Below are 71,540 nucleotides of genomic sequence, written 5' to 3' on the forward strand. Positions count from 1 at the left end.
GAGAGGCCGACGGCGGAACCCCCCCCCCCCCCCCCCCCCCAAAAAAAACTAGGTTAGTTTATTTTTCTTTTTCTTTTTTTTCAGTTAGTTTCATGCATCCTAAACACAGGAAAAAAAATTTCCTTTGCAAACCCTAGATTCTTTTATTTCATATTCATAACAATTTAACTCCCTCACTCATTCTAATTTGATTCCATTTACTAAGATTTACTATGAAATTTGAAAGGAGATTATACCTCAATTGATTGGGATGTTGATTTGTTGCCTTGGTCTCCTTTTCTCCCTTCACAAGCTTTCTAATGATTCAAAGAGTTTTGTTAAGGAGGAGAGGTGTTGTCTGTTCTTTTTTCTTCTCTTTTTTTTTCCAATTTTCCTATGGTTTTCTTTGAGTTTTCTGTTTTTATTCTTCCGTTAAAGAGGTGCCGACCATATTGTCGAATGAATTTTAGCCACAAAACTTTAACGTGACAGATAAACGGGAGTTAGGGTGTAATTCCTAAAATACCCTTAATTAATTCTCTAATCTGTAATTAAAAAAATTCTATTAATCAAGTTTTAAGGTACTAATTATTTAGGCTACTACACTCTTCCCTCCTAATAAAAAGTTTCGTCCTCGAAACTTAACATACCTATATCTCGAAAGAGCTCTGGATATTTCTCTCGCATAGAAGCTTCCGTCTCCCAAGTAGCTTTTTTTCAGAGTGATTCTTCCACTGAACTTTCACATATTTGATTATTCGGTGTCGGAGTACTTGTTCTTTATAATCCACAATACGTTCTGGTCTTTCCTCATAGGTCAAATCTGGCTCGAGCTCTACTGGAGACAACTCAACGATCTTATTTGGATCTCAGATGAACTTCCGAAGCATGGATATATGAAATACATCGTGTACTCCATACAGGGATGGTGGTAAGGCTAGTCTGTATGCCACTGGACCAACGCGTTCCAAAATTTCAAAAGGACCGACAAATCTCGGGCTTAACTTTCCTTGGATTCTAAATCTTTTCACTCCTCGGGTAGGCGAAACCTTTAAGAAAACATGATCGCCTACTTGAAATTCCAATTCCCTTCTTCTTTGATCAGCATAACTCTTCTGACGACTTTGTGCTGTGCGAAGACGTTCTCGAACTAATTGAATTTTATCAATTGCTTGTTGTACCAATTCTGGTCCAAGAAGTTTCCTTTCTCCAACATCATTCCAATGAATAGGAGACCTACACTTCCTTCCATAAAGAAGCTCATATGGTGCCATCTGAATGCTAGCTTGGTAGCTATTATTATATGCAAACTCGGCCAGAGGCAGATAATCTTCCCACAACCCTTTCATCTCCAGAACACAACATCTCAACATATCTTCTAGTGTTTGAATTGTCCGTTCTGATTGGCCATCTGTCTGTGGATGATAAGCTGGGCTGAAATTTAGTTTAGTCTGCAGAGCTCTATGCACACTTTTCCAGTATTCTGATGTGAACCAAGGATCTCGGTCAGAAACTATTGATATTGGTACACCATGCAACCTTACTATCTCATTGATGTACATTTTAGTCAGCTTTTCTAATAAAAATTTCATATTTATAGGTAAAAAGTGTGCTGACTTTGTTAACCGATCAACAATTACCCATATTGCACCATTCTTTCTCAAAGATTTCGGAAGGCCAGTGACGAAATCCATGGTGATCTTTTCTCATTTCCACATTGGTATGTCCAAGTTATGGACTAATCCAGCTGATCTTTGGTGCTCAGCCTTTACTTGTTGGCAAGTGAAACATTCTGCAACATAGGTGGCAATTTCCTTCTTCATATTATTCCACTAATATATTTCCTTCAGGTCTTTATACATTTTTGTTGATCCAGGATGCATAGTATACAGAGAGTGATGTGCCTCTTTTAGAATCTTTTTCTTTATCTCTGGTATGTTAGGCACACAAACTCTAGTTCCAAACCTCAATGATCCATCTTTATGTATCTTAAATTCTCCTTGAGTGCCTTCTTCCACATCTTTCTTTATCTTCAACAGTTGAGGATCATTCTGCTGGTTTGCTTTAATTTCATCTAGCAAAGAAGGTTATATTATCATATTTTCTAATTTAACTCCAATTTGATGGATTCTAATTTCAATTCCAGTACGGTCAAAGTCCTCCAACATTTTTTTTTGAGAAGTAATTAGGCAAGCTAAATTGCATGAATTCTTACGGCTCAAGGCATCAGCAACAACATTTGCCTTGCCAAGGTGATAATGGATGGTCATATCATAATCTTTTAGAAGCTCCAACCATCTTCTTTGCCGTAAATTTAACTCCTTTTGGATAAATATATATTTCAAACTCTTGTGGTCAATATATATTTCACAATGTACTCCATATAAATAATGTCTCCAAATTTTGAGAGCAAACACTACTGCCGCTAACTCAAGATCATGAGTGGGATAGTTTTGTTCATAAGGCTTTAACTGCCTTGAAGCATATGCTATGACTTTTTCATTTTGCATAAGTACACATCTCAGTCCTCTTCTAGAGGTATCACTATAGATAGCAAAGTTTGTGTCTCCACTGGGTAATGTAAGTATTGGAGCAGACACTAATCTACTTTTTAGCTCTTGAAAGCTTTTCTCACATTCTTCTGACCAAATAAATTTATCTCCTTTCTGAGTAAGACGAGTTAGAGGTGAAGAAATACGAGAGAATCCTTCCACAAATTTTCTATAGTAGCCAGCCATACCAAGAAGCTACGGATCTCCGTCACAGTAGTCGGTCTGTCTCATTTAACAATAGCTTTTACTTTTTCAGGGTCCATAGAAATCCCTTCCTTAGAGATTACATGCCCAAGAAATGCTACTTCCTCCAACCAGAATTCACATTTCTTAAGTTTCGCATACAGTTGTTCTCTCTTTAATGTGTGCAACACCTGTCTTAAGTGTTCTTCATGTTCTTCTTTACTTCTTGAGTATATCAGAATATCGTCAATAAATACCACAACAAACTGATCCAAGAAAGGTTTAAATACTCTGTTCATAAGATCCATAAATGCTGCAGGTGCATTTGTGAGCCCGAATGGTAAGACTAAAAATTCATAATGACCATAGCGGGTTCGAAATGCAGTCTTTGGCACATCTTCTGGCTTAATCATTAATTGATAGTAACCAGAACAGAGATCAATCTTCAAAAATACCTGAGCTCCTTGTAATTGATCAAATAGATCATCAATTCTCAGTAATAGATATTTGTTCCGAATGGTTACTTTATTCAACTCACGGAAGTCAATACACAATCTCATACTTCCATCTTTCTTCTTCACAAATAACACTGGTGCACCTCAGGGTGACACACTCGGCCGAATGAAGCCTTTATCTAAAAGTTCTTGCAGTTGTATCTTGAGTTCTCTCAATTCAGCAGGTGCCATTCGATAAGGAGCCTTAGAAATAGGACTCGTACCAGGTACTAGGTCAATTGAAAATTCAATTTCTCTATCTGGGGGCATTCGTGGAAGTTCTTCTGGAAATACCTCTGGAAATTCTCGGATAATTGGTATCTCTTCCAAGCTTGGTTTTCCATCATCAACCATCTCAACTGAAGCCAAATAACCCATACATCCACTCCTCAGCGCTCGATGTGCTTTAAGGGCTGAGATGATTTTTAAGGGTTCTTGACACTTACCGCCCTCAAAACAAAATTCAGGTTGGCCATGAAATTTGAATACTACTTTCTTTTCTCGACATAAAATAGAAACATGATTTAAGGATAACCAATCCATCCCCAATATGATATCGAAATCATGCATTTCTAGCATCATTAATTCTACTGGGAGTTCCTTGTCGAGAATATAAATTTTACCCCTACAACCTTGATTTGATACTAATATGCTATCTCTAGGTGTACTAACAAGCAATTCTTATTGTAGGGTATCACATGGTAATTGATTTCTCTTAACAAACTATGCAGCAATAAAGGAATGTGATGCACCAGAATCAAATAATACTCGAGCATGAACCGACGCAAAAATTAGCGTACCTGTCACCACATCCTTGTTTGCTTCTGCTTCATTCTTAGTCAAAGAATAGACTCGGGCATTGGCTTGAGGATATCGATTCCCACTACTGGACTGGCCAGTCTGGAAAATATTCCTAGATGGTTGTTGTAGGGGACAACTTGCTATTTTGTGATCTTTCTGATCACATCTCAAACAAGCTCTGGTATTTCTCCAACAATTTTTTGCTTCATGCCCCAGTTTATGACAAACATCACATCTTAAAGTTTTCTGGTTAGGAATTTGCTCCTCTGCGTCCAAAATTCTGCTTTTTGTTTCTCCAATTCTTATTTCTTCCACCGCGATTATCCTTCCAGAACCACCTCTTTGGGTAGGAGCTGCTCGTCTCATTCTTTGGCTTTTTATCAATTTTATTTTTCTCAATTAACAAGGCCTTCTTTAATACTTCTCCATATGTAGGGAGTTCAAATGCACTGACCGCCTTCCGAATATCCGGTCGAAGCCCTTCCTCGAAGCGACGAGCTCTATCTTCCTCATTACCCAACAAGTGAATGGCAAATTTTGATAGATAAGTGAACTCCTCTTCATATTCAGCTACTGTCTTATCACCTTGCTCCAATTTTCGAAACTCTTGTTCTTTTTGCTTGCGAACAGTTGAGGGAAAGTATTTCACATAAAAGATCTTTTTAAATTCCTCCCATGATATCTTGTATGCATTCTCACCCAACGTCCTGACCTGCATCAGCCACCACCCATAAGCACGGTCTTTTAACATGTATACTGCATAATCAACATTCTCCTCTTCAGGGCAATTCATGTATGTGAAAACCTTTTCCATTTCTGTGATCCAATGCTCAGCAATCATAGGATCAGTTGTTCCCACAAAACTGGGTGGAGATAGTTTCTTGAATTCTCCCATGCCACTTCTTAATTTTGGGTGCTCCTCATTTTGACCATTCGTCTGATTACGCTCAATTTGATCTTGTTGTCTGGTAACTACAGAGGTCACCGCTTGCAGCAGATCCATCAATGCATTGTTGTCTATTGAGTTTCCGGAGGTGGATGCACAAGCAATTCTAGATCTCATCATTTCACCTATTGTCTGATTTAGATCATTATCTCCGTTAGGAGGTGTTTGCTAATTACCTGAAGTCATAGCTTCCTATAAATAATAAAATATTTCAGTCAACTATTATACAAGGAAAATTTCTAAGTCAGTCACATATATGCAATTTAAGTAATTAGGAACTCAATCATTGCTTACCATAATATCACAAATCAGTATTTACAAACCAAAAGTATATTATTTTAACTTTTTTTCTATACATATATCTGAGTATATGGGTTTATATATACATATTTTCTGCCAAAATGTCCTACATAAACCAAAAGAGTGACTACGAAAACCCATATACTGATATTACAAAATTGCCCTAACAGCTATGCTCTATTTCCCCGAGGAAGAGGAGCTGCTGGAACTAGACTTCTCTTCAATTGGTTCGGTCTCCTCTAAGTCTTGGCTATCAACGGAATCGGACATTGGATCTGGATCTATGCCACTAGTCCCTCATCCTTCAAGGTCGAGGTCTGGATTAATGCCTAGGCTACTCGACTCACCCTCAGAGGGGGCAAATCCTTGGTCGTCACTAGGAATCTGGGCTACAAGGAACTTCATGTCAGAGGGGTCGGATGAAATCATAATGATTTCTGAAGGTGATGACTCAATTGGAACAACTTCTACCACGAGATCCTCATCCTCAGCATGATCAAGCTCAGACTCTGATGAATCTATCATAACAACTTCTACGGGTTCGACCTCCGGTGAGTCTGGGGTCATATGGTTAGCCATTATCAAGTTTGGATCAGTTTTATCAGAAGTGTATCCTCAATCTCTTAAGTTGGGTTCCCAGGAGCTATCTACAGAAATCATAGGGCTGGACAGGGTAGATGACGAACTGGAAGATGAATTGGTTCCCGCCATCCTACAAAAAGGGGAACCATCCATCAGCTCACTAAAGAAAAAAAAGACAAAGTAAAACAAAATAAACATCTAAACACTCCTTAATGAACCTAAAAGGCTTTACTATAAAATATTTATATGCATACATGTATATACATATGTATACAGACATGTATATCACATAATTGATCCATACGCTAACACTCATCTAGAGCATATACTCTATGATAGCGTGCCCTACAAGGTTTCTAACGTCAAAAGCTAAGCTCTGATACCACCTTACTGTCACACCTCGAAACTACAGCGAAAATTTATAAAATACGGGGTGCGCGATAGCAGCGACCTGTGCATGAGACAAGTCTTATGCACGGTCAAGCCTGGCACTTCATATCACATAGTTTATTTCAAAATATTCACAAACCTGCTGATGATAGAAGTCAGAGCAACTATATATATGATCGGTACTTACAGCCCACAAGCTCACCGTTATAAACATTTTTACAAAACAAAACAAATTGGCTGAAGATAACATCAAAAAGAAGAGGCTCTCCATATCACGCCTCTCAGCCAAAAGCTCAAACCAAAAGTTCGGCTACTATAAAGCTACGCCGGATCTGAAAATTTTTAAAAAACAACGGGATGAGCTAGCGCTCAATGAGAACATTTTCTACTAGAGTTCCTAGATAACTAACAAAATAGTAATAAGCATAATTCTCAGAAATAATGAATTATAAGTTTTGCATGAGAAATTCAAAGATAGCAAAATACGATCCAAACATCATGATATTGTCTGTTTTCAAGAAAGAATGCAATAATTATATTTTCTTTCTTATGTGCAACTAAATATACTGTGAAGTTTCTTGGAATCAAACCCTTTTTTGAATCAAGGTAAACATTAAGACGGAAAAGAACTAGAAATTTGTACAAATCAGAGAATTATTATTTTCTCAATTTCACAGTCAATTATCAAAATCTTAATTCTCGATGAGTTATTCATAAATATAAAAGTCACCCCATAGGTCACACTGAGGCTACGAATTATAGCCCAGTAGCAAGGGAATGCATAACCGCATCACATAACAGATAATTCCCGGGAATCGAATGTGTTAGACCCTAGAGGGGGTGATTAGGGTCTTATGCTAATCTAATCCCGATTAAATGCCAATTAAAATTATATTGATTAATTTGTACTTGCAAGAATGATATAAGATAGATATGAGCAAGAATGATATGAATAAGCACAAATAAAAAGTACGCTAAGCAAAACACAAACAAACGATATGTTTACGAGGTTCGGTCACCACGACCTACGTCCCCACTCCTCACCTCGAGGAGATCTCCACTATCACAATCTGATTTGGAAGCTGGAACTTATATACACTCGGTTTACAAGCTTACCGAAAACTCTCACACAACCAACACTATGCAATCACACTTTACACACTAAGTGTAGGAACCTAGCCCATGACCTCCTCCTCAAGTGCTCGGATGCAACTACTCCCTGGTTCGTCAACCGACGCCACTCCTATTGGATTCGACCCCGTCTCTCACCTCACACTTCTCTCGGTGTACAAGTGTATTACAAGTGATACTCACAAATAAAGGTTAAATACAATGGTTTGTTCTCAACAACAAATGAGAACGTAAATGAAGCTCACACTCATTAAATCACACCTCACAACCCACACTATATAGTATGAAGATATTAAGCTCAATATTGTGTGTGTGATAACAGTGAATGAAAAAATATGTAACTCAATAAATATAGCTAAAATATGAAAATAAAATTATAAGCTATATGAAAAGATGCGTTAGGAAAACTTCTCAATAAACAAGAAGAACAGTAGAGAATGATGAGGATATGATCCTCAGTTAAAATAAAAAGCCTCTTCTTGTTGTAGCAGACTTCTTTTAAAGCAGATGATCAGAAACAACTTTAAACAGCTCTTTTAAACACACTTAAGATTTCTGTTAAAACTTCACTGTAAAACTAAACTTCATATCTTGAAAGAGAGCAGCAATGGGGTATTTATACCCACTCAAAATATCAGCCAAAACAAACTTAAAAAGACCAAAACAGCCCCAGAAAATCAAATCAGAAAATAGCCGTTGGAAAGCAATTATGAGATCGGCGGTCGACCGTGGAAATTTCGCGGTCGACCGCAAGGCACAAAAAGGCTGAGCATAGGAAATAAAGGCTGGCGGTCGCCCGCAAAAGTCTCTGATGGATTCACGGTCGACCGTCACGATCGACCGCCACACGGTTGACCATCCGGCGGGGGGGGGAGCCATAAAAATGCAGACTATAAAAAATAACCACTGGCGGTCGACCGTGGCGGTCGACCGCAAACTGATATATGCCAGGTGGCAGGTTTTGGGCTGATTTTAAAATTGCATTAAAAATATCAAATCAATTCCAAAAATAGTAAAACTCTGGGAAAAGTTTCTAAATGATGAAATAAACATGTTCGAAAAGGAATTTTTGGAAAATCAATTTTCGTTTGTGAAAACTCCCTATTTTTGAAAAGTGTTCAGAAAACCTGTATTTTCGTGAACATGAAAATTGAGATATGATTTGTTAAAACATATATATATAACATGTATATATTATATATATATAAAGAAGTGTGAATGAGCTGTAAACATAAAATAAAAACTATTGTAACGGAGTTTGATGAGAAGTCATTTATTTGATAGAAAACGTCAAAATTGTGTTAAGTGCACATATATTGAGCTTACATATAAACATACATTACATATAAACATACGATATACGTAAGCAAACTAAACTTATACCTAGGTGAATGCACACACATGAACTTGAATCTTTAACGCTTGATTATCGTGTGTTGAATTACCTGTAAAGAGAAAAACAAAATAACAAAAACTAGAGAATAGATTAGCGATAAATTATTTGACAAATCATCATCAAAACTATAGGGCCAACAGAATGCACCTAACACTGCCATAGGTTACTGGCCAAATACAGATGGGCCAGAACAAATTTCAGAAGGGACAATTGATACGGGTGTATCTTCTCTTCGGAACTTAGCGATCCTCATGGAAGCTTGAGGATAGATGATTCTCATGATAGTATGAGAATAGATGTGTCAATCAGTACAGTGGAACGCAGGAGAAAGCGTGGAACGAGACGACGAGCAGCAGATTCGAAGAATCCAGATTTCTGCCTGTGAGTCGACTCATACATGTACATGAGTCGACTCATCAGGTTGAGTTGACTCATGCCTGTCATGCGTCAACTCAAGAACTCAAGCCATGTTAGCAAAAAGTCTCTGACCAGTCGACTCATCAGTTATGAGTCGACTCATACGAGGTCATGAGTCGACTCATCGAAGGTTTCCTGGTTCGTTTGGGTTTCTGTTCACACGAATACCTGTTGGTTTTGGGCTTGGTTATTTACCAGATTACCATCCACATTTGTACACCTATATAAAGGGTTGTTTAGGGTTTCTAAACATCAGTTTTATCTTCTTAAATCAGAGAGAGAAAGATGAGAGGCCAAGATGTAGATCTAAAGGGTTTTAGGTCTAAATGAGATCCTAATCAAAAGGATTAGGGTTTAGATTGTGAGGATCTTAGAGATCTTAGATCAGAGAGAAATTCTAATCATTGTATTAGGGTTTAGAGAGGATTGAGAGGTTGTTCTCGATTCTAGTGAGATTGTGAGGGAGAGATTGTAATATTTTGTTCTTTATAATTTAGAGAAGGTATTTTCCTTCGCCATACTGAGTTGTTCTTGTGTTTTATTTGTCTTCTTCTCAACCCACCTTTTGGTAATTCCGCGACCAAAAGGTGCTCGCACGGCGACTCGTATCAAGTTGGTATCAGAGCATCAGATCCGATGAAGGGGCATCCTGTGTATGGTCCTTACTCGATCGTAATACAAGAAGCTTGGTGAGATCATTATTTCATTGGAAGTAGTCCAGGTCTTAGGGAGGAAGAAGATGGCTGAAGGAGATAATTCAGCGAGGATTGATGCAATGGAAAAGTAGATCGAGACGATAGGTTCGACTCTCACACAACTCGTCAGTCTTATCTATGGAGGTGGCAAACAAGGTGAATCTTCTTTGAAAAAAATTGTTGAGTCCGATGTGGAGAGAGTAGATTCAGATTCTGACGAGGAGGAGGAGACCGTTAAGGCTGCATTGCATCAAGGAGGTAAGAATTCTTATCAGAACCTGAAGATTGACTTTAAGGTGAATATTCCTGTTTATGATGGGAGTGTTGACGTCGAGAGGCTTGATGACTGGATCGAGCGGATGTAGACGTATTTTACTCTTTATGGCTATTCGTCAAAAAAGAAGATTGTATTCGCGACTTTGAAGCTTTTTGGACACGCGTTGACGTGGTGGAAATCCTAATGCAAGCAGGAGAAGAAGGCGGTATCATAGAACAAGTTTAAGGAGTTACTGAGGAAGCAGTTCTACCCGGTGGGATTCCTTGAAGAGCGTTGGTATAAATGGTACGGCTTGCGTCAAAGGGTCAATCAAACCGTTCAAGAATACACCACGGAGTTCCAGCAGCAGGCGATGGTCCTCAACATTACGACAGAGGAATATTCCGTGTTTATGAAGTATATGGCGGGATTGAGCGATTATATCCAAAAGGAGATGAAGCTATTCACGGTGGAATCAATTGCAGAGACGAGCGTGAAGACTATTGCTCTCGAGGACAAGCAAAAAAAGGGCAACGAGGCTAAGGGAGACTCCAAACAGACGGGAAGCGAGTCTAGTGGTTCTCAATCTAAGAAGGAGAAGAAGAAGGGTGATCCAGGGAAAACAGGGCTGATTTGTAGTCACTGCGAGAAGACAGTACACACAGCTGATCGGTGCTGGGAGAAGTATCCTAATCTCAAGCCAAGAGGGTTGAAGAAGAAGGAGGATAAAAATACATACATGATAGCTCAAGGTCTGAAAGAAGTCTCGGGGATGACAGAGCCCAACAGCAGTCTCAACCTTATGGCAGGAAAGCAGATCACGAAAGAGGACGACGACCCGAGAGAGCAACTCTTTGTTCTTAAGTTGCAAGTGAAGACCAGTTTGGTTGATGCCATTATTGATTCGGACAGCGAGAAGAATTTGATATTCGAAGCGTTGGTTCAGAAGCTGGGTCTGAAGACGGTCAAGCATCAGAAGCCCTATCCATTGGGGTGGATTCAGAAGGAGGAGAAACTGAGTGTAGTTGATCAATGCACTGTCAGATTTGCGCTCCATGAGTATATTGACGAGATCATGTGCGACGTCGTTCCATTGGATGTTTGTCAGATTATACTAGGCAATCCGTACTTATGGCATAGATATGCGATCTACGAGAGGCGGGCTCAAAAATACACCTTCACTAAGGATGGTGAAAAGTTCAGATTTCGTTCGGCATCTCTTCTTAGAGAGACAAGCTTGGGGACGGTGACGCGAGCGAAGAGACTAGTGAATGCAAACAAGAAGTTTGTCTCGCTGTGCATTAGACTTTCAGAAAAGCCATCGATAAAGGATTACAACTTGGGGCAAACGGTGACTACGACGAGATGCAGGACGAATGAGTTGTTTCCGATCGGACGTCAAGACCAGGTTCCTAGCAGGGCTAGATGGTGCAGAAAAGATGGAGGAGCTTGAGAGTTTCCTCAGCAAAAGTTCTAAATTGAACGGGACTTTAAGTTCCTAAAGAGGGGACCCATAATACGGGTGTATATTCTCTTCGGAACTTAGCGATCCTCATGGGAGTTTGAGGATAGATGATTCTCATAATAGTATGAGAATAGAGGTGTCAATCAGTACAGTAGAACGCAGGAGGAAGCGTGGAACGAGACGACGAGCAGCAGATTCGAAGAATCCAGATTTCAGCCTGTGAGTCGACTCATACATGTACATGAGTCGACTCATCAGGTTGAGTCGACTCATGCCTGTCATGAGTCGACTCAAGAACTCAAGCCCTGTTAGCAAAAAGTCTCTGACCAGTCGACTCATCAGTTATGAGTCGACTCATACGAGGTCATGAGTCGACTCATATGCAGTTTTGAGTCGACTCATCGAAGGTTTCCTGATTTGTTTGGGTTTCTGTTCACACGAATTCCTGTTGGTTTTGGGCTTGGTTATTTACCAGATTGTCATCCACGTTTGTACACCTATATAAAGGGTTGTTTAGGATTTCTAAACATCAATTTTATCTTCTTAAATCAGAGAGAGAAAGGTGAGAGGCCAAGATGTAGATCTAAAGGGTTTTAGGTCTAAGTGAGATCCTAATTAAAAGGATTAGGGTTTAGATTGTGAGGATCAGATCTAAAGGGTTTTAGGTCTAAGTGAGATCCTAATTAAAAGGATTAGGGTTTAGATTGTGAGGATCTTAGAGATCTTAGATCAGAGAGAAATTCTAATCATTGTATTAGGGTTTAGAGAGGATTGAGAGGTTGTTCTCGATTCCAGTGAGATTGTGAGGGAGATATTGTAATATTTTGTTCTTCATAATCTAGAGAAGGTATTTTCCTTCGCCATACCGAGTTGTTCTTGTGTTTTAGTTGTCTTCTTCTCAACCCACCTTTTGGTAATTCCGTGATCTAAAGGTGCTCGCACGGTGACTCGTATCAACAATACAGAAGGGCCAATACAGAAGGGCCAAATAAAGGTGCATTCACCATATGGCAGACAGAAACAATCCATAGTGGACTATTTGAGGGTTTGAAAACATCGAGATCACATGTCAAATGAGTAATACTTTGCATATCAGAATTTACAGATATTTGCAAATGAAGTTGACAAGGTAAAGTTTCTCATTTTAGTTAAAATAGTTTACGGATATTTTTTTTATCAGATACTAAGTCACGAAAAATCTTTGAATCCGTTAAACTGTTGAAATATATTCCAAATACTTCATCAAAAACTTTCAGATAAAACAATGCCCACAATTATTTAAAAATTACACGAGAGCCAAATTCATTTTTCATATTTTATATAGAAATCAAATTTGCTTTTCATATATTGTACGAGGCTAACATCGTATTATAGGATAGATCACAACAGAAATTGGTCAAATCTTTATATACATGAAAATGACAATATTTATTTTTCGATCACAAGATAAATCAAATATAATACTCGTGCAATTTTATATTATAAAATACTAGTGAGAAATGAACTCACCTCTAGTGAACACGATTATCCAAAAATATTAGTCCCCTTGATATCAACCAGATCCTATAATATAAGATATAAGACTAATTATTAATTCAGGACAAACATATATTATAGGTAAATCAATTCATAATCTAGAGTCTACTAATTTCAAATATAACCAATAATAATTAAATTCTACAGTACATATGAGCTTATTGTTAACTTTAGCAATTTATTAAAATTTTATAACTTTCATATACTAGCTTTTTTTGGATTTCCTAGTAATTTATGATAATGCAGGGTTTTATATGGAATTTATCAAGTCTAAAAGTTATTGTTTATTCCTCAGATTGGACTTGTTTGTAACTGAACAAAAGACAGGGGCCTAATAGATATTTTCTAGTCCTTTTTCAACCATAACTTATTACTATAAGGTTTGCTTCAAAGTTTTCCATGGTTCAGGGGCTTAAAGCAAATTTTCCTCTCTTATATTATTACAACATATCATCTTCCTCCTCCCTTCTTCGTTTCCTTTTTTTTTCTTTTTTTTTCCCGTTCCTCTTTCTCTTCATCTGCTCTCTCTCTCTTTTTTGGGTTTTCTTCTCCTCTCCCCCCCATGGAGCGTATGACGGCGACGAGGAGCCCGCGACGACAAGGAGAGGCGACGGCGGAGACCCCCCCCCAAAAAAAAAAAAAAAAACTAGGTTAGTTTATTTTTCTTTTTCTTTTTTTTTTCAGTTAGTTTCATGCATCCTAAACACAGAAAAAAAAATTCCTTTGCAAACCCTAGATTCTTTTATTTCATATTCATAACAATTTAACTCCCTCGCTCATTCTAATTTGATTCGATTTACTAAGATTTACTATGAAATTTGAAAGGAGATTATACCTCAATTGATTGGGATGTTGATTTGTTGCCTTGGTCTCCTTTTCTCCCTTCACAAGCTTTCTAATGATTCAAAGAGTTTTGTTAAGGAGGAGAGGTGTTGTCTGTTTTTTTTCTTCTCTTTTTTTTTTCAATTTTCCTATGGTTTTCTTTGAATTTTCTGTTTTTATTCTTCCGTTAAAGAGGTGCCGACCATATTGTCGAATGAATTTTAGCCACAAAACTTTAACGTGGCAGATAAACGGGAGTTAGGGTGAAATTCCTAAAATGCCCTTAATTAATTCTCTAATCTGTAATTAAAAAAAATTCCATTAATCAAGTTTTAAGGCACTAATTATTTAGGCTACTACACTATGTACGTCAGTTTAAATCATATATCCCCATTCCATCTACATAAATGACTATGAGGGTTACTAGGACTTTCGTGGGATTCTTGGTGCATTTTGCTTGATTTACAGCAAGTTGAGGAGGCTACATCATGTTTGTAGAATCTTTTTTTTCACATATATACTCTCCTACTTTAAACTGTAGTCTGCTTATTTCAGAGGTTTTATTGAGTTTCTTCAACAAATGAGCTGTCTTATGTGATAAAAACGATGAGGTTCATATCTTCATATCATCTGATTTGAAAAATAGAAAAAGATAAATTATGCTGCAACATTGAGAAAAACCACGGGCCCCTCGTTGTACTTATATCTGACAAGAGTGTGTTACGTTTCTAAAATTTAGTAATGAATCGTCATGCGGCTTCAGCTTGGGCAGAATAAGCCCGCCTGTAAGAGAGTATTGAGTGAGATGTTGTAGAGGTTGTTGGAGCTATGAATGAGCGATGTTGATATTGTGGAGAGGAGTCTGCTAGAGTAGTGTTATATGTCCTTAAACTTTCAATATATTTTTGTGTAATAGTTTTTGTTGGCCTTCTTGTTTTGATGATGTTTAACAAACAATTTACCACTAATGTTGTTTGTCTAGTATTTGTGTTTTCTTATTTATTATAGACAAACAACGTAGTTGGAGGATGGATGGAATCGAGCCTTAACGATCATATCAAATGGAGGTTGGCGGAATTATGGAGTGAAGCAACGTCAACTCAAGTTAAAGATCCAATTACAAGCTTCTTCCGCAAAGTTTACCAAGTCATGCTCAATGAAAATCAAGATCAAGCTTGGGTAACTAGTTTAGGATTTATATTATGTGTGTTAAGTACTCTAAGCTCAATTATCTATACACACATATTTATTAGTTTCTTCGTATATATATATATATATATATATAGTTATATATATAGTTATATATATACATAAGGTTTGGTTTTTTCATTTTATTAATTAGAAATACAATTATTATATTTACTATTGTGTTTTTGAAAACATCGCATAGAATATGCAATTTTATGAAAATTCTATATTCTTAGTTTTTGGTCTTAACAATTATCATATACATATTTTATTAAGTCTACATAATCATTGTGCAAAGTTTTAAAAGTTGGTTTAGGTCAAAACATCAAACTCATGTGTTTACATTTTCGTGTTTTGGACTATTTTGTAAAATGATGATATTTTTTATTTGGGAAGTCCTTTTTAGAAACCAGTCGTTGTAGCATGTTTATTATCATGTCTACAATCATTCCCCAAAGTTTTACATTTTTTGGAATTTATTTGATATTTTTAAACAGTGTTTTAAAATCAGAAAAACTGTTTTCAGAACTTCATTTTCATGTATCAGTCCTCGGTCGACCGCATCGGTCGACCGCACCTGTGTTCTTTCGTCAGTGGGCAGTAGAGAGTTTGTCGGTCGACTGCCGCGGTCGACCGAGAGCTCGAGACTTCCCACGATCGACCGTACCGGTCGACCGAAGAAGTCTCTGCTCGTTTTCTCAGTTTGGGATCTGGATCGCGGTCGACCGCAAATTTTTTTGGTCGACCGCCGCTCTGTCTTTTTAGTTCCAACGGCTATTTTTTCCAGCTGTTTTCTGATGGCTTTTTGGTCTTTTGTTTGGGGTTTTTGGCTGAGGTTCTTGGAGGCTATAAATACCCCATTGATCTCAGTTCTCAAAAATAAACTCAAACTCTAGCTTTACATTTATATACTTGTTTGATTATCATTGCTCTTAAGCTAGATTTTATATTTGAGTTTAGTTGATTTGATTTTATTTACTCATTGTTACACACACCCACTTTGAGCTTATTGTATTTGCATTCATAATATACTTAGGGTTGTGAGAGTTGTAACATTGAGTGTGAGCTTTCATTGTGTTCTCATCCATAGTAAAGAACAAACAATTATTGTATTGAGCCTAATTGTGAGATCACCTTGTAATACACTTGTACACTGAGAGGAGTGTGTGGTGAGAGTCGGGGATCGTTCCAAGAGGAGTGGCGTCGGTTGACGAACCTAGGGAGATGTTGTAACCGAGCACTTGAGGGAGACACGGCTAGGTCCAACACTTGTGAGGGTGTAGAGTGTGATTGTAAGAGTGTCGATTGTAAAGTTTTCGGTTAGCTAGAAAACCGAGTGTGAGGTGTAAACGTTATTCGGGTGAACGTAGAAAACCCGGTTGTGATGGTGGATTTCTCCCCGGGAGTGGGGAGCGGAGACGTAGGACGGAAGGTCCGAACTCCGTGATCATATTGCTTGTTTGAGTTTGGCTTAGCACTTATATTTGTTCATCTTTATAGCATTTCTCTCATTGTTTATTTCATCCACTATTTCATTTGTTTATGTTACCTTTGTGTTTGCATATCCTTACATATATCATATTGTATATCTCTTTGGTAGGATATATCATCTTGTGCTAGTTTATATATCCTTGCATATAATTTTATCATATAGGATATATTCTTTTTATTCATATTGCTTATTCTTGCTTATAACTCTTGTATATCTATCTTGCAAGATTATATTTGTTAATTAGTTTTAATTGGCATTTAATCAGATTAGATTAGCATAAGACCCTAATCACCCCCCATATATTCTTTTTATTCATATTGCTTATTCTTGCTTATAACTCTTGTATATCTATCTTGCAAGATTATATTTGTTAATTAGTTTTAATTGGCATTTAATCAGATTAGATTAGCATAAGACCCTAATCACCCCCCCCCCCCCTCTAGGGTCCAACAGTTTTGAATATTAATTAAGTTTTATTGTTGCACATATTATTTGGATGTCTTTTATGTAATTGTTATATTATCCTTAGAAAATTGTTTTGTTAGATCATGCACTGTGATAGTCTCTTGCTTAGAGATATGATCTAATTCAGAGGTTTCTTAAGTTTGTGTTTAACTTATAACTAGTAAATGATGACTTTGTTATAACAGGTTATTATGTATGATACTGATATGTGAGATATGGTGGTTGGTCTTAGCTACCGGGAATGAAAATTCCTCAGGTGTATGCCATAAGCGCATATTGTGATATACGTAACACAAGACCACATTTGAATTCTTTAGGACGAGTCACCTAAGAGATAGATAATTTGAATTGTTACGTGGTCCCTTAGACTTGATGATATTGTTATTTTCGATTTGATAATTTAGTATGTGTTGATATGATGGTTATGTGAACGTGGGGTATGTGGGGGCCGCACACACCCACGAGGGTGTCTTGGGTGCACGCGTGGAGGCAAAGGGTAGAGCCCAGTGCGGCCCACTTCATGCTCTCCTATAAATACCCATGCTAGGGTATTTTTTTGGAGGATGCGGGGAAAACACAGAGAAAAAAAAGAGTTTTTCAGTTGCAAAAAAAAGAGTTTAGGAGAATTAGATCTGAGGGAAAACTTAGATCTTAAGGAGAGTTTTTTACAAGAGAGATGTCAATTTCTTCTTGGGTAAAAATCAAATCTTCTTCTTTGAGACGAGCTTGTGGATTGTACAAGTCGTCGGTGTTCTCCTTCATAGTGAAATCTCCCCTCACCCCCTCCCATAGACGTAGGCAAGTTTGCCGAACCACGTAAATCTCGTGTCTTTACTGTTTTTTGGGTGTTGGCTATTGCTTGCAGGTTCACTCGACAAGTCAGTCCTAGAATTGATGAGAGGAAGATTGTATATTTCACTTTGTTAAGATATTTCGCTTTCTATTCTTGTTTCCTTTGTGAAACAAGAATATAGAGGTTGACTTGAGCTTTTGTGAAAATAAAAGTCAGGGCTTTCTCTCAGGTTATATCGCTTCCGCAACGTGAAGGCATGACTCTGCGCTCAACAAGTTAAGCTTGATTTACAAGTGCTATACAACCTGAAATGTTGGGTGTTGATGTCAGTTATCAAATAGTGGGTTTATGTTAGAGTTATGAGAATGATTAGGATCCTCAAACTCCTTTAGATGACTGGTTCCAGAGTCTGGTGTTCTTTCTTGCACATGAAAAACTCATGAGAGGGCGGAATTGGGTTCTTCGGTTGTTCCTTCGATGATCAAGTCAGTATTTGTATCTTGAGTGGGAAAATTCGGGATAAATTGTATAAGTGGTTATTCAAAGTTGCCAAAAACTAGAAGAAGTTATCTCGTGCAGCGTAGTTCTCTTTTATAGCAGATCAGAGGGGTATGAAAGTAACTTCGACTGAGTCCAATCAGGCTGCTAAGTCAGCAAATACCTTCCAGATGTCGGCCGTAGAAGAAAGTGAGTCATCTGGTCATTTAATGAGGGAATGGCAGCAAGTGCTTGGAGCTGATTGGGTCTAATGAGTCAAAAAGACTATGGAGGCTAGAGTAATGATGATTTTGTCAAAGCAGTTAATGAGAGAGTAGTCGGTTAGTGAGGGGTTTGAGGTAATTGTCTCCTCTCTTTTTGTTTGGTCAAGAGTCGAGAAGCACTACCTTTTGACTCGGCTATACAAGTTGTCAGCTGACACAATAGCTCGAGTGAGGGTAGCTCGTAGGGTCGATCGGGTATGGTGGCCGACAAGTACTGCATTTTAACTCGAATACGCAAATTGTCGGTCCATGGGATCGGCCGAGTGTGGTGGGCGACATGTACCGTCTTTTGACTCAGGTACGCAAGTTGTTAGCCCATAGGGTCAACCATGGGAGTAGTTTTGAGTCGTCTTGTCCTCAATTCGTCTGATTAGGCAAAGGGTGAAACACGTGTTGGTTTCTTTAGGGAGATTAGCACTTGTTGATTTTTTTATGCTATAACATTGGGTTACTAGATTTTGTTTAAGGAAATGATGGGTATCTAGATAGGATCCAATATACTTGTTTTGATGAGTTAATCTGTTATGCATATCCCATGAAGATATTAAATTCTCGTCGACAGGTGGTTTTGAAAATTCTTTTTTTATATATTTTCTTATAAAATAAAATATTTTGGTGTTTCATAATGATTTTTATTTATGTTCATGGGGATTGCAATTTTAGGCATGAGCAAATAGGTAATTTGTCCTGATCAGTAAAATTGCCTAAAATAAATCGATACTGGAGAGGAATGAATGTAAGGTAATATTATTCATGAATATTTAACCACATATTACGAAAGAGTTTTTATGAATAGTTGGTCGGATAGAGATTTGATTGTTAAATTAAAATTATTAATTTAATTAATAATTGGTTCTCGATATGGGGCCCAATTTATCTCACTAATATCAATAAAAGAGGTTTATATACAATATAATTCTATTTCTATCCTTAATTGTTATGGAAAGAATATTCTATCTTTAAATGTTATGGATAGAGTTTTAAGTGATTGAGAATTGTTTTGAAATTAAAATCTATAAGGCAAGTCCAATCTTATATATAAGGTTCTTATATAGCCTTATGAAGGCCAAGAAATAAAGAAATAGAAATTTGAGAACCTATCTCTCAGTATAGCTACTCTTCAGTGACGGGTGGATTTTAGTTGGAGGTTTTTTTCTCTTGAGTAAGCTATTTTCAAATTGATCTTAGGACAGATTTTAGAAGATGTTCAGAAAACGTTTCAAGTATTCTTCTAAATATTAATTAATTTCGATTAATCTACATGATATGCAAATTCCGCTGTGTTGTATGTCATGTTTCCAATAGGGCCCTCCAAAGTGGCCTTCAGGCTGGGGGAGTTCTATTACTGGATGGCTCGTGGGCATCGATAAATGCATTAGGTAGGTCGAGATACATGCACATCATGGAGGCGTGTCTCCGTCCTGGCAGAGCCCCTCCAAAGCTCAAATTAGTCGACTATCGCTAAAAATTTGTCGAACTACGATGTAAAAAAAAGGCTTTGAACTTATAAATCAGTGAATAGGAGAATATTCTGTGACAAGGCGATGAAATTCCCACAAAGAGTCTAGTATTGAGCGGTGATAGGGCGTCTACTGTTAAGGATCTTGCATGGGTTGTGGGTTGCATTTGTTTTAGATGGAGTGATGGGATGTATTAGGACCTAGTTTCAAATAAATGTGAAGAGTTGGGTGCGTTTGACAACTCGATCTTCAGAATGGAGTGAGGTTCTTATTTTGAGAAAAAAACACGTTTGTGTGGAATTAGGCCGCGATTGGCCCGGTTTTTCTAAGGTTAAATTTGACATTAAGGGTGTGTTTGGCAACAAGTTAAAATCGGGTCATGACTGAACCCGGTCCAATTTTAATTTAATTTCTTGTTTGTCAAAATTTCAAGCCAGAACTGGCTTAATTTTTTTAGCCTAAATAGTGTCACTAAGCCAATTTTCTTTTGGACCAAGGACGGTCCGGTCTTAAAAAAACGGGTTTAGTACAAAACTGAGTCAGGACTGGTCTTGGCTTAATTTTGATCACTTTGCCAAACACACCTTTAAATGCGTTTTGTTTTGAACAACCTTCTCTTTGATCCAAAATAAAAACACTTTTGTTTAAAACAGGTGAAGGATTAGTCCGGACGCACCTTTACGGTTCTGATTGATAAACACGAAGGTATGAGGTGTCACGTAGACTTAAAAAAGATGCGAGGGTCTAATCTGATAAAAACACACAACACTTTTAAAATAGAGAGCGACGGTATTCCAGGGATACAGGCGAAAGGCTGATCTGTAGGCCTTTATTAAATTTTTTTAATTTTCAATTAAAACATGCTTAGATGTCGAAAAAAGCTACACTCTAAGATGATGGGGCTCAAATGTCAAAAAAGTGTTCTCAGATCCAAAGTTTAAACAACCGTAGAAAGAAAGAAAAAGAACTTTGTGGACCCACACCGATATGTGACAAAAGTTTAATCATTTTCTTGATCTCCATATATACGTGTGCATTGTGCATTATGTTACTCAACTCTCATGTGGAGATAATCCTTGAATCACCCAAACACCAAGAGACTATGTCCGAGCTAAGTTACCGTCCCCCTCTCCAAGTCAATATATAGATCGATCATGTCTCTGTGATTTTCTAATAGTATGTAAACTTGATTAATTTGTCAGTTTGAAGGGCAAGGTGGCCATCATCACCGGCGGCGCCAGCGATCGCGAGGCATCGGCCAGACGTCGTTCGCTGCCGAACGGCGCCACTGTTGTCATCGCGGACATCCAAATGTACCTGGGCTCGCAGTCGCGGCAGTCAATCGGGTCACACGAAGAGTTAGCCTACGTCAATTGTGACGTGACAGCTTGAGAAACAGGTGGAGGATACGCTAGGCTATCCCGGGCGGCCTACGGTCGCCTCGACGTCATGGTACAGCCGCGGCTGCTGGGCTCCCGCAGACGCCATCGCGACCTGGAGATCCGCGACTGAACAGGATCATGGCGGCAAACGGTAGCGCCGGCGGCGGCATCAAGCATGAGGCAACGGCCATGACGACCCAGGCGTGCGCGGGTCATCGTGTGCACCGCCAGTGTGGGCGGGCCCAACACGCTGGCATGGCCGGGCAGCCCTACACTGCTTCTAAGCACGCGCTGTTGTGGCTTGTTCGGTCCGCGGCGGGTGGTACGGGCCTCCGGAGGTACTAGTCAACTGTGTATCCCCTAATGGTTATGGGTACGCGTTGCCTGCGGCGGCTAATGGAGTTGTCCGCAGGCGGTGGAAGACGCAACTTGCGCCCTGGCGAATTTGAAGGGGGTGGCCCTGAAAGCGAGCCATATCGCCGAGGCCGCGTTGTTTCTGGCGTCAGAACGGTCGGAGTTCATCAGCGGACATGACCTCGTTGTTGATGGTGCAAAGACCACGTTCGATTCGAGTGGGTCAAAAATGAAACGGAACTAATTAAGGGTGGTTTTTATTCAATTAAGTGACATGCACACACTTACGGCAGGGTGCAATTTGCGAAGAGTTTGAATTTATCGTGTGTTATATGCTAATGCAATAAACTGTAATAACGCATCTTCCAGAACTTTCAATGTTGGCTCTCTGCCCAAGTCAACTCCGCACCTCAAAGGAAAGAAATAATTTATTTTTTTTAAATATTAAGATAACTATTTATTTGCATGCATGTGCTGCGTAAATCCTAATTAATTTAATTTCTTGCTGCTTCATCATCCAGCAAGTCAAATATGAGATATCATCACTTGCGTGATCATGTATAAAACAAGCTGTATAATATTCACCGTTTATATATCGTGTGACTGGATCGGGGACATGATATCTTAATTTCTTGTTAGGAAATATCAGATACGCTCTGATTCCCGTTGTTGGGGATTCAAGCTACCAAACGTTGGTACAACTGCTTCTTAGCTATTCGACCCACACCGATATTATCTAATTCAGAGGTTTCTTAAGTTTGTGCTTAACCTATAACTAGTAAATGATGACTTTGTTATAACAGGTTGTTACGCATGACACTGATATGTGAGATATGGTGGTTGGTCTTAGTTATCGGAAATTAAAATTCCCTGGGTGTATGTCATAAGCGCATGATATGCGTAGCACAAGACCACATTTGGATTCTCTAGGACGAGTCACCTAAGAGATAGAGAATTCAAATTGTTACGTGGTCCCTTGGACTTGATGATATTGTCATTTTTGATTTGATAATTTACTATGCTTTGATATGATGGTTAAGCTTGCTTTACAAGTGTTATACAACCTGAAATATTGGGTGTTGATGTCAATTATCAAATAGTGGGTTTATGTTAGAGTTATGAGAATGATTAGGATCCTCAAACTCCTTCAGATGACTGGTTCCAGAGCACGATGTTCTTTCCTACACATGAAAAACTCGTGAGAGGGTGGATGGGTTCTTTGGTTATTCCTCCGATGATCAAATCAGTATTTTGATCTTGAGTGGGAAAATTAGGGATAAATTGTATAAGTGGTTATTCAAAGTTGCCAAAAACTAGAAGAAGTTATCCCGTGCAGCGTAGTTCTCTTTTATAGCAGATCAGAGGGGTATGAAGGTAACTTCGGTCGAGTCCCATCTGGCTGCTTAGTCAGCAGATACCTTTCAAATGTCGGCCATGGAAGAAAGTGAGTCATTTGGTCATTTAATGTGGGAATGGCAGTAGGTGCTTGGAGCTGACTAGGTCCGATGGGTCATAAAGATTATGAGGTTTAGAGTAATGATGATTTTTTCAGAGTAATTAATGAGAGAGTAGTCGGCTAGTGAGCGGTTCGAGGTAACTGCCTCCTCTCTTTTTATTTGGTCAAGGGTCGAGAAGCACCGCCTTTTGACTCAGCTATGCAAGTTGTCGACTGATATATTAGGTCGAGGGCGGGTTGCTGGTAGGGTCGATCGGGTGTGGTGGCCGGCAAGTACTGCCTTTTAACTCGGTTACGCAAATTGTCGGCCCATAGGATTGGTCGAGTGTGGTGGCTGACAGGTACCGTTTTTTGACTCAGGTACGCAAGTTGTCGACCCATAGGGTCAGCCATGTGAGTAGTTTTGAGTCGTCTTGGCCTCAATTCGTCTGATTAGGCTGTTAGCCTTCTTGTTTTGATAATAATTTATAAACAATTTATATCTAATATTGTTTGTCTAGTGTTTGTGTTTTATATTTATTCTAGGCAAACAATATATTAGAGGATGGATGGAATTGCGCTTCAATGATCATATCCAATGGAGGTTGGCGGAATTGTGGAGTGAAGCCATACAATTCAAGTTGAAAATCCAAGTTCAAGCTTCATCCGTAAGATTACCAAGAAGAGCATATTGAAGATCAAGATCATAGCTTGGGTAATTTAGTTTTAGGTTTATATTATGTGTGTTAGTACTTTAAGCTCAATCATATACACACATACACGTTTTTAGTTTCGTATATATATAGTTATATGTATACATATATGTTTTGGTTTGATAGTTTTTAAGTTTTAATATGAAACAATTGAATATAATTAGAAAACATATTTTTGTTTCGTACTTACATGCATATATATGATTTCATCAATATCAATTTTATTTAGTTCAATGAAATCATATTTTAGTGCATTATATGTGTATTTTGATAAAATACTATATTCATTGTTTATAAACTTCATAACAATATTTTACATCTTTCTTCAAGTCTATAAAATTATTTTGTATTGTCTCAAAACATGGTTAAGCTAAAATATCAAAACTCATATGTTCACATTTTCATGTTTTGGACTATTTTGTAAAATAATGATATTTTTCATTTGGGAGGTTTTTTTTTAAAACCAGTCTTTGTAGCATGTTTATTGTCATGTCTATAATCATTCCCCAAAGTTTTATATTTTTTGGAATTTATTTGATATTTTTAAACAGTGTTTTAAAATTAGAAAATTAACTTTCAAACCTGTTTTCTCATATGTCAGTTTACGGTCGACTGCCACGGTCGACCGCGTCTTTGTTTTTAACATGCGGAGCCAATAGCAACTTTGGCAGTCAACCACCATGATCGACCGTCAGCTTGAAAATTCCTACGGTTGACCGTCACGGTCAACCGTCAAAGTTTCTGGAATTTTCTGAGCCTCGAAAGTGGCTTGCGGTCGACCGCGAGATTTTCATGGTCGATCGCCGTTCACTCCAACGGTCATTTTGTACAGAATCTGATTTTCGATTCTGTTGGTTTTTTGGTCATTTCTGTTGGGTTTTTGGCTGAGGTTTTGGGAGGCTATAAATACCCCATTGATCTCAGTTCTCATAGCAATCCAAGAAGTTTTTAAACAAGAGTTTAAGTTTGTTTAGTGTTTGTTTAAAAGAGTTTTGTTTGTGAAGAAGTTTTACACAAGTGGAGGAGATCATCGATATTCCTTAGGCTTCATTTTAATCCATCTCTCCATCTTGTTTTTCAGAGAAGAATTTCTAAACTCAATACTAGCTTTGTATTAATTCTTTGTTTTTTATCATTTTCATTAAGCTAGTATTTTCAATTGAGTTTAGTTGATTTGATTTCACTCATTATTTACACACACCCACTTGAGCATATTGTATTTGCATACATTATATATTTGGGTTGGTGAGAGTTGTAACAATTGGGTGTGAGCTTTCATTGTGTTCTCATCCATATTAGAGAACAATCATTTATTGTATTTGTGTTTATTGTGAGATTCACTTTGTAATATACTTGTACACCAAGAGAAGTATGTGGCGAGAGTCGGGGATCGTCCCAAGAGGAGTGGCGTCAGTTGACGAACCTAGGAAGAGGTTGTATCCGAGCACTTGAGGGAGACACGTCTAGGTCTAACACTTAAGAGGGTGTAGAGTGGGATTGTAAGAGTGGTGATTGTAAAGTTTTCGGTTAGCTAGAATACCGAGTGTGAGGTGTAAACGTTGTTCGGGTAAGCGTAGAAAACCCGGTTGTGTTAGTGGATTTCTCCTCGGGAGTGGGGAGCGGAGACGTAGGATGGAAGGTCCGAACTCCGTTAGTGGATTTCTCCTCGGGAGTGGGGAGCGGAGACGTAGGATGGAAGGTCCGAACTCCGTGATCATTTGATTGTGTTTGTGTGTGCTTTGGCGTTCATTTATATTTGTGCTCAATTATCATATCGTCATTGTCTCATTAGTTAGTTTGTCCACTTCTTTGTTTACATTATTTACCATTATGTTGTTTATATATTCTTGCTCATGTATTTGTAATATCCCATTGCTAGGATATATTCATTAGTTCATATTGCCTATCCTAGCTCATGTATCTTGTTGTATTTTATACTTGCTAGGATAACTTGTTAATTAGTTTTAATTGACATAAAATCAGATTAGATTAGCATAAGACCCTAATCACCCCCCCTAGGGTCTAACAATTGGTATCAGAGCTTGGTGCTCTTTGATTTAAGGACTAATCGCCTTGAGTTAAAAATCCAAGTTATCGTTTTTGTGCTAATCTAGTTATGATTGCATTTGTCTTGCTTGTATATATTCACATGTATATCATGAATATAAATGTATTTCGTTTAGGCTATAATCCAAATATTGCTCCAAAATATAGAATTTTCCCTTATGCTCAATGGTGCTCTAAATTTAAAATATTTGTTGAATCTAGAAATATTGACTTATGGGAAGTTATTGATTGTGCTTATATTGTGCCCACATTGGAGAAATCCAAGTGGAGTAATCATGATAAAAAAATGTTTACAATGAACAAGTTAATGTTAGAACTCTTACATAATGCTTTTGAACAATGTATTTCTAACGAACTTGCTCATTTTGATAGTGCTTACACGATTTGGAAACTTTTTGAAGCACATCAAGGAGATTTGGAGGAGATTCGACGTGTTGTGGTGGAATCGACTTCAAGTAATAGTGGAGCATCATGCACACGGCCACAAGAGGATAACTCTTGTGTAGTAAGTGATTCCAATTCTGAAAATGATTTATCTATTGATGAACTCGCTTGTGCATATGAGAGATTGTCTCATGCCTATACAAAATTGCAAAATAATTTTATAGATATAAAAAGCAAGCATGTAGATTTGAAATCCGATCATGAGATACTAGTTTCCAAATTTGATGTCATTGCAATGTAGATTTGAAATCCGATCATGAGATACTAGTTTCCAAATTTGATGTCATTGCAAAAGAAAATACTATGCTTAAAGAGAACAATGACACATGAGATACTAGTTTCCAAATTTGATGTCATTGCAAAAGAAAATACTATGCTTAAAGAGAACAATGACATGTTAATTTTGGGAAATGAAAAATTGACCTTATCCATATGTAGCTTATCTCATGCTGAAGATAATGTCATGTTAGAAGTAGAAACTATTAGAAATGAGCTTAATTCTTTTAGAAATGATCATGTTTTATCTACTTCTATTTCCAATACATGTATGCAAAATGATGAGTTGAGTCAAGTTAAACATCGCATATCTTGTTTAGATTCAACCTTGAAAACATGTATAGTAAATCATGATAAGCTTATGAACATGTGTGCTAAGTCTCATGCTACTACACCTAAATATATCACACATCATGCACACATGTATAGCAAAATTCACAAGTGTTCCATTTGCGGCCGAAAAGGCCATTTAGCTAATTTTTGCTATGATGCACACAAGCCTAAGAATGTTAATGCTCCTTGTGCATCTCATGTAGCTTCATCATCATGTGCACTTACACATTCACATGCTCATTCTCACAAAGTTCATCATAAGCATGCTAGTGTGTTCAAGTGTGATCATTGTGGTCATTTTGGTCATTTAGCCAAGTATTGTTTTGATTTAAAAAGAAAATCTTATTTGCCAAATATTTCTAGTAGACCACATGTTTTTAAATATGATGTTTGTGATAGATATGGCCACTTAGGAAAGTTTTATTTTAATAATGTTTCACATTTGCAAAATAATCCTAAAAGATCATCTATGTTTGCAAATGTTTCCCGTGCACGAGCTAATGGTCCACAAAAATAAATGGATCTCTTTCATTGCACAAACTGCAATCGGAAGGGTCATTCGAGTGATTATTGTTTTGACCGTGTTAGTGCACCACATGTGTCCAAACGGGTTCATAACCCTAGGACTTTGAGCTTAAATAATAGGAGTCATGACCCTAAACATTTTGGTACCAAGAATACTTGGGTACCAAAATAAATTTGATTTTAAACCAATAACTTTAGTGATTTTTATTTTTCTTTGTCTTGGTTTTGAAAATTATGCTTTGAAATCTTTGAATATGAAAACAATTTTCTTTGATTAATTATTTTGTTTTCATGACTATTAGTTTCGATTTTAAATGAGAGGTTTGTGTTTATATAACCATCCGGGTTTATTGGGTGTTTATTCCCAAATCTTGTTTACCGGGTGCTAAAAATATTTATATGGGTTGATACTAACTCAAGAGCTAGATATAGTTGTCTCTCTTGATTTTTGAAAATCAATGATGATTTAGCTTTATACTTTTAAAGATGATTTTTTCCATAGTTCATGATTCTTGTATGTCTTGTAATCTTATTTTTGAACTATGAAAATTTTGTTTTGATTTGTTCTTTTGAATTCATTATATAGCACAAAAAATTTCAAATATGCTTTATAATGTATTCTATGAGTAGTTTGATCAAGTCCTACAAAGAAAGTTTTTTTATTGATCAAACATTATTTTTGAATTTACACTTTGATTTATGATTTTATTTGGTTGATTTGAAAACTTTTTACGTGATTCTCATGTTCTATCTTTTGATTTCATAAATCTATTTTTATACACTATGTTTTTAAAATTGTGTAATGAGACACTTCTTTCATATTAACATATTTATATGTGTTCTCATTATCTTTTTTGTATGTGAGTTATGTTTAGCATGTTTTTAATCTATGTTTTCTCACATATGTATGCCTTAGCATTCATTTCATACATTCATGAGGTATTTTGATAGTGTTGGACCCTAGAGGAGGGGTGATTAGGGTCTTAAGGCTATAATTGTGTAATAAAATAAGTCAAGCAACACACCACAACAATGAACAACTAAAGTAAAGGAGATAGAGTTAGGAATCGTTATCCAAGTGACGCGCAATGTGTTAACGAGGTTCGGCCCGCTGATCTACGTCCCCACTCCCCACTCTCGAGGAGAATCCACTACACAACCCGGTTTGGAAGCCAGAACTTCTTCTACACAACGATCTCCATAAGATCTCATAACTACACAGTTGATCACCACAAGATCTAACTCCCACATAGTTGATCTCCACAAGATCAAGCTCATAACAGTAGTAATGATGTAAAAAATCTATCTTTATAATGTTCCTATGGCAAGGAGAAAGATTACACTAAAGCTGGGATGTAAACTTGAAGATAGAGAACAGATTTTAAAAGTTTAGGGCTCTTTTGAAAACAGTAAAACAAGTTTGCAGGATATTTCAAAAATAGACAAGAGCACTTGAAAGAAGAGGGGTATGAGAGTTTAAATAGGAAAAAGATCAGCTGCTAAAACCCATACCCAGATCCCCTAAAACCCGTAAGAAATGATCACGCAAATCTGTACTGAAAAGTTCTGTTGGATTAAGCGGCGGTCGACCGTGAAAATCTCGCGGTCGACCGCGAGCCACTTTCGAGGCTCAGAAAATTTCCAGAGACGGGGGGGGGGGGGGGGGGAGCCACTTTCGAGGCTCAGAAAATTTCCAGAGACTTTTGCGGTCGACCGTGACGGTCGACCGTGGGAATTTTCGAACTGACGATCAATCGTGATGGTCGACCGCGAAAGTTTATGCTGCCCACTCAGAAAAAGACACAGGCACGGTCGACCATGACGGTCGACCGCGAACTGATACATGCAGACACTGTTTTTAAAACCTATTTTTGACTCTTTAAAAATCTGTAAAAATATTTAAATAACTACCAAAAATTGTGTAACTTTGTAAATTATTTTTAACACTAAAAACAAATTATTTAGAAAGGGAATTTTGTGAATAGGTCCTCATACTTGTGAAAAATAATATTTTATCAAAACGCTCAAAAATATAAGTATGAAAACGTGTGTGTAATATCCCAATAGTTTCAAATAAAATCTATAACTACTTGCCTACATTTTAGCACTAGAGAGAAAAAAAACTAGCTAATATCCTCACATAGAATTACAATTCTTTGAGTCTTGATATAGTTTGAGTTGATGAAGCTTTGACTTGATTGTATTGTTCTTGATTAGCATTTGCTTCATCACTATGCCTCATCCTCCTTTGGATATCATCGTTGTAGCTCATATTCCATCCAATCCTCCATATGTGGTACTAACAAGCTTGATATATATATACTATATAATATATATTATATATATATATATATATATATATATATATATATATATATAACTAATATATATATATATATATAGGGTAGAGTGAGTGAGTATGAGTGGATGAGGGAAAGTGGATGGGGTATGCTTGGTAACCAACACAAATTGTTGTGCTTGGTAGGCTGAGTGGGTCACATCCCTAGTCGCACTCGAGCTGAGCCCATGCGGTGGAATTGTGAAGTTCCCAACATTTGAGAGTGCGAGTGCGAGGGAGATTGACACCTCACTACCAAGCACAACTTTTTGCTGCCTTGGTACCAAGCATACCCATTTCTCTCTCTCTCTCTCTCCTCTCTCTTATATATATATATATTATATATAAATATATACAAATAGGAGTGGGGGGTGAGGTAGAGTAGGGTAGTAGTAGGGTATATAAGGGGTGATAGGTAGTGATTAGGGGTATATAATATATATATATTATATATATATATATTAACTACAATATCACTCAACAAGCAATTAGTACCGATAATGGTGGTTGTAAAACATCATCAAAATATAAGGGCTAACAATCTCCCCCTTTTTGATAATGACAACCAACCATTATATAGGAGCAAAATAAATATAGCTTATAGATAGTAGCTCCTCTATCTATGAGCTCACCGTAACTATGTGCAACAAATGAGGAGATTTCTCTCCCCCTTTGTCACCATCAAAATGGGGTAAAGGAAATGGTAATAAAAAATACATATGAAATACAACTAACCAAGCAAGCAAATAGAACTTTTATATAGTATATAAACCCAAACCATTTCTTATGCGACAAAAATCGTCTTCACTAAGAGGCTTGGTAAAGATGTCCGCTAATTGAGATTTAGTGTCAATATAAACAATGGATACATCTTGCCTCGCTACATGATTGCGTAAGAAATGATGGCGCACATCAATATGCTTGGTCCTAGAATGCAAAACAGAATTTTTTAAAATATTTATAGCACTAGTGTTATCACAAAAGATTTTTATATTTTGATAATTCAAATCATAGTTGTTTTCGTCGAAAGTTGTTTTTGTCATGGAATTCATTATATCTTCAGTCGATTACAATAAATTCAAAAAGAGATAGCATTTTTATAAGACTTCTTTTACACAACAAAATAAAAATTACAACTCTTGGGAAACAAACGCAGGATCGTTATTTGGATCACTGCTTGCGTGGGATCTTTGCCTGTGCCGGGGGTGCGTTAGCCCGTGGACCACCAAATCACAGATTCTGATCGAATCGTGAGGGGTTTATGATTCTGACTTTGTTTATCGAAGTGAGAACTTGAAACGATATCTTATCAAGGTGAGATAGTCGTTCTTCTTGAAATCAAGTCAAAGCCTGAATATCAAGGAGTTACAGAAGCTCGAGTACTCTGCCCTCTCTGCTCTGAAATCAGCCTGTGGATGCTCTCTGATCAGCCTCCTCCATAAAAATGGCCTTCGGGGGATATTTATAACCTCCAAGAACAGTTGGCGAAAACAAGGCTCGCGAGACAGCATTTGCTGTCTCGGCTGTCGAGACAGTTCGGCCCGCGAGACAGTAAACGCTGTCTCGGAAACAGTAACTGTCAGGCAGTTTTCGTTTTAACTGCCTTCCCACGTTTCAAACTCCGTTATTTTAGCAGTTATCCCCCTGATTCTCGCCCACGACGTTTCCCACGTTCTTGAATAGTTAGTGGTCACGTGTAGGGCAGTTACAAAGGCGGTTTTAACCATCTGAAAGCTATCTCACGTGCGAGACAGTAAATTCTGTCTCGCACGGCGAGACAGTGAAAACTGTCTCGCGTGGGCGAGACAGTAAAAGTCTGTCTCGCCCGCGAGACAGTAAAGACTGTCTCGCCCAGCGAGACAGTCAAGTCTGTCTCGCGTGCGAGACAGTAAAGACTGTCTCGCGTGTGAGACAGTTTATACTTGTGTTCTTTTTGACATTTTGGATGACTTTCTTTTGAGATGTGTTTGGATATCTCTCAGCATTTTTTGACGCCTACAATAGTCAACTAAACTTTGTTTCATCCATAAAACTTAGGCACAATATAAGCCGGCGGTAATGTATTCCGCTTCCGTAGTAGACAAAGCAACACAATTTTATTTTTTAGAAGCCCAAGAGACAAGAGAATTACCCAAGAATTGACATGTACCACTCGTACTCTTGCGATCTACCTTACATCCGACAAAGTCGGCATCACAAAAACCTTAAAGATCAAAAGAGGTGCTTTTTGGATAAAATAAACCAAGATCAATTGTTCCATTGGCATATTTAATAATTCTTTTAACCGCAATTAAATGAGATGTTTTAGGAGAAGCTTGAAAACGTGCACATGCACACACACTAAACATGATATCGGGTCTACTAGCGGTGAGATAAAGAAGACTACCTATCATACCTCGGTATAGTTTTTGGTCCACATCATCACCACAATCATCCGCATCAAGCTTGACACTTGTACTCATGGGAGTTGGTGCATGCTTAGAGTTCTCCAAATTGAATTTCTTCACTAATTATCTAGCATACTTGCTTTGAGAAATGAATATCTCATCATTAGTTTGCTTGACTTGGAGCCCGAGAAAGAATATGAACTCTCCCATCATACTCATCTCAAAGTGATTTTGCATAACTTTAGAAAAATCTTTGTATAGAGATTCATTAGTAGCACCGAAAATGATATCATCAACATATATTTGAACTAAAATAAAATCATTTTTCCTTTTTCTCACAAAAAGAGTATTATTAATTTTTCCTTTAGAAAAACCATTTTTAAGAAGAAAACTAGAGAGGCGAGCATACCAAGCTCTAGGAGCTTGTTTCAACCCATATAAAGCTTTTGAACCCGGTAAACATGATTAGGAAATGCATGATCCACAAAGCCGGGGGGTTGCTCAACATATACTTCCTCTTCTATAAAACCATTTAGAAATGTACTTTTAACATCCATTTGAAATAATTTGAAATCTTTAAAGCTTGCAAATGCCAAAAACATCCTAATTGATTCTAACCTTGTAACTGGTGCAAAGGTTTCATCATAGTCTATACTCTCCTCTTGATTGTATCCTTGGGCAACCAAACGAGCTTTATTTCTTGTTACAATACCATGTTCATCAAGTTTGTTTCTAAAAATCTATTTTGTTCCAATTACACTAGCATTGTTAGGTCTAGGAACTAGTTTCCAAACATCATTTCTTTGAAAATTGTTTAGTTCATCATGCATAGCTAAAACCCAAAACTCATCCTAAGGCATTATTAATCTTTTTAGGTTCTATTTGAGATAAGAAGGTAACATTACTACACTCACTCAAAGCCTTTGAGCGAGTTAGAACCCTTTGTGAAGGATTCCCAATGATTTGCTCATTTGGATGATTTGGTGCAAATTTCCATGTTTTGGAGAGTTCTTCTTGTTCTTGCTCTTGAATGTTGTTTCTATCCCCATCCTTTTGAACATCTATTGAGGGTGTTTTATTTATTTGCAAAAGTTCCAATCCTCCCTCAACATCATCATCATCTTTCCTAGGCAAATCAACTTGTAAACCAATATTAGTCTCATCAAAAGTAACGTTTATAGATTCTTCAATAACAAGAGTGCGTTTGTTGAAGACCCTATAAGCTTTACTTCGAGGTGCATATCCTAGGAAAATGCCAACATTAATTTTAGAATTAAATTTATCATGGTGATCTTTTGTATTTAAGATAAAACATTTACAACCAAAGCTATGAAAATAACCAATAAATAGAGTTTTGCCATAAAATAGTTCATAAGGAGTTTTCTTAAGCTTAGGTCTAATCAAAACACGATTTAAAACATGGCAAGCCGTATTGACGGCTTTCGCCCAAAAATACTTAGGCAAATCAAAAGAATTTAACATAGTTCGTGCCATCTCTTGTATGGTATGATTTTTTCGTTCAACAACATCATTTTGTTGTGGTGTTCTTAAAACGGAAAACACATGAGTTATGCCACGATGTGCACAGAAATCATAGAAAAAATAATTTTGAAATTCACCACCATGATCACTTCTTATTTTAATAACTTTCAACTCTTTTTCATTTTTAATTCTTTTAACATGATTCGAAAACTCTTCAAAACATTCATCTTTACTTACAAGAAAAATTATCCATGTAAAACGAGAGAAATCATCAATGATAACAAAAACATAGTGTTTGCCTACAAGAGAGGTAACACGCATAGGACCAAATAAATCAAGATGAAGTAATTGCAAGGGTTTAGAAGTTGATACCTCATTGATGGATTTGAAGGTAGACTTAGTTTGTTTACCTTTAGTACAATCTTCACAAATGGTATCTTTGATGAAATACAAGTTTGGTAACCCTTTTACAAGATTCCTCTTGGACAATTTGGATATCAATTCCATGTTTGCATGTCCAAGCCTCTTATGCCAAATCCAAGGGTTTTTATCAACCACCGCAAGGCATTTGACATCTTGATCTAATAGATCATTCATCTCAAAAATGTATATATTAGATTTTCTATTAGCAATAAAAATAGTTTTTCCATTTGAGCTAACAATGCATTTGTCCGGTTTAAAGAAAATATCAAAACCCTTATCACTCAATTGGCTAATGCTAAGAAGATTATGATTCAAGCCACTAACCAAATAAACATATTCTATTACGGGAGAGGGTGTCTTACCAATGCATCCAATACCAATGATTTTACCTTTCTCATTGCCACCGAAGGAGACGCTACCTCCTTCAATCTTTGACAGGGTTACAAATAGCTCTTTGTTGCCCGTCATATGATGTGAGCAACTACTATCAAGGTATAACATCTCTCTACGTCGTGTTCTTTATATTCTCTACAAGAGATAAAGGTGTAGTAACTTTAGGTACCCAAATCTTGGGTCCTTGGTGGTTAGTAAGCTTGGTACCTTTGGGTACCCATGTCATTCTATAAAAATTATGATTATCTTTAATCCTACAATGAGTAGAAATATGACCATGTTTCATGTAATATGTGCACACAAAATTTCTCTTGTATGTAGGAGCATAAGATCTATGAAATCTATTTCTACCATGGTGATGATGACTAGCATAAGCATGAGTGGGTCTAATTCTACCACTCTCAATTTCAAGTCTTTTAATCTTGGATCTTAATTATTTGTTTTCAAAATCAAGATCCCCTAGCAATTCATCTTTTAAAGCAAGAGATGTTTATAGTTGTTCTAGTTTGGCATCACAAGAAGCATGTAATTTTTTAAAGGAAGAAAATTCTTTTAACATCCTTTTAAACTCAATGTTTAATTCTTCTAATGCGGTAGCTAGATCACATTACATGTAAAAGGATTCACTTTTAATGTCGAAAACTACCTCCTTTTCATAAGCCATAAAGTAAATGTTGGGATCATGAAGAGCAATCTTAGCTCCTTCTTCATTGCTATCCGAATCACTTAGTTCGGATTCCTCCCATCCGGCATACATGGCTTTCTTCTTCTTGTACTTCAAGTATTTCTCCTTGAGCTTGGGGCAATCTTTAGCGATATGACCCGATTCATTGCATTCAAAGCACTTTCCTACACGTGAAGAAAATTTGTTGTTAGATCGAGGATTAAACTTCTTGTTTATTTTAATGAGTCTAGAAATTCTTCTAGAGAGGTGAGCCACTTCTCTAGAAAAATCAACTTCACTATCCGATGATGATGAGGAGTTATCACTAGCTCCTTTGAGATTTATGGTCTTTATTTTTTGTGATGGCTCCTCAACTTCTCGTGGGAGCACTTCCTCCTTCTCCTTTCCCTTGAGCTTCTTCTCATAAACCTTAAGCTTACCGATTAGGCCATCGAGAGCTAGAGTGGTAAGGTCATGAGCTCCTCTATGGTCATAGCTTTGGGTTTCCATACTGGAGTTAATGAACGAATGGTCTTGTAGTTCGTCTCTTGGATAGTTAATTTCTTGTCAAGACCATGCAATTCATTGATTATGTTAGTAAAGCGAGAAAATATAGCATCAATGGATTTATTAGGAAGCATCTTAAATAACTCATATTCATGCATAAGTCCACTAATTTTGGATTCCTTAACTTGGGGGTTCCTTCATGTGTAATACACAATTTCACCCATATTTCATATGCGGTTGCACACGTAGAAACCCTATTATACTCATTGGGGGAAAGACTGCAAATTAAGGCGTTCATGGCCTTTGCATTGAGATTAGCTTGGTGTCTTTCTCCATCGGTCATGTTCTCGACTTTGGACTTTTCTACATATTTCTTCTCTATGAGTTCTAAAATGTCAAGATCAATACAACGAAGGTAAATCCTCATCCTAGCCTTCCAATAAGCAAAATTACTACCGGCGAAAAGTGATGGTCTAGTGGTGGATTGTCCCTCTAACATATGCACATTCATTGAAGCCTCCATAAGATCTTTTCTCTAAGGTGGTTAGACCAAAAACTAATATAAAGACCAAGCTTTGATACCAATTGTTAGACCCTAAAGGGGGGGGTGATTAGGGTTTTAAGACTATAATTGTGCAATAAAATAAGACAAGCAACACACCACAACAATGAACAACTAAAGTAAAGGGGATAGAGTTAGGAATCGTTATCCAAGTGACACGCGATGTGTTAACGAGGTTCGGCTTGCTGATCTATGTCCCTGCTCTCCACTCTCGAGGAGAATCCACTACACAACCCGGTTTGGAAGCCGGAACTTCTTCTACACAACGATCTCCACAAGATCTCATAACTACACAGTTGATCACCACAAGATCTAACTCCCACACAGTTGATCTCCACAAGATCAAGCTCACAACAGTAGTAATGGTGTAAAAACTCTCTCTTTATAATGTTCCTATGGCAAAGAGAAAGATTACACTGAAGCTGGGATGTGAACTTGAAAACAGAGAACAAGTTTTGAAAGTTTAGGGCTCTTTTGAAAACAGTAAAACAAGTTTGCAGGATATTTTAAAAATGGACAAGAGCACTTGAAAGAAGAGGCGTATGAGAGTTTAAATAGGAAAAAGACCAGCTGCTAAAACCCATACCCAGATCCCCTAAAACCCGTAAGAAATGATCACGCAAATCTGTACTGAAAAGTTTCGTTGGATTAAGCGGCGGTCGACCGTGAAAATCTCGCGATCGACCGCGAGCCACTTTCAAGGCTCAGAAAATTTTCAGAGACTTTTACGGTCGACCGTGGGAATTTTCGAGCTGACGGTCGACCGTGACGGTCGACCGCGAAAGTTTCTGCTACCCACTCAGAAAAAGACACAGGCGCGGTCGATCGTGGCGGTCGACCGCGAACTGATACATACAGACACTGTTTTTAAAACCTGTTTTTGACTCTTTAAAAATCTATAAAAATATTTAAATGACTTCCAAAAATTGTGTAACTTTGTAAATTGTTTTTAACACTAAAAACAAATTGTTTAGAAAGTGAATTTTGCGAATAGGTCCTCATACTTGTGAAATCTATAACTACTTGCCTACATCAAATGAAATCTATAACTACTTGCCTACATTTTAGCACTAGAGAGAAAAGAAAAACTAGCTAATATCCTCACATAGAATTACAATTCTTTGAGTCTTGATATAGCTTGAGTTGATGAAGCTTTGACTTGATTGTATTGTTCTTGATTAACATTTGCTTCATCACTATGCCTCCTCCTCCTTTGGATATCATCGTTGTAGCTCATATTCTATCCAATCCTCCATATGTGGTACTAATAAGCTTGATATATATATTAACTATAATATCACTCAACAAGCAATTAGTACTGATAATGGTGGTTATAAAACATCATCAAAACATAATGGCTAAACATATAGGGGGAGCAATCCCTATATTTTTATACTCACCCATGCATATTGATAGGGAGAGCTTTCGCTCTCTTCATTCTTTTGTTGTCCCCTTTTTGATGTTGTCAAAGAGGGAGAAATATTATGAGTATATTCTTCCTTGTTTATATGCATGATATATTATACTTTGTATATTTATTTCCTTTTATTCATATATCTTTTTTGTAAATTGTTTGTCATCATCAAAAAAGGGGAGATTATTGGCCTTCTTGTTTTGATGATGATTTACAAATAATTTATATCTAATATTGTTTGTCTAGTGTTTATGTTTTATATTTATTCTAGGCAAACAATATGTTAGAGGATGGATGAAATTGCATTTCAACGATCATATCCAATGGAGGTTGGCGGAATTATGGTGTGAAGCCATACAATTCAAGTTAAAGATCCAAGTTCAAGATTCATCCGTAAGATTACCAAGAAGAGCTTATTGAAGATCAAGATCATAGCTTGGGTAATTTAGTTTTAGGTTTATATTATGTGTTACCAAGAAGAGCTTATTGAAGATCAAGATCATAGCTTGGGTAATTTAGTTTTAGGTTTATATTATGTGTGTTAGTACTTTAAACTCAATCATATACACACATACACGTTTTTAGTTTCGTATATATATAGTTATATATATACATATATGTTTTGGTTTGATAGTTTTTAAGTTTTAATATGAAACAATTGAATATAATTAGAAAACATATTTTTGTTTTATACTTACATGCATATATATGATTTCATCATTATCAATTTTATTTAGTTCAATGAAATCATATTTTAGTGCATTATATGTGTATTTTGATAAAATACTATATTCATTGTTTATAGACTTCATAACAATATTTTACATCTTTCTTCAAGTCTATAAAATTATTTTGTATTGTCTCAAAACATGGTTAAGCTAAAATGTCAAAACTCATATGTTCACATTTTCATGTTTTGGACTATTTTGCAAAATAATGATATTTTTTATTTGGGAGGCTTTTTTTTTGAAAACCAGTCTTTGTAGCATATTTATTATCATGTCTATAATCATTCCCCAAAGTTTTATATTTTTTGGAATTTATTTGATATTTTTAAACAGTGTTTTAAAATCAGAAAATCAACTTTCAAACCTGTTTTCTCATATGTCAGTTTACGGTCGACCGCCACGGTCGACCGCGCCTTTGTTTTTAACCTGCGGAGCCAATAGAAACTTTGGCAGTCGATCACCACGATCGACCGTCAAAGTTTCTAGAATTTTCTGAGCCTCGAAAGTGGCTCGCGGTCGACCACGAGATTTTCACGGTCGACCACCGTTCACTCCAACGGTCATTTTATACAGAATCTGATTTTCGATTCTATTGGTTTTTTGGTCATTTCTGTTAGGCTTTTGGCTGAGGTTTTGGGAGGCTATAAATACCTCATTGATCTCAGTTCTTATAGCAATCCAAGAAGTTTTTAAACAAGAGTTTAACAAGGGTTTAAGTTTGTTTAGTATTTGTTTAAAAGAGTTTTGTTTGTGAAGAAGTTTTACACAAGTGGAGGAGATCATCTACATTCCTTTGGCTTCATTTTAATCCATCTCTCCATCTTATTTTTCAGAGAAGAATTTCTAAACTCAATACTAGCTTTGTATTAATTCTTAGTTGTTTATCATTTTCTTTAAGCTAGTATTTTCAATTGAGTTTAGTTGATTTGATTTCACTCATTGTTTACACACACCCACTTGAGCTTATTGTATTTGCATACATTGTATATTTGGATTGGTGAGAGTTGTAACAATTGAGTGTGAGCTTTCATTGTGTTCTCATCCATATTAGAGAACAATCATTTATTGTATTTGTGCTTATTGTGAGATTCACTTTGTAATATATTTGTACACCGAGAGAAGTGTGTGGCGAGAGTCAGGGATCGTCCCAAGAGGAGTGGCGTCGGTTGACGAACCTAGGAAGAGGTTGTATCCGAGCACTTGAGGGAGACATGTCTAGGTCCAACATTTGAGAGGGTGTAGAGTAGGATTGCAAGAGTGGTGATTATAAAGTTTTCGGTTAGCTAGAAAACCGAGTGTGAGGTATAAAAGTTATTCGGGTAAGCATAAAAAACCCGGTTGTGTTAGTGAATTTCTCCCCAGGAATAGGGAGCGGAGACGTAGGATGGAAGGTCCGAACTCCGTGATCATTTGATTGTGTTTATGTGTGCTTTGGCGTTCATTTATATTTGTGCTCGTTGCTCATACCGCCATTGTCTCATTAGTTAGTTTGTCCACTTCTTTATTTACATTATTTACCCTTGTGTTGTTTATATATCTTTGCTTATATATTTGTAATATCTTATTGCTAGAATATATTCATTAGTTCATATTGCCTATCCTAGCTCATGTATCTTGTTGTATTTTATACTTGTTAGGATAACTTGTTAATTAGTTTTAATTGACATAAAATCGGATTAGATTAGCATAATACCCTAGGGTCTAACATAGGCAAGGGGTGAAACACGTGTTGGTTACTTTAGGGAGATTAGCACTTGTTGATTTTCTAGGCTAAAATATTGGGTTACTAGATTTCATTTAGGAAAATGATGGATATCTAGATAGGATCCAATATACTTGTTTTGATGAGTTAATCTATTATGCATATCCCATGACGATATTAAATTCTCGTCGACGGGTGCTTTTGAAAATTCTTTTTTTTTTAATTTATTTTCTTATAAAATAAAAGTTTTTGATGTTTCAAACTAATTTTTAATTATTGTTCATGGGGATTGTAATTTTAGGCATGCGCAAATAGGTAATTTGTCCTGGTCAGTAAAGTTGCTAAAATAAATCGATACTGGAGAGGACTAGATGTAATATAATATTATTCATGAATATTTAACCTAATATTATGAAAGGGTTTTTATGAATAGTTGGTCGGATAGAGATTTGACTGTTAAATTAAAATTATTAATTTAATTAATAATTGGTTCTTGATATAAGGCCCAATTTGTCTCACTACTATCATAAAAAGATGTTTATATACAATATAATTTTATTTCTATCATTAATTGTTATGAAAAGAATATTCTATCTTTAAATGTTATGATTAGAGTTTTAAGTGATTGAGAATTGTTTTGAAATTAAAATCTATAAGGCAAGCCCAATCCTATATATAAGGTTCTTATATAGCCTTATGGAGGCTAAGAAATAAAGAAATAGAAACTTGAGAACCTATCTCTCAGTATTGCTCCTCTTCAGTGACAGGTGGATTTTAGTTGGAGGTTTTTGAAGCTATTTTTGGATTGATCTTAGGACATATTTTAGAAGATATTCGGAAGACATTTCAAATATTCTTAACTATTAATAAATTTTGAATAATCTATATGATATGTGTGGCTGTCTAAAAATCACGGCAGATAGCTGATTCCCATCAAACACCGATGATGAAAGTTACAATCTGATGACTTCCAGAATGTTATAATTTGAAGATTTTCACGAAGATCGAGGAAGGTTACAATCTGACGACTTTCACAATAACTAATGAAAGCTCTAATTCAATAGCCTTCACAATCAACATCGGGAGTTACAATCTGATGACTCTCATATTTTTAAGGAGCCAAGACGAAGGTTACAAGGTGACAATCTTTACAACGCTCTAGCAAAAGAGACTACAAATTGACGGCCTCTTTATATTAAAACACAGATATCTCTCAAACCGTAAGGAATTTGGCAAAACCGACGAAGCAAACCGAACCCTATAGGGTCGGTTTGGTCGGCTCCGTCTCGTCGAGATAGCCGATTTTTATATATAATTCGTCTAATTCCGACTTACGGTTTGAAAGTTATGAAGATAGCCGATTTTTATATATAATTCGTCTAATTCCGACTTACGGTTTGAAAGTTATGACATGTTCTTCACAGCAAGTTATGTTCTGAAGTCCGTCTGCAAGACTGGACTTCGTCTGAACATTGGACTTAGGCTGAAGTTCATCGAGCCCGCCAGAGGCTCAGCTCTGCATCCAAGATTCAAAACGCAGAGGTCATGCCCGCGTTCCAAACTCAAAACGCAGAGGTCATGCCCGTGTTCTAAACTCAAAACGCAGAGGCCGTGACCATATTTGAGATTCAAAACGCAGAGGTCATGCTCGCGTTCCAAACTCAAAACGCAGAGGTCATGCCCGCGTTCTAAACTTAAAACGCAGAGGTCGTGACCACATTTGAGATTCAAAACACAGAGGTCGTGGCTGCGTTCCAAACTCGAAAACGCAGATTTCGTGGACTTGAAACGCAGAGTTCAACTCTGCGTCCAACGATAAAAACGCACAGTTCATACAGAACCCAACTCTGCGTCCCAGGTCCAAAAACACACAGTTCATGCGCAGCCTAACTCTGCGTCCTAGGTCCAGAGACGCACAGTTAATGCAGAATCCAACTCTGCGTCCCAGATCCAGAAACACACAGTTCATGCAGAACCTAACTCTGCGTCCCAGGTCCAAAAGGCAGAGTTCATCTCTGCGCAGCGTGACCTGTGCGTTTTCAGCCTAAAATAGGCCCAACTCTGCGTTTCAGGTGCAGAAACGCACAGTTCGGGCCCAGAACGTTGTTTTCAGCGTTTGACTTGTTCAAGCACGATTTGAACGGTTCCAGAACCGTTTTCTCCCCAAGATTTGAGGGGGTCACTACCCTATCATGGAGAGATTTATGGGGGGGCAGTTACACCCTATTAAACCCTCATTAAGGAGAGATTTAAGGGGGCGGTTACACCCCTACATCCCCTATAAATAGTGGGAAACTCAACTGAGTTCAGATCCCTTTTTTTTGGCTGACTTTTTGGGGATCCTTGATCGGGCATCTTAGAGCTTTCTGCAGCAACAAAGTCCTTGGAGCATTCCCTTGGCTGATTAACCGAACTTTCGGTTCAAATCAACTCTTTTTCAAGAGTTCAAACTCATTCAGAGTTAAACTCGATCTGAGTTATCAACTCGTCCAGAGTTTCCAACTTGCTCTGCAAGTTCTTCTAAACTCAGTCAGAGTTTCAAACTTGCCACGCAAGTCCTCCACAACGTCAAATCATGAGGAGAAGATCACGTTCCAGTGAATCAAGACGTTCGGATCGTCAATGGAGAGCAAACTCGACGTGAGCATTCGAGGGAGGCACTCCATCGCCACCGTGAAGAACCCAGAATTAAACAAAGGGGAGAATCCAAATTCATTCTCCTCTCTTTTGTAATCAGGAAATCCAAATTGTAATCGATTTTAAGAGAATACAAATCAATTTTCTTTCACTATCTTTTTACTACAAATTTTTCCACAAATAAAAGATGGTGACTCTGCTAGGGAAAGCTTCTCTGATGAAGAAGTGGTGGCGTAATCCGACGTCAACCTCGCTAGAACAACGGTCAAAACTCTCGTGGTAGAGTTTGATTAAGCCAAGTTTGAGAAGGCCCTCTCCTCCGGATCCCTTAGCCCCAAGACTATGCGCAAGATCCACAAAGTTTTCGAGGAGACTAAAGCTCCAGTTGTGGCCAACTCATCTAAAGACTATCTCCCATGGGGGTTGCACTGTTCATACAGTCCCCTCTCTAAAGGAGAAGACTCGATTTCGGCACAACGCCAAAAAAGCCGGTCCTCCAATCAACGCGAACTCCGCGTTTGCGAGCCTCAACATGAGCTCTGCATAAGCCAAGCTAAACGCAACCCTCAGGTGTGCGTTTCCCAGATAGAACACAGCCTTCAGAGGCGCGTTCCAACATCAAAACGCAGACCTCAAAACTGCGTTGATCTGGCTGAACGCAACTCTCAAGAGTGCGTCCCAGAACCAAAACGCGGTCTTCAGAGGCGCGTTCTAACATCAAAATGCAGACCTCAAAACTACGTTGATCTGGCTGAATGCAACTCTCAAGAGTGCATCCCAGAACCAAAACGCAACTCTCAGGAGTGCGTTCCAACATTTAAACACAGACATCAAACCTGTGTTGATCTGGCTAAACGCAACTCTCATGAGTGCGTCCCAGAACCAAAACGCAACTCTCAGGAGTGCGTTTCACAAACTGAACGCAACTCTCAGGAGTGCGTTTCAGAATCCGAACACAGATCGTAGGATTGCGTTTCACTAGCAAAACGCAGACTTTGGTCTTGCGTTAATCAAGCTAAACACGACCCTCGTGTTTCTTCTTTGGAATACGATGTGATTCGTCGTGTTCAAAATGATCAACATGGATTTAAAATTTATGTTTGCCAAGAACCAGTCCCATCCTTCAACGGACAGGGGGTTCCATCTCTACCCTCACGCTCTGTGAGAGGTTCATCCTAAGTCTCTGACTTGCGGGAATGGCTGTCGATGTTCAACCGATCGACGAACATAGTTTTGCTCAATAATCGACGACATTCTCACAGGAAGAAGACTTTAGAGGATGAATACATTGGAGTCACTTCTAACATGGTTGGCAGAGGGAGATCATCAACCCCTAGTTCTGACGAGTCAGAGACAGATCGTTCTCCAAGCGTCAGAGAAATCACTAACGATTTTGAAGGAATCTACCAACGTACTCGGACTCGAACAGGACCCATTCCTCCTATCAACTATTGGAGTTTAGCCAGAGGAACTAATTCCGATGACGAACACTCAGCCATTGCGGAGTCCCAATCATCAAGCACTTTCGTTGGGCATGAGAGCTTCGCCCACATGGCAGAACATTCTGAAGATCTTTCAAAGAGGGTTGATGAGTAGGAGGCCATGCTTAAATCACAGCAGAAGACCCTCGATAAACTCCTGGCCCTGTTGACTCAAATCGTCGCAGACAAGGTCAAATCTCAGAAGACAGATTCGCCACTTAGGCAACAATCTTCCCGGAAAGGAAAAGCATCTTCATCCCGACCTCACACAAGCAAAGGGAAGGGAAAAGTGGTTGATGATGCGGCTTCTGACCAAGAAGCCCACAGCCTGGAATCTTCCTCTGATGAAGGAAGAGAGACTGAGAACGAGCAAAATCTCCAATCTGCTAAAATGGAAGAATTGGAAGCCCGCCTCAATACCATTGCCAACAGAAGCGAGCTCCAAGACAAGAGAGTTGTCAGACCCTATCCTGCCGAATGGGATGCAACCTCTTATCCTCCAAAGTTTGAAGTCCCGACGTTACAAACTTTTGATGGCACGGGATCACCGAATTAATATATCTATTATTTCAAGTCACAGACTGGGAATGTGATATCAAACGATGCCATACTGGCTCGATTGTTCATTGGCACCCTCAAGGGAGTTGCCTTTGAATGGTTTAGAAAACTGCCTGCGGGATTTATCCAAACGTGGGCGGATCTAGAGAGACTCTTCCTATCAAGATTCTTTGAAGAGGATACAGAAGTCTCCATCCATACCCTTCTCGTCACTAAGCAGAAGAAGAGGGAGTCTGTCAAAGCCTTCGTCAAAAGGTTTCGAAACATGGCTCTGCGATGTCCGACAGGTATGACACAATCTACCTTAGTGGAGACCTGTCGACATAACTTGCAGATCGACCTTCTAGCACAATTGAGGGTTGTAGAATGTTGTTCCTGGAGACAACTAATTTCTCAAGGCGAACAGGCTCAAAAGATTATTGTCAGGATCAAAGCTGAAGAATAAAGTAGGCATGATCAACCTGAGTAATCGGACCAAGCGCAATCTTCTCAGTCAGAAGGGGAAGATACTACGGCCGCTGAAGCCAACCCTCTTCAGTAGGATGTCAGGTCTAACAACTATCACGTTAACAGTTACCTCTGATAGTCAAACTCGTTAAATAGCAGCCCACTAGGCGATGTGCCCTGTCTACTCCTTTTTTTCCCCTGCACTTGTTCAAAACTGGGGGTTGGTTTATTTGTAGTTCATTGGATTATAAATAATAAGTTTTCTGAGTTGTCATGTTCAATAGAATACCTCTGTCAACCACGAAGTCTATCAAAACTATCACGTTAATTTCAATAGAATACCTCTGTCAACCACGAAGTCTATCAAAACTATCACGTTAATGATCACCTCTGATAGTCCATTTCCTCCAAACTCTGTCAACCACGAAGTCTATCAAAACTATCACGTTAATGATCACCTCTGATAGTCCATTTCCTCCAAATTCCCCCACCAATCCTTTTCAAACAGGATGACAGGTCCACAAAACTATTATGTTAACAGTTACCTCTGATAGTCCATCAACTTGCCAATCTTCTTCAATAGAATGGCAGGTCCACAAAACTATCACGTTAACAGTTACCTCTGATAGTCGAACACATCAGATAATGGCCTACCAGGTGATGTGCCTCTATTCCGACTTCATGGATAGTGCCCCACTAGGCGATGTGCCTTGTCTACCTCTTTTTATGCCCCTGCTAAGTCTTAATCAAGACTGGGGGTTTGTTACTTGGAATTTACTGGATTAAGAGTAACGGATCTTTCACATCGTCGAGTTAATATTACACTTCTGACGATCATCACCCCCTCGGAGTATGTTCAGTTTGCATCACTCCCAATTTGTCATGTTAATAATACACCTCTGACAATCAACTTATCAATCCTCTTCAATAGGATGATAGGTCCTCAAAATTGCTCAAATCACAATCTTCCCCAGCAAGACTCTAATTCCTAAAATCTTGTGCAAGTCACAAGTACAAATTCCTGTCACGTTAATATCACACCTCTGACAACCAATTAACTTATTAATCCTCTTTAATAGGATGATAAGTCCACAAAGTTGCTCCAATCGCAACACAAATCCTGTCACGTTAACATTAAACCTCTGACAAAATCCACTTATCGACTCTCTTCAATAGAGCGATAAGTCCTCAAAATTGCCCCAATCATAATATTCTTCTTGTCACGTTAATATCACACCTCTGATAAAATCTACTTATCGACTCTCTTTAATAGAGCGATAGGTCCACAAACCCGTCAAGTTAACACCACACCTCTGACGACCAAATCAACTTATCGACTCTCTTCAATAGAGCGATAGGTCCATAAAATACTGTTAGGTTAACATCACACCTCTAACAGTCAACCCCCCCCCCCCATAATGAACTTGTTAATTCTTTTTCAACAAGAATAGCAAGTTTTCATTATAAAATCCCCAGTGGATTAAAGATTTTCTGGAATTATCATAGTGATAGTGAAGAAAATTTCTGAATTTCACTCTAAGTGAAAATTCATGCCAAGTTTCACGCTAAGTTAATACTACACCTCTGGCACTTCTAATTTTCTTTCAATGTTTCAAGTGAAAATATAACACAGGAAGAAATAGTGACAAAGCCTATGTATTCAACATCGTAGCACCAAAATCCATATCTTTCACGCATGGGGGACTTTATCTCGATCCCTAATTAGAGATAAGTCTGCATCTAACACATGCTGCTGGGTAGCCTATTCCTGCAATAATGGCAAAGCCTACGTATTCAATATCGTAGCAGGCCGTTATTAATAATGCCAAAATCCATGCCTTACACGCATGGGGGATTTTATCTCGATCCCTAATTAGAGATAAGTCTACGCCTAACACGCGTCGCCGATTAGTCTTTTACCATGAAAAGAGCATCAAAATCCATGCCTCACATGCATGGGGGACTTTATCTCGATCCCTAATTAGAGATAAGTCTACGCCTAACACGCGTCTCCGGTTAGTCTTTTCCTGTAAAAATGACAAAGTCTATATATTCAAAATCATAGCATTAAGTCTAAGAGAGCTCATTCTCTTAGCACAACGTTACATGTAAAATGAATTCAAATAATTCACATGCTAGTCCGACTCAAACGGTAGTCGGTAAAGGCTTATCAAATCCGTTGATGGCTGAGGGTTTGCTAAAAATCCTATGAATGCTTGCGGGCCCATCAGCTGAATGGATGTGAGTCGTGGCATGGCGTTTGAGAGCTTCTGCTCATGAGTGACTTATATCGTCGTTACAGTTTCTCTTCGAAGCTCATCCTCACATAGGTCATGCATGATAAACCTTTCAACCAAGATGCCTTTGAAGTGGGTGCAGAGAACAAATCCTTTGTGATAAGGAATCAAAAGCTCCAAGATCCGAGTTGAGATCCAAAGTATTCCGAAAATTCGTCCCAGTCAACCGCGAACTTTTAAAAACTTTGGAGGGGGTTCTGTAGGCTGTCTAAAAATCACGGCAGATAGCTGATTCCCATCAAACACCGATGATGAAAGTTACAATCTGACGACTTCCAGAAGGTTATAATTTGAAGACTTTCACGAAGATCGAGGAAGGTTACAATCTGACGACCTTCACAACAACTAATGAAAGCTCTAATTCAACAGCCTTCACAATCAACATCGGGAGTTACAATCTGATGACTCTCATATTTTCAAGGAGCCAAGACGAAGGTTACAAGGTGACAATCTTTGCAACGATCTAGCAAAAGAGACTACAAATTGACGGTCTCTTCATATTAAAACACAGATATCTCTCAAACCGTAAGGAATTTGGCAAAACCGACGAAGCAAACCGAACCCTATGGGGTCGGTTTGGTCGGCTCCGTCTCGTCGAGATAGCCGATTTTCATATATAATTCGTCTAATTCCGACTTACGGTTTGAAAGTTATGACTTGTTCTTCGCAGCAAGTTATGTTCTGAAGTCCGTCTGCAAGACTGGACTTCGTCTGAACATTGGACTTAGGCTGAAGTTCATCGAGCCCGCCAGAGGCTCAGCTCTGCATCCAAGATTCAAAACGCAGAGGTCATGCCTGCGTTCCAAACTCAAAACGCAGAGGTCATGCACGCATTCTAAACTCAAAACGTAGAGGTCGTGACCACATTTGAGATTCAAAACGCAAAGGTCATGCCCGCGTTCCAAACTAAAAACGCAGAGGTCATGCCCGCGTTCTAAACTCAAAACGCAGAGGTCGTGGCCACATTTGAGATTCAAAACGCAGAGGTCGTGGCTGCGTTCCAAACTCGAAAACGCAGATTTCGTGGACTTGAAACGCAGAGTTCAACTCTGCGTCCAACGACAAAAACACACAGTTCATACAGAACCCAACTCTGCGTCCCAGGTCTAAAAACGCACAGTTCATGCGCAGCCTAACTCTGCGTCCCAGGTCCAGAGACGCACAGTTAATGCAGAACCCAACTCTGCGTCCCAGGTCCAGAAACACACAGTTCATGCAGAACTCAACTCTGCATCCCAGGTCCAAAACGCAGAGTTCATCTCTGCGCAGCGCGACCTGTGCGTTTTCAGCATAAAACAGGCCCAACTCTGCGTTTCAGGTGCATAAACGCACAGTTCGGGCCCAGAACGCTGTTTTCAGCATTTGACTTGTTCAAGCACGATTTGAACGGTTCCAGAACCGTTTTCTCCCCAAGATTTGAGGGGGTCACTACCCTATCATGGAGAGATTTATGGGGGGTAGTTACACCCTATTAAACCCTCATTAAGGAAAGATTTAAGGGGACGGTTACACCCCTACATCCCCTATAAAATAGTGGGAAACTCAACTGAGTTCAGATCCCTTTTTTTGGCTGACTTTTTAGGGATCCTTGATCGGGCATCTTGGAGCTTTCTGCAGCAACAAATTCCTTGGAGCATTCCCTTGGCTGATTAACCGAACTTTCGGTTCAAATCAACTCTTTTCAAGAGTTCAAACTCGTTCAGAGTTAAACTTGATCTGAGTTATCAACTCGTCCAGAGTTTCCAACTTGCTCTGCAAGTTCTTCTAAACTCAGTCAGAGTTTCAAACTTGCCACGCAAGTCCTCCACAACGTCAAATCGTGAGGAGAAGATCACGTTCCAGTGAATCAAGACGTTCGGATCGTCAAAGGAGAGCAAACTCGACGTGAGCATTCGAGGGAGGCACTCCATCGCCACCGTGAAGAACCCAGAATTAAACAAAGGGGAGAATCCAAATTCATTCTCCTCTCTTTTGTAATCAGGAAATCCAAATTGTAATCGATTTTAAGAGAATACAAATCAATTTTCTTTCACTATCTTTTTACTACAAATTTTTCCACAAACAATATGCAAATTCCACTATGCTGTATGTTATGCTTCCAATTAGGTCTTCCTAAGTGGCCTTCAGGCTGGGGGAGTTCTATTGTTGGATGGCTCGTGGGCATCGATAAATACATTAGGTAGGCCGAGATACACGCACATCATGGAGGCGTGTCTCCGTCCTGGCAGAGCCCCTCCAAAGCTCAAATTAGTCGACTATCGCTAAAAATGTGTCGAACTACGATGTAAAAGGCTTTGAACTTATAAATCAGTGAATAGGAGAATATTCTGTGACAAGGCGATGAAATTCCCACAAAGAGTCTAGTGTTGGGCGGGTGATATGGCGTCTACTGTTAAGGATCTTACGTGGGTTGTGGGTTGCATTTGTTTTAGATGGAGTGATGGGATGTCTTAGGACCTAGTTTCAAATAAACGTGAAGAGTTGGGTGCGTTTGACAACTCTTCAGAATCGAGCCAGGTTCTTATTTTGAGAAAAAGACCTGTTTGTGTGGAATTAGGCCGCGATTGGCCTAGTTTTTCTAAGGTTAAATTTGACATTAAGGGTGTGTTTGGCAACAAGTTAAAATCGGGTCAGGACTGAACCCGGTCCAATTTTAACTTAATTTCTTGTTTGTCAAAATTTCAGGTCAGAACTGACTTAATTTGTTTAGCCTAAATAGTGCCACTAAGCCAATTTTCTTTTGGACCAAGGACGGTCCGGTCTTAAAAAAACAGGTTTAGTACAAAAATGAGCCAGGACTGGTCTTGGCTCAATTTTGTTCACTTTGCCAAACACACCTTTAAATGCGTTTTGTTTTGAACAACCTTCTCTTTGATCCAAAATAAAAACTCACTTTGCCAAACACACCTTTAAATGCGTTTTGTTTTGAACAACCTTCTCTTTGATCCAAAATAAAAACACTTTTGTTTAAAACAGGTGAAGGATTAGTCCGGACGCTCCTTTACGAAGGTATGAGGTGTCACGTAGACTTAAAAAAGATGCGAGGGTCTAATCTGATAAAAACACACAACAATTTTTAAAATAGAAAGCGACAGTATGCCAGGGATACAGGTGAAAGGCTGATCTGTAGTCCTTTATTAATTTTTTTTTTTAAATTTTCAATTAAAATATGCTTAGATGTCAAAAAAAGCTACACTCTAAGATGATGGGGCTCAAATGTCAAAAAAGTGTTCTCAGGTCCAAAGTTTAAACAACCGTAGAAAGAAAGAAAAGGAACTTTGTGGTCCCACCCCGAACCCAATGCCAAAACCCCGCTGCACTTCTGTCGCGTCATCGGGCGAACTCTCTCTTTTGGACCCTTTGTTTTATTTCAAGAAAATCCAAGACTCATCGAGTTAATATTTCAACAAGTCCGCCTTTATATATACGATCTGCTACTTATTATATTAATTTATATATGTTCACTTCTTAGAATTGTTTAGTTTCTTTGAACTTGTGACATATTTAAAAAAAAATTAAAAATTAGATCTCTAGACCACCGAAAATGTTTTAATTTGTTGATGTCTATTAAAGCAAAGTCAATAATTTAACCGAAACATGCATGTCGGTCGTCCGGATGTAGATCCATTACTTTATGCGTTGTGTGTATCATTGTCTTCATCCTATAAAAAATTGAAGTTGGAATCGTATAGGTATCCATGTCCTATAGAATATGCATATGTAACATATGCCTATCTCCATCTTATTTGTTAATCGACATTATATTTTAGGGAAAAATGCTTCCAGCCCCCAAAACGAATGAAAACAAGCTTCCCACCCCCAAGACTTTTTCAACGGGTGCTTTGCCCCCAAAAGTAAAATTTTTGTTCTCTGAGCCCCCAAACACAAAGCCCAATGAATTTCACACAGGGAAAGACTATAATACCCATTCTCTCTCTCTCTAACCCTGCAATCCCTCTGCTCTCCCTCCTCCCTCCCCCACCTCTCCACCCGCCGCCGCCGCCCTCCTCCTGCCATCCTCACCTTCTCTGCCATCGTCGCTCCGGCCATCCACAGCATCCTTAAGATCCACAACGCGGAGAAAACCTCGGCGCGGTTCGAGGAGTACAAAGAGATAGTCCGCTCGAGGGCCGAGCGAAACTCCGGCGACGAGCGCTGCATAGCCGACGGGAACAAGCGACTGAGGTTTTACTGCTTCATGATTCTCTGCGAGCTGGGTTTCATGGGAGCGTGGGAGCGGGCAGGAGGACCTGTTCATGGGAGCGTGGGAGCGTGGGAGGACCTGTTCATGGGAGCGTGGGAGCGTGGGAGGACCTGTTCATGGGAGCGTGGGAGCGTGGGAGGACCTGTTCATGGGAGCGTGGGAGCGTGGGAGGACCTGTTCATGGGAGCGTGGGAGCGTGGGAGGACCTGTTCATGGGAGCGTGGGAGCGTGGGAGGACCTGTTCATGGGAGCGTGGGAGCGTGGGAGGACCTGTTCATGGGAGCGTGGGAGCGTGCGGGAGGACTCGCCCAACCTAAGAACAATAATAAGAAGAAGAAGGACAAGATTGATAGTAATTACAACCATGCCCCCTAACCTTGGCTGCTCCTGCTTTGGATGGTACAAGAGCTTCTGGGCTCGTTGGGATGCCTCACCCAACCGCCATGTCATCCACCTCATCCTCGATGCCTTTGAAGAGACCCTTGAATCGAAGGAGGCCAACAGCAAGTAGAAGAGGGGGTTGAAGAGTAAAAAGATTGATTTTGATGAGGTTTTGGCGAAAGAGATGAGCGCCCATGAGGAGAAAGTTGATGATGATGGCCATGATGATGGGTACGGGCATGTTACTAATTACCAACGCTAAAACTATTACCACCAAAAAACTTTAAAATAACCCAAATAAAAATATACCGGTTGCTTGTTAAAATTACTCCCCCATTAGAATGTCCTACATTGGTTGTTAAGGTTATATGTTGGTTGTTAATGTTACGCGTTTGTTGTTAAGGTTACGTATTGGTTGTTAATGTTATACAGGTTGCTTGTTAAGGTTACGGGTTGGTTGTTAAGAATATGCGTTGGTTGTTAAGGTTACAGGCTTGTTAAGGTTACGGATTGGTGTTAACGTTATACGGGTTGATTGTTAAGGTTACGGGTTGCTTGTTTAACAATCAACTCGTAACCTTAACAAGCAAACCATATAACATTAACAACCAACCCGTAATCTTAACAACCAACCCGTAACCTTAACAACCAACCAGTAACATTAACAACAAACGCGTAACCTTAACAAGCAACTCGTAACCTTAACAAGCAACACGTATAACCTTAACAACCAACCCGTAACATTAACAACAAACACGTAACCTTCATATTAACGGATCTTGAGGATCTCTCTGTCGGATTGTTAGGCTCTGAAAAACACGCTAATTGAAGAAAAATGTAAACTTGGACCTAACAAACAAGGTGAAATCTCGACATCACAATAACAGCAGAACAAGGACCAGTGAAGCAAACAAAATGCACCAAAACATCAAATCCAAGCTCGACGGGGGAAAAACGTGTTGATTCCGACAGAGAGATCTTGAGTGTTCTGTATATTTAGAGTAACTTTTAGACGATATAGGAAGTCTAGATGCACTATTTTTATGCATGTTACGGGTTGGATGTTAAGATTACGGGTTGGTTGTTAAGGTTACGAGTTGGTTGTTAAACAAGCAAAAACTCGTAACCTTAACAATCAACCCGTATAACGTTAACACCAATCCGTAACCTTAACAAGCCTGTAACCTTAACAACCAACGCATATTCTTAACAACCAACCCGTAACCTTAACAAGCAACCTGTATAACCTTAACAACCAATACGTAACCTTAACAACAAACGCGTAACATTAACAACCAACATATAACCTTAACAACCAATGTAGGACATTCTAATGGGGGAGTAATTTTAACAAGCAACCGGTATATTTTTATTTGGGTTATTTTAAAGTTTTTTGGTGGTAATAGTTTTAGCGTTGGTAATTAGTAACATGCCCGCACCCATCATCATGGCCATCATCATCAACTTTCTCCTCATGGGCGCTCATCTCTTTCGCCAAAACCTCATCAAAATCAATCTTTTTACTCTTCAACCCCCTCTTCTACTTGCTGTTGGCCTCCTTCGATTCAAGGGTCTCTTCAAAGGCATCGAGGATGAGGTGGATGACATGGCGGTTGGGTGAGGCATCCCAACGAGCCCAGAAGCTCTTGTAGCATCCAAAGCAGGAGCAACCAAGGTTAGGGGGCATGGTTGTAATTACTATCAATCTTGTCCTTCTTCTTCTTATTATTGTTCTTGGGTTGGGCGAGTCCTCCCGCACGCTCCCACGCTCCCACGAATAGGTCCTCCCACGCTCCCACTCTCCCATGAACAGGTCCTCCCGCACGCTCCCACGCTCCCATGAACAGGTTCTCCCACGCTCCCACGCTCCCATGAACAGGTCCTCCCGCCCGCTCCCACGCTCCCATGAAACCCAGCTCGCAGAGAATCATGAAGCAGTAAAACCTCAGTCGCTTGTTCCCGTCGGCTATGCAGCGCTCGTCGCCGGAGTTTCGTTCGGCCCTCGAGCGGACGATCTCTTTGTACTCCTCGAACCGCGCCGGGGTTTTCTCCGCGTTTTGGATCTTAAGGATGCTGTGGATGGCCGGAGCGACGGTGGCGGAGAAGGTGAGGATGGCAGGAGGAGGGCGGCGGCGGCGGGTGGAGAGGTGGGGGAGGGAGGAGGGAGAGCAGAGGGATTGCAGGGTTAGAGAGAGAGAGAATGGGTATTATAGTCTTTCCCTGTGTGAAATTCATTGGGCTTTGTGTTTGGGGGCTCAGAGAACAAAAAATTTACTTTTGGGGGCAAAGCACCCGTTGAAAAAGTCTTGGGGGTGGGAAGCTTGTTTTCATTCGTTTTGGGGGCTGGAAGCATTTTTCCCTATTTTAACTAAAAGGACGAGATCACCCCAATTTGTTATCGTCCCCCCTCAAAATTTTCAAATTTTCTTCCTCAATTCTATGATGATGCCCTAATTTTACGGATTTGAGAGGGATCGTAGTTGGGGGTTGTGGAGAAATGACTAAAGTAATCGATTGATGATCTTCGTCACGATGGGGAGTTGTTCTAGCCATTTCTAACGAAGAAATTGACTAACAAAAATATAGCATCTTCTCTTGTCTTCACCTCCAATGTAGCTTGATGAACCTTTTTGATGCTTTGAGGGAGGAGGACTAAATGTAGCCTCCTTTTATTTAAAAAAAAAAATTGCGAAGCTTAAGAATTGAACAAGAGGGGTCTGTATAGCTGTTATTAATAGAATAGATGAGGATAGATGACATTTGATCTAGTCACATAATCAACACATAAGAATATTCTCACGGTTGGTTAATAGAAAATAATAGCAAACTACATATTTTTAATAATAAGTCGGAATATATATTTGCTTTATTTTGTAACTTGGGATGTATAAATATTTTTTTTAGAAAACAATAGGATATATAAGTACAATTTAGCCTATTGTCTTACTTTATTACTTGTAACTTTGTATTTTATCTCAAACTTTAAACTTTCTAATAAAATATGCTTTACGCAACATTCCATTATAGATACATAGATGTGACTCAAAAATCAAAAAATTTCTCAGATTCGAATAAAATAGTCACGCAAAAGTAGCTCCCCCTCTCGTCCTGTTTCCACGTCATCACGCACCACCACAATACACGTGGCTTTTGTCGCCTTTTTCCATATTAGACCCTTGTAATTTATAAAATTTCAAGCTAAATTGCATTTTAAAGACCTTATATAGTTTACATGGCTTCGCACTTACAAAAATGCTTTCTATACTTAAATATGCTATCGTTTTAAAAAGTACCTGTTGGATTTAATCTAATAAATCTATTTATGGGCACATATGATTAATCAATGTGTATTGCTATCTTTCAGGATAACCCACTAAAGTGATCTATTAAGTTGGGTTAATGGGTATTTAAATATAATCATGGGGTTATATGTGCAGATACCAGGTTGTAATTGTGATTTATTGAGGGGCTAAATTATAAAAGTATAACATCTATAAATAAGGGGTTATGGTCCCTAATCTAGGGTTACTACATTCTCTAATTCTCTTCACCCCCATCTAAGAGAGAAATTCGGTTTTAGAGGAAACCCTAAGGTTAGAAGATCCAAAACCCAAAATCAAGATCAAGCAATGGATTCAGGTATAAGCTTCCGCTCTTTTAGATCCTTGTTAATCTCTTTGAATTAATCATGGCTATATGGTTTTAGATCTCAAGTTTATGATGTAGATCTAACAAGTGGTATCAGAGCCATCTTGATTAATTCTTAGGGATTTAAGTTTTATTGGGTTTTTTAATCTTAAATCTCTGGTTAAAGATTCAATTTTTGGGGTTCGGATGAACAGTAAAATGTTTTGTTCGGATGAACAGTAACGAAAAGTTTTTCGGATGAACAGTAACTGAAAAATCGCCGGTGAACAGTAACTTTTTGGAATTTTTCTTTGATTTTTTCTTCAATTTTTTCCAATTCTGGATCTGTTTTGAAAATAAAAATCAAAGATTTTTTGGGTTTGTCGGCGATGGTTTCAATTTGAAACCCTAAGGGTTCATGGCGAAAATTAAGGAGGTGGTTACCTCAAACGAACCTCGCGTTCATTCAATTTTAACCGAGCTTCGCGCTCAACGAACCTCGAGTTCGTTCTAAGGTGAACCTCGCGTTCAACTCAGGTGAGCGTCAAGCTCAATTTTAACGAACCTCGCGTTCGTTCTAAGGTGAACCTCGCGTTCGGACTTCAGACGAACCTCGCGTTTGGACTTCAGATGAACCTCGCGTTCATTTTTAAACGAACCTCGCGTTCGTTCCCAAGATTGAACCTCGCGTTCTTTTATCAAACGAACCTCGTGTTCGTTCATTTTCAGACGAACCTCGCGTTCGTGCTTATGTGAGTCTCGTACTCAATACAGTCGAACCTCGCGTTCGAAGTTAAGGGAACTTCGTGTTCATTATGGTTAAGCCTCGGCTTTTCATGGGTCCACTTTGGTATACTTAATTTATTCAATTAAGTTATGGGCCCTAATTAAGCTGTGAGACCCCAATTAAGTTTTTGAATTGATTTAAATTAAAATTTTTTTAATTTAAATCTAATTCGGTTTTTAATCAATTATTTAATTCAAATATTATGACACTAAGGTTTTAAGGTTGTCTCTCACTCCAATTGTTTAATTGAAACAAGAAGTTGCCAAAGTAACCTCTCTTGTGTAGATTGTTCATGAGGAATGTGAGATGTTTGTGTGTATGCTTTCGTGTAAATATTTAATCGGCCCAAAGGAAGGTTAATATTTATTTAGACTGTATACACATCTGCGATGATAAGCGTGTGACAATTATAAGGTTTACATGTGAATAATGAATCGATCCAAAGATAGTTTCATTATTTGACATGAGTTATTGTCAATGTTTGATCATTGCAACAAGGTATCACTTACAAGTTAATATTACTGTCCAAAGACTTGATATTAATGTTGTGCCGGTATCTTGGATGGGGATTGTCATTATTTGAATTTTATTGATTATGGTTATTGATGTGAGCATTTTTGTTTTATTTCAGCTAATGTGCATCTGCTGCAACAATTTCTGCTAACATCAACTCAATTCCCATGCTAAATGGGACAAACTTCAAGGTTTGGAAAGAGAACATATTAATTGTTCTTGGCTGCATGGATCTTGACTATGCATTAAGAACTGAACAACCCCAACCTCTCAATGCGGATAGCACTCCTGATGCAAAGAAGGAGCATGAGAAGTGGGAGCGTTCAAATCGCATGAGTCTTATGATCATTAAGCGCGGCGTTCCGGAAGCCTTCAGGGGCATAGAATCCGAAGGGATTACTAAGGCTAAAGATTTCCTTGCCGAAATTGAGAAGCGTTTTGCGAAAAACGATAAGGTAGAAACAAGCACGCTTTTAGCTCGCTTGATTTCAATGAAGTATAAGGGCAAAGGAAATATCAGGGAGTACATTATGGAAATGTCTCATATTGCTTCAAAGCTTAAGGCACTTAAACTCGATCTTTGTGACGAGTTATTAGTGCATCTGGTTTTGTTGTCTCTTCCTGCACAGTTTAACCAATTTAAGGTCAGTTATAACTGTCAAAAGGAGAAATGGACTCTAAATGAGCTCATTTCATACTGTGTGCAAGAAGAAGACAGGTTGAAGCAAGATAAGACAGAAAGTGCTCATTTGGCCTATGCCTCTAAGGATAAGGGCAAGAAAAGGAAGAATGATAAGGAAGCTGCTAAGGGTCCAGTTGAGAAGAAACAACATAAGGATAATCAGGGTTGTTTCTTCTGTAAGAAGCCTGGACATGTAAAGAAGGACTGTACAAAATATCACGCCTGGCGTGATAATAAGGGTACGTTCCTTGCTTTGGTCTGTTCTGAGGTTAATTTAGCTTCAGTACCTAGAAACACTTGGTGGTTAGACTCTGGTGCTACTACTCACATAAGTGTTTCTATGCAGGGTTGCCTGAGCTACCGAAAGCCAAGTGATGTTGAAAGACACATCTTTGTGGGCGACGGACAATCGGTAGATGTGGAAGCAATTGGGCACTTTAGGTTGTTGTTAGGAACTGGTTATTATTTGGATTTAAAAGATACTTTTGTAGTACCGTCTTTTAGACGGAATTTGGTTTCTGTTTCTGTATTGGACAAATCAGGTTATTCTTGTTCATTTGGAAACAGTCAATTCAGTTTATCTTTTAATTCAAATGTTGTGGGAACCGGTTACTTGAGTATTTATGACAACCTATATTTGCTTGATACAATTGCTTCTTACAATGAATCCTTGCATGTGGAATCACGTGGTACTAAGCGTAAATTAAATAAGGAAAATTCGGCGACATTATGGCATAAGCGCTTAGGTCATATCTCAAAAGGTAGAATTGAGCGTCTTGTGTCTGATGGCATTTTGGATTCCCTTGATTTTTCGGACTTCGACGTATGTGTTGAATGTATCAAGGGAAAACAGACCAAAGTGAAAAGATTAGGTGCCAACAGATCTTCGGATGTCTTAGAATTGATACATACGGATATTTGTGGGCCATTCCCTACGGAATCCTGGAATGGTCAACAATATTTTATATCATTCATAGACGATTACTCACGTTATGGGCACCTATATCTTATTCATGAAAAATCTGAGTCTCTGGACATGTTCAAAGCCTATAAAGCTGAAGTTGAGAATCAACTCAACAGAAGAATTAAAACCGTCAGATCTGATCGTGGTGGTGAGTACTACGGTAGATATGATGGTTCAGGTGAACAACGTCCAGGACCATTTGCTAGATACCTAGAGGAATACGGTATCGTCCCACAGTACACCATGCCGGGTTCACCTAGCATGAATGGTGTAGCTGAAAGACGAAACAGGACTCTTAAGGATATGGTAAGAAGTATGATTGCTCATTCTTCTTTACCAGAGTCACTCTGGGGAGAAGCACTTAAGACAGCAGCTTACATTCTGAATAGAGTACCAAGTAAAGCAGTTGCTAAAACACCTTATGAGCTTTGGACTGGTCGAAAGCCCAGTTTAAAGCATTTACATATTTGGGGATGTCCAGCTGAGGCAAGGCCTTATAGGCCAAATGAAAAGAAATTGGACTCCAAAACAGTTAGCAGCTACTTTATTGGATACTCTGAACGCTCTAGGGGCTTTAAGTTTTATGATCCCACTATAAGGAACATTTTTGAGACGGGAACAGCAACATTCTTTGAGGATGTTGAGTTTGGGGGGAGAAATAAGGTTAGAGACATTAGTTTTGAGGAGGAATTGGCTTCAGATCCAATCCATACAGTTACTTTTGACAATATTCAGGTTCCTATACCTGTTGTTGCTCAAGAAGTAAATCCGGAACCTCAAGATGATAATGTTGAACAACTCCCTGTTCCAGAAGAACAAACTCAACAACCTCAAGAACCAGTGCCATTAAGGAGATCCACGAGAGAAAGGAGAAATGCTATTCCGGATGATTATATTGTATTTCTCCAAGAACATGAGGAAAGTAGTGGAATGTTAGAAGATGATCCAATCAACTTCTCTCAGGCCATGAAAAGTTCTAACTCTCAACAGTGGATTGATGCCATGAATGAAGAGTACAAGTCTATGCAAGACAATAAGGTTTGGGAACTTGTCCCATTACCAGAAGGTGCAAAACCAATTGGTTGTAAATGGATTTTTAAAACCAAGCGGGATGCAAACGGTAATGTGGAGAGGTATAAGGCACGTCTTGTGGCTAAAGGCTATACTCAAAAGGAAGGCATTGATTATACAGAGACTTTCTCTCCGGTTTCATCGAAAGACTCTTTCAGAATAATCATGGCACTTGTTGCTCATTATGATCTTGAGTTACATCAGATGGATGTTAAGACTGCATTTCTCAATGGAGACATTGATGAGATGATCTATATGGTGCAACCAGAAAACTTTGTGTCGGGAGACCCAAAGAATATGGTCTGCAAATTAAGGAAATCCATCTATGGACTCAAGCAAGCTCCTCGTCAATGGTATCATAAGTTTCAACAAATAGTTATCTCGTTCGGTTTTGAGATGAACATTGTTGATGACTGTGTATATCACAAGTTCAGTGGGAGTAAGTATATTTTTCTGGTTCTGTATGTGGATGACATCTTGCTTGCCACTAATGATATAGGCATGTTGCACGAAACCAAGAGATTTCTATCAAAGAATTTTGAGATGAAAGATCTTGGGGACGCCTCTTTTATATTAGGGATCCAGATACATCGAGATCGCTCTCGGGGTATTCTTGGATTATCACAAAAGAGCTATATCGATAAGGTACTTAAAAGGTTTGGCATGCAAGATTGCAGACCAGGTGACACCCCTGTTGCTAAAGGAGACAAGTTTAGTCTCAATCAGTGCCCTAAAGGTAACCTTGAAATTCAGGAAATGCAGAAGATTCCTTATGCTTCGGCTGTAGGAAGTCTAATGTATGCTCAGGTATGTACGCGTCCGGATATTGCGTACATTGTTGGGATGTTAGGCAGATACTTAAGCAACCCTGGTATGGATCATTGGATAGCAGTCAAAAGGGTTATGAGGTATCTTCAGAAAACAAAAGATTACATGCTCACATACAGAAAATCAGAGAAATTAGAGGTCATTGGGTATTCGGACTCTGATTTTGCTGGATGCCAAGATAGCAGGAAGTCTACATCAGGCTACATTTATATGTTAGCAGGAGGAGCTATATCATGGAAAAGTGTCAAACAAACACTAGTAGCTTCCTCCACTATGGCAGCAGAATTTGTAGCTTGCTATGAGGCATCCAATCAGGGAATATGGCTGCGAAATTTTGTCACGGGACTGCGCATTTTGGAAAATGTTGAAAGACCACTAAGGTTATATTGTGACAATAAATCTGCAGTAATGTATTCCAATAACAACAGGAGCTCAACTAAGTCAAAACATATTGACATTAAGTTCCTGGTTGTGAAAGAAAGGGTACAGAGTGGACAGATATCCATAGAGCACATTGGGACAAACTCCATGATAGCTGATCCTCTTACTAATGGATTACCACCTAAGGTCTTTCATGAGCATACTGCTCATATGGGTGTGGTATTATTTGAGGATATTATGTTTTAGTGGGAGTTTGTATTTGCGGTGCTTTATGTTTGTTTGTATTGTCTGATCAGAATAAAGTTTTCAGTTAAGACACTCTGTTACATTATGTTTGGTTTTGACCTCACTAAGGAGGACCAGTTGAAAATAGACATGTACTGATCACATTGCATGTAATTTTCATGCTGCACATCCATGATTGATCTATGTCGTTTGATTGTATTGGTATATGTGACCATTGATGGGTCGAGTCACGATAAATGTGACGAAGGCCGCTTTGATCCTATATTGATATAGTCAATGGACGAGATTGTTCGGAAATACCTTTTCAGTGATAGCAATTTTTGAGCTCATAAGGTTATACACAATTTAAGGAATCATATGGTGCCCAAGTGGGAGATTGTTGGATTTAATCTAATAAATCTATTTGTGGGCACATATGATTAATCAATGTGTATTGCTATCTTTCAGGATAACCCACTAAAGTGATCAATTAAGTTGGGTTAATTTGGTATTTAAATAAGTCATGGGGTTATATGTGCAGATACCAGGTTGTAATTGTGATTTATTGAGGGGCTAAATTACAAAAGTACAACATCTATAAATAAGGGGTTATGGTCCCTAATCTAGGGTTACTACATTCTCTAATTCTCTTCACCCCCATCTAAGAGAGAAATTCGGTTTTAGAGGAAACCCTAAGGTTAGAAGATCCAAAACCCAAAATCAAGATCAAGCAATGGATTCAGGTATAAGTTTCCGTTCTTTTAGATCCTTGTTAATCTCTTTGAATTAATCATGGCTATATGGTTTTAGATCTCAAGTTTATGATGTAGATCTAACAGTAGCACCTTACTATTTGTTATTAGCTAAATGTTGCAATTCACATATATATTAATCAATTTTTATTATGTGCAAGTCACGTGACAATTTTAAGGAAAGTATTCTAATATTTAATCATAATATCCCAACATAATGTACTATTTTAAAAAACTATAAGGTATTTAAATATTAAAAAAGTCCACATAAGTGAAAAGTCATAAGCCATTTAATAACTTAATTTTTATATTAGCTAATCAAACTGTTTAAATTGCTTTTGTGCCTTCAAAATCTTATAAGATGTTTCAAATTAGTCCATCCGTAGGAAATTGAGTCCAATGTGCTAGTTATGACATTGGGTTATGACTATATAATTCATCACCATCAACTAGGTTAAGAGAAGGTATTGAACAACTTTGAATTATGATCCACTGACTATTTAATTTAAATATAAAGAAATAGATAAGGATTATATAAAACTTGACGGTCCAAATGGAGTTCATATCAAACGTAAAAGGAATATTCTCTAAATCAAACACTAACAAACTAGAAGGGTCCGTTTTAAAAAAAATTCTAAGATTTGGGAAACAAAAGTAATTTCATTTTATGTGAGGGGTTAATTAAAAAATATCAAAAGTACAAGTCCAAATATCTAGAAACACAACAAAAAAATCCATAAAATCCCCGATTCTCTCGGTATTCTCACTCCTCTTCCTCCTTACTTATACTCCCTCCCCTGCCCCAAACCCCAAAGAAGAACAAGGGGGGAAAAAAGGAAGAAGAAAAAGCTTAGATATCGATGGAGCAGATCAAGACTGCGATCGGAGACGCCGTCTTAACGTTCATGTGGATGTTCTGCGCCGCCACCATTGCTCCGATAACGGGCGTCATCGCCGAGCATTTCAAGATCCAGAGCGTTCCGGTGGTCCTGGGGATCACCGTCCTCATAATCGCTGCCCTGATCTTGATATTTGAACCGATCTCCGCTGCGATGGGAAACGCGAGCTTTAATGCTGTAAACAACGCCGCCTTCTACGCTGCTGGAGTCGGTGGCGATACTTTGTTCACCATGGCGATAAGATTCCCTGCTCAGGTATCGATGGTCGCTGAATTTGGGTTTGGGGCGGGGGTTTTCTTTGTGTTAAAGTTTGGATTTTTATGGGCTTGGAGTAAGGATATTGTTGGATTGTGAAAATTTGTTAAAATTGTGGGGTTGGTTGGGTCTGGAACTACAAAAAGAAGGATCTGGGTTGCCAAATTCTGATTTATTTGCCCCTGTTCAAAAAAACCAAACTGGAGCTAGGCTATCTATACGCTCGAGGAATTATAAAATGAGCGAGCTGTTAGTATGCTACTTAAAATTCATTATTATAACCTGGCAGTATGGAGTAAGGTTAGGGTGCTGCCATGCGCTAATGGGCCATTAATAGCTGTGCAAATAAGTATCTGTATCTGGAAATATATCCATATCCATTAGGATATAGAGATGGTTTGTGTGTGTGTATAAAAGAGGATTGGGATGTTAAAACTTTTGATTACCTCTGATTTCAAAATTTGATAATTTCCAATAATACCTTGAAACTTATTCAATTAATTATATTTATTACACTATAATTATTCATGCAATAAACATAAGAACTAATATTAAAAACTAAATATATATTATAAATTTTAATCATATTCCTCAAAATTTATTCAATTCATTCTATTTATTACACTATAATTATTCTTGCGATAAACATAAGAACTAATATATATCATAATTTTAATCATGTTAGTCTTATGTTAAATAAGATAAATACTTCACTTTAGATATCATGTATTATACAATAAGTATACAATTTTAATATGATAACTTATATTTATAAATTATGTTGTAATTTAAGATAATTTAATATTTAATTAAAAATCTAACATCTAATCTAATACTACAATACATTAATGTTGTAATTTAAGATAATTTAATATTTAATTAAAAATCTAACATCTAATCTAATACTACAATACATTAATATGTGTGTTTGATATATAAAAAAATTTAATTAAAAATCTAACATCTAATCTAATACTACAATACATTAATATGTGTGTTTGATATATAAAAAAAATTCATGGAGAGGAATTCTGATATAAATGTTACCTCTTAGCTTATATAGTCTAGAAATAGCATATAAAACTATCATCATATAATTACTAACTGTTGCAATATACTTATCATAATATTTGGATACAAGATAATTCTAAGCATACGGAATTCCAAGCAATATGGGAAGTTATTACATTTGCTCTTGACATTGGATATGGAAAGATAATTTTCAAAGAAGATGTGGAGGTGATAATTAGAGATATCCAAAATGGAGGGGAGCAACACTTGATTTTCAAACACTTGTAGATGATATTCAGCGATTTGCACATCACTCGAGGAATGGGATTTTGAGGCAGTTCGTCAAACGAGGAATGTAATGGCTCATGTGTTGGTCCGAAGAGCTAAGAATATTAATGATTTTGTGGTATGGTTCGAAGACTCACCATCGTTTTTACACAATATTCTGCATTTTGATAAGGAGCAGCGTTTATCCACATTTTTTTGTCATACTTCTGGGTTTTTAGTTTAGTTTGGATGTGTCTTAATCTCTCTTTCCATAAAAAAACTATCGCAATATAATAATTAGATCCTACTAATAAATAAATTTATGACATCTGCCTTTTTTAACCTACTAACAGTGCATTTAATATGAATAGTAAGAGATGAACCCATAATGAAAACATTCATGTATTTTCTCACACTGACTAATCAAATTCTCTTAATTAATTATGCATTAATTATTTCATGACTAATCTACATCCATAAACATTCTACTTGGATATTAAGAGTCACATAAAATTATGTTATGTATGGATGCTCAAATGCACAAAAGAAAGAATCAAAAGAAAAAGCTTGGAGGAAATGAGAATTTTGATAATAGAGTCAGCCCTTTGATTATAGTAACTGGAATGCCTCGCAGTCAACAAGATTTCACAAGCGATAATTGAGAGAGAAGATTATATTGCTTTTCTTTTGAGGAAATGAACTAATCTACGATCGAGTTCACCGCCCATTTATGAAAAAAACATTAATCTATTAGTTATACAAGTATGCAAATTCATGGAGAGAAAAACTAATATAAATGTCAATAAATTATCCTCCGAATGTTTAGTCTCATATGCATATTACGTGCTTTTGCACGTAATTTGCATTACGTGCAAAACACGTGTCACATCCTAGTATGTATGTGTGTGTGTGTGTATACTAATATATATATTATATATATATATATATATTATAATAATATATATTATATAGAGACGAAGAGAGAGAAGAGAGACGAGAGAGAGAGAGAGAGAGAGAGACGAGAGAGAGAAATAAGGTATGGCTTGGTAACCTAAGCATAAATTTGTGGCTTGATACAGTGATGTGTCCACTCCCTATTCACTCACTACCAAAATGTGAATTCTATTCCACATTTGAATGAGTGGAGAGGACTTTGATCACTCATTACACAGCACTAACATTTTGTGGGCTGGTACCAACATACTGCATATTTCTTTTATATATATATATATATATATAAGTATATATATATATATAATATATATATATATATATATATTATATTACTATCATATAGTATAAATAATGAAGTATCAGTATGCCTAAGAATCCCGATCATATGGTTTGCAATTGTGTTTGTCCTTAGATTGATGGGTTTGAGGTTAATTTTAACTTCGCCTAGCCCCAGTGGGCCTAAGTGGAATCTAGGGTGCTCGTTTAGGTCTTGAGAGCGCTTAGGGGAGCATGGGCCGCATATGCAGACTAGGTTTTGGTCGTGATTTCCTCCACCCACGTCCTTCAACCTTCTCTGGCCTCCACCGACTAGAAGCACCTCCTCTACCTCCACCGACCTTCAGAAAAACCTCTCTCACCACCACTTAAATAAAAAAAGAAACGTGCTTAGGCCTCAAGAAACGTGCTTAGGCCTCGCCTACTAGTTGACATTGATGTATTGTGTTGGTGTTCGATAGTATTTACTATGTACTCTATTACGCATAGTTAATTATGAATATATGACTGCTATTTATTTCTTGCAATTTTCTGTGAATTTAATGTGTGTGTGTATTATCAATTATTGTAATTAAAAAATAAAAATTTGGAAAATTTCCTATGGTCTCTGCACCTAGTGGGGATGCATTTATTATCAGTTAGTGTAATTAAAAAATAAAAATTAAAACCACCTAGACGCCTAGGTCCTAGCTCGAGTTCGGCACCTAGGCCACTTAGTGCTTTCTATAACCTTGAATTGTGATGATTAAGGTATATAATCTTAGCCTTTTGGATTTAGCAAACATATTAGTAAAATTTTGTTGCATTGTATGAACTATATTTTAAAAATATTCTCTGGTTCTCATATCCGTTTAATATCCTCATGTATATCTGTCTGTAACTTTAGCTAATTTTAACAGATATGGATATGAGTTTTGCTTATCGAGGCATATCCGTATCCGTGATTGATAAATGAATATGCATATGGTAAGTATTGGCATATCGCATTCGAGCCATATCTGAACCATTTGCACCCTTAGCCATCATGCATGATTACATGGCATGATGACAGTCTTGGAAGCAAAAGAAGTGGAAAGATGTGGAAGAAGTGCATATAAACTGCTATGTTCAAATCCGAACTTCTTAATTTTGCAAAATTCATATTCAGAGTCTATCTCAGCAATGGTCCAAGACCTCCAAAATTGGCCATAACCAGAATTGTAAAGGGACGGAAGCCGACCTAGAGACTAAGAGTTGGCAGTTGCTAAGCCTTCATTATGAAAGATTTTCAATATCAAGATTCAAGTGTATGAAGAGTGTTTTGTCAAGGAGAATTCAAAAGTTATGAGCCAAGAACCATATACGACGTTGAAAAGCTAGATTGTGGGATTTACAAGATACTTTATCTGAACTAGAATGCTTCAGTTTCCCATGTTTTTAGAAATCAATTGCCATTCTGTGAACCCATACAAACACAATTCGGTAAAATCAGATAATACCTCGTTGAAATGAGTCATATTTGTAAAAGATTATTGTTTACTCGTGTAGAAGGCATATCACTTATTCTTGTGTAATGTTTATGATTAGGCTGTTGGAGCAGTGGGTGGTGTACTAGCGATCAAAGAGGTGATGCCTCCTCAATACAAGAGCTTGCTTGGAGGGCCTTCGCTGAAGGTGGATTTGCATGTTGGGGCAATGGCTGAAGGAATTTTAACCTTCATTATTACTTTTGCTGTGCTTTGGATAATTATCAAGGGTCCAAGTAATGCTATCCTTAGGAATTTGATGATCGCCTTGGCGACTGTTGCAATGATTTTTTCAGGTGGCGCATATACAGGGCCATCTATGAATCCAATCAATGTAAGCTGTCTCTTTTCATTTACGTTTGATGTTCTTCTGTCATCTTTTTTCTTGATAACTCATTACTGTTAGTCTTTTAACAAAAAGCTGTAATTTCTCCTTTATTCTTCTATTTATCTGAATTTGACAATGGATGGATCATTTAAAATAGAAAATGCATCTGTTCTTTTTTTTGCTCAATATTCTTCCTTTTAAAGCTTTATCTAAGGGGTAATTTTTCAATAAACACCCTCAACTTGTAACTAAAATCATAGAACCTCCTCAACTTTAAGAAATTAATTTATATATATATATATATATTCCTTAAATTTTCATGTGTTTTCCTTTTCTTCACACATGTATTCTCTTCGCTTGCTCAATATTCTGTCTTTTAAAGCTTTATCTAAGGGGTAATTTTTCACTAAACACCCTGAACTTGTAACTAAAATCGTAGAACCTCCTCTAACTTAAGAAATTAATGCTAAACAAAGTTATATATATTTTTCCTTAACACATCCATCCCCTAACTATCAAATGATCTCATGTGAAACGTATATTGTATTTTGTTTATGACTCATACTAATAAGACACAAGTAATCTCATGAACTGATCTCAATTTTTCCGTCAAGATTTTGGCTACAACTCATATACTAATTCCCTTTTATCAGCAGTAGAGAATGTAAAGCAAAATCATGCTTTAACATGACATATTCATTATAGCGTGCGAGGCCATTATATTTATATCCTTTAATTCTTTTGCCGATAAAAGATTTTCTCTGTAGTCCTTCTGCCACTTTTTTTGGTGGGTGGGTGTGGGTGGGTGGGGTGGGTGGGTGGGGGGTGCGTGTTTGGAATCCTTCCCCTCTTACATTCAGATGGCAAATATATTCTGTTCATTTTGGAACATGGAGTTGAAATAATTTCATAATCATAAAACTGTAGTTGCTTTCAGACCTTGCCTTCTTTTTCCTTTAAGGGGTTGCTTGGTTGATAGGAAATAGAGCTACAGCAGCAAATTCTGCAGTCAATTTTTTTCCCGTTGTTTGGTAAGCAATGGAAATTTGACTCACTAGTCAGTTGCAAAAGGTTTGCAATAACTGTTGTACTCTGTATTACGAGGGCAATTCTAATATAGAGACGTAGCCATCTATGTAGCACGGACACGGATCCGACACGGCCATCCGACACGCCGACACGAGGCAAATCCTAAAAAATACATAGGATACGTGTGTTCGACACGTGTATCCGACACGGACACGACACGACACGGCTTCATGTTATGCGTGTCCGTGCTTCATAGGTAGCCATACCCGACACGTGTCGTACCCATACCCATGACTTCTTGGAGACTCCTTAAATATATGCATATATTTATTTGGACCTGTACTCAATTATAAAGTGCATGTTTAATTCGAAACACTCTTCATACACTTCTTGGATTATATCATACACGTCACATTCATTTTTGTAACTTATTGGATAAGGGTTGAGTTTGTTTCGACCTTAAGAATTATGATCCAAAAGGGTGTTTACTTATATAGCTGAGAACTATGATTATATCCTATGAGTTTCAGTCGTGTTTCATATTTTACCTTTACAAATTTGTCATATCCTGTGCCCATACGCTCACCACACCTGTACAAGTGCAACTTAGATTGCAATCAATTTGGCTCCAATAAACACTACAAGTCCTTGCATTAACTAAAAACTAAAAATTAAATATTAGTGTCACATTACTAAGTTACTTTGATTCCAACTACGAAAAATGTGCATCCGATATCCAAGCTAAACAAATTTGATCAGCAAATGGAAATACACTTTGTGCAACAAAATATGCAGATCCAACAACTTTTGTAACCAACTAAACATTGGATTTGAATTTGAAATACATTTCCTAGTTCAATATCTGAACACCCAAATGACAGATTTGAGGTTGCTTTCTTGTAATAAATGTTGCATGCAACATTTTTTTGCATGTAATGTTTGCTGCGTTTACAATTGAAGCATACCAAAATATTGATGGTTACATATTATCTGTCATAATAACATCCATCTGAATGATTGCCCGGAAAAACTAAAACGTGAAACATCAGTCACAATCATATGTTGCCTGTTTCTTATTTCCAACTAAAACAGGAGCTTCAGTATTTCATCTCTAATTTCAATGTTTATTATCTTCATACAATCTAGGGTTCTTTCCTTCTAGAAACTACTTCAATAGAGTAATTATATAGAAACCACCTTTCAATTTCAATTTATACATGAACCACATTTAAAATGGGTTCTTATTGTAATCAACCACCTCCCAGTCAAAATTTCACTATTGATAAGAAATTACCCTTTAAAACTCGCAGTCAAGATAAATGACTCATTTTTTGTGTTTAAATCTTGTTAGGATACAGAATTTCTTGAACTCATTGTTTGTCTTTTAGTTTAAAATTGACAATGGTGTGATTGATTGCAACCAAAAACCCCCACTCTAAAGGTGGTTTATGTATAACTTGAATTTGAAAGATGCATCGTATAATTACCCTATTCTAAGGTGATTTCTAGAAGGGGAAAAAACCCCTACGTGATAATGATTTGTTTTGCGCGTAACAGGCATACGGATGGGCATACATTGATAACCGTCATAATACATGGGAACAATTCTACGTCTACTGGATTCCCTCCTTCATTGGTGCCATTCTTGCTGCTTGGACTTTCAGGTTCATTTTCCTGCGAACTTCAACTAAGATGAAGAAGGCTTGAGGAGTTAGCAGATCACAATGGCCGATCATCTAAATTCAAACGATGATCAGGTTCCCAAATAGCAAACCAAAATAGGCCGGCCTGCGAATTCTTATTTCCTGTAGTTGTATTCTCTTGCTAGTAATAAGTGGATTGCTATGGGGAATGATTATAAACTCGATGGTTTATTTAAAATCTTCTGAAATGTAACGAGTCATGGCCTCCTTAGTTGTCGCAAGTTACGGTGTAGGTGTTTCGATGGTTGAATGTGATTTCAACATTTATTTTTTGAAAGTTTTGTAGTTTCATAGGTTTAACTATTTTATGTGAGGTTTTAGATGCGTTTAGTTGGGGAGTAAATTCATTATGTTCATTTAGTATAAAACTATACTTATGGTGCATGCTATGCCATGCATTATGCGTCTTTGTTTGCTCCACTCATGATTAATGCATGCGTTGAAATGAAAGCACTTGCTGGGAGATGAGAGAGATATATAGAGGAGAGTTAAGCGGAGAAATTAGTGCAAATCAGGAAAGTCTACGTACTACTTTTCTCTTTCTCTCTCTCATCCCCAAGCGAGTGCCCATTGACACTTGAGTGCCAATTGACGCTTATCAGAAAAACTGATGTTATAAAATAGTAACAATGAAATATAAGGATTTTCTTAAAATTGTAATTCATTAGCTTTGTATTATTTTTATGAATTTATTTATTTATTCATTATACGTTTTTCTATTGATTCAGAATTGATTTCAATTTTCGGAAAGTATAAAATAAAGTAATTGTTTAATTATCATCTACATGAAAAATCCGCAAACCATTATTATTTTTTTCCTTTTGAGACTCTTGATATTTGTGTAAAAAACATAGTCTCCATTCTTAGCCATTATTTCATATTCATATTTGTAGTTCAATCTGGACAGTTACAGCTAGTTTTCTATCTAATCCGCACTCATTTCATTTTAGTTAATCCTTTGAAAGCGGGAAAATGTTAAGGGTTTTAGTCATTTATAATCTATCTTTCTCACTATGTGAAGTTTAAGAGTCATTATATATTATATATAATAAGGAAATAACGAATATGATGTGGCGGTTTATTTTGCTAAATGAGCTTTCAATAGATAGTCATATGATCGAAACCCATCTTGCTATTCACATCAAAAGTTGTGGACCTCATCCATCTCTCTCTTAGTAGCTCATTTTGCTAAATGAGCATTCACATCATAACCATTATTTCCATATAATATTCAAAATATATTAG

At 37.9% G+C, this 71,540-nt stretch overlaps 3 protein-coding genes and 1 long non-coding RNA gene across 4 annotated transcripts in view; 2 read left to right on the plus strand and 2 right to left on the minus strand.

The window, feature by feature from the left end:
• The window catches only part of LOC109826151, a 2,988-nt gene extending 2,555 nt beyond the window's left edge, over positions 1-433 (minus strand). The window contains exon 1 of the long non-coding RNA XR_002243207.1: positions 237-433. This is a non-coding gene — a long non-coding RNA (uncharacterized LOC109826151). The remainder of the gene's footprint in view (positions 1-236) is intronic.
• LOC109826435 lies at positions 4,260-5,075 on the minus strand. Its single transcript, XM_020393467.1, has one exon. The coding sequence runs from the start codon at positions 5,073-5,075 to the stop codon at positions 4,260-4,262; it is 816 nt and encodes a 271-aa protein (XP_020249056.1).
• On the plus strand, positions 19,906-31,728 carry LOC109826436 (short-chain dehydrogenase reductase 3a-like). Its single transcript, XM_020393468.1, has 5 exons — positions 19,906-20,023; positions 21,024-21,035; positions 21,384-21,417; positions 21,889-22,034; positions 31,685-31,728. Exons 1-5 carry the CDS (start codon positions 19,906-19,908, stop codon positions 31,726-31,728), a joined length of 354 nt encoding a protein of 117 aa, XP_020249057.1.
• LOC109825577 (aquaporin SIP1-2-like) lies at positions 62,827-70,598 on the plus strand. Its single transcript, XM_020392433.1, has 3 exons — positions 62,827-63,222; positions 67,297-67,569; positions 70,150-70,598. The coding sequence occupies exons 1-3, from the start codon at positions 62,929-62,931 to the stop codon at positions 70,297-70,299; spliced, it is 717 nt and encodes a 238-aa protein (XP_020248022.1). The 5' UTR covers positions 62,827-62,928; the 3' UTR covers positions 70,300-70,598.

Source organism: Asparagus officinalis, chromosome 10 (assembly GCF_001876935.1).
Source record: "Asparagus officinalis chromosome 10, Aspof.V1, whole genome shotgun sequence".
Classification (NCBI taxonomy): Eukaryota; Viridiplantae; Streptophyta; class Magnoliopsida; order Asparagales; family Asparagaceae; genus Asparagus; species Asparagus officinalis.

Bases quoted from the DNA above. Each gene is read 5' to 3' on its own strand.
- LOC109826435 (XM_020393467.1), bottom strand. From the start codon at position 5,075: ATGATGAGATCTAGAATTGCTTGTGCATCCACCTCCGGAAACTCAATA.
- LOC109826436 (XM_020393468.1), top strand. From the start codon at position 19,906: ATGATATGCAAATTCCGCTGTGTTGTATGTCATGTTTCCAATAGGGCC. The intron at 21,418-21,888 runs GTACCTGGGCTC...CGGCTAATGGAG, and splicing joins GTCATCGCGGACATCCAAAT to TTGTCCGCAGGCGGTGGAAG. The intron at 22,035-31,684 runs GTGCAAAGACCA...GCAGTTACAAAG, and splicing joins ACATGACCTCGTTGTTGATG to GCGGTTTTAACCATCTGAAA.
- LOC109825577 (XM_020392433.1), top strand. From the start codon at position 62,929: ATGGAGCAGATCAAGACTGCGATCGGAGACGCCGTCTTAACGTTCATG. The intron at 63,223-67,296 runs GTATCGATGGTC...GTTTATGATTAG, and splicing joins CGATAAGATTCCCTGCTCAG to GCTGTTGGAGCAGTGGGTGG. The intron at 67,570-70,149 runs GTAAGCTGTCTC...TGCGCGTAACAG, and splicing joins CATCTATGAATCCAATCAAT to GCATACGGATGGGCATACAT.